At 38.2% G+C, this 72,089-nt stretch overlaps 1 long non-coding RNA gene across 1 annotated transcript; it reads left to right on the forward strand.

Moving 5' to 3' along the window:
- The first annotated feature begins 10,689 nt into the window (after positions 1 to 10,689).
- Positions 10,690 to 53,361, forward strand: LOC130602030 (uncharacterized). Its single transcript, XR_008972802.1, has 3 exons — positions 10,690 to 10,780; positions 45,104 to 45,193; positions 53,208 to 53,361. It is a non-coding gene; the product is annotated as an uncharacterized LOC130602030 (long non-coding RNA).
- The last annotated feature ends 18,728 nt before the right edge of the window (positions 53,362 to 72,089 follow it).

A 72,089-nucleotide genomic window follows, 5' to 3' on the forward strand; every position in this document is an offset into this window, starting at 1 on the left:
CCTTATAATGGTTCTCCGCAGAAAATCATGTTGACCTTTTTTGCTTATTTATCCCAAGCTCATATAACTTTATACTGCCAGCCTACATTGGTCATGAATTATGTTATGGCAGAAATGGAGATATCCTCAAGGATATATATGCTTTTAAAGGAGACAATGATAGAAACAGTATTTGACAATGTTAAATATTATGCCAGCCCATTTTGGTTTTCTTGATATGGGCAAAGCTGTATTATTCCATTGTTATTCCTTCTAATACCATGGATTTGACTTTTAGAGCAAGTTATTTCTGATTCTTTTATGTCCATATGCCTTGCCTGGGGTGTGTTCCTGTTATGTATTGCTTCCATGGGAGTGACTTGTACCATATTTACTTTTACAATAAAAGAAAATACCATGGAAATGCCAAATGCCCTTTTGCCCTTGACCTTTCTGTCACAGCTTTGAAGAGCAAATTTTTTACTTATTAGGAAGCATAAATAATCAACAGTCATTGAAACAAAGAAATATGTCTTGGTGAATGAAAAATGCCCATTGTACAAGATTAATAGCTGCTGATACTTACAAGAATTTCAGAAAATCAATTACTGTTGTGTTACTGTCTTACTCCACGATAAATGTATTTTGACCTACTGGCTATTCATAGGGCCAGATTCAAGTGCGTGATTTTGTTGCATTTAGGAGTAGCAGCCGTGAAAATTCAGACTCTTCCTTCAGATATGGCTGTGAGAGCTGTTCTTTTCTATGCACCCTCCCCAGTTGCTATAGTTGGAATAACACTGGAAAGCTCGATGTGTGCTTCCCATTCAGAAACCACTCTTGATTCTGTGAGCTAGCCTGTATGGAAACTGGGGTTCCAAATAATTGACCTGAGCAAATAGTAGACACTAAGCAATGAGACTGACTTTATTAAAGGGATTCTGTGCTGCTGTTTCGGATTGCCTTCCTCTGAATACTCTCAAGAGCAAACTGACTACTTCATCTATTAGAAATGACTACTTATTGTAAATGGAAAAATCTCAAGTAGAGAAAGATATGAACCATTTGAACAAGCACTGTTTCCAGGGAAGTATTTTAATCATAATGCGTCCAGGGAGATGAAGGTGCTGTTTTATCACTGCAGTGATGCAGAGTGCTAGCATCACTTGAATTTAAAGCACACTTTTTACACATAATTTAAAAACCTAGTACATACTTTATTTCTTGGTCCAAAAGAAAAAAAAAGAAATAAAAAACAAACCTAAAAAACAAAAAATTCCCCAAAAATCAAACAAACAAACAAAAACACAAACAAAAAAAAAAAAGGAGGGAGGTCATTCTTAACAGTCAAATTCTCAAAAATAATCTAATGACTGTATAAAGACATGTCAGAGAGCATTCTGGAGACTTAAATGCCTAGTATTTGCACAAGAGCAAATACTAAGTTTTTAACTTTCTAAGCAAGTATGTGTCAGAATCCTGGTTATACTATCCCATTTTTGAGCCCAGCATTCTCTGAATTGAACAGTGAACTTTCCATTCCTGAATTTAGAAATACTTTTCCAACACGTGTGTTCAGTCACAGTGTGGGAAAAGAACAAACTTACCCACATTTTAGGTGGAAAGATAATTTTGCTTCTCTGACTTGTTTATTTCTTGCTAACTATAAGGCTGACAATATCATGAGTAATTGAGGTTCTAATATGTACCCTCAGCCACCAGAGTTATGATGTAGCCTACAGTCCCTTTTCATACTGGTAAACAAACAGCAGCTGATTTAAAACGATCCATTTTAATAAGTCAGTGACTTCATTTGCTATCCTAGTATAGAGAGTCCGTATTCCTGAGATCTGAAAGACAGAAGTGACGAGGATACTGACGCTACAGAATTTTTCTGACTGCTTCATTACTTGCTCAGGTGCAACAATAAAGTACAAAGAAATGGTAAGATTATTAATGATGGAAATAATGACTCTAAAAGTGATCGAAGTAATTACATTGACATTTATCACCACCAAGGAGAGAATGAAGGAAAAACAAGGGGAATAGAACATCAAATAGAATAGCAAGAACAGAAAAGAAAATTACAAAAATAAACATTTTATATGATTGTGGGGAAGGAAAGAAAAAATGAAACACTTTTCGGAGTTAAGAGGTGAAGTCAGTGGGCAATTAATATTATTTCTTCTTTTTCCTGGTTATTTTAGCTGCTACTTTTCTGGCTTCTGTGTGTTCTGTGACTATTCCACCCTGTTTTTGTTATTACCTTTGCCTTTCACTACTCCATTGTTTGCAACAGAATGAAATGTGCCTTAGTGCATGAACTAGTTTTGCCAATAGCAGCATTTGAAAGAAGTGTGCAATGCAGCAAATTAAAATCAAAACTAACTGAAAGCACTACCTCTGATCTACTCATTTTTGTTGGCTTTGTGATTACAAAACATTATTCACCCTACAGATGAAAATCAGGCATAGAATAAGATGGGCAACACGCAGAATAGCAAATTCTGTTGAAACTAGAGACACCAGCTGAAATAATAATGAATACAATTCCACAGATAATATTTTGATGGAAATGGGTGCAGCCAAATTATCCACTGCAGATGAATAAGAATGAATCATCAGAATGCTCTACTTCCACAAGAGTAAGAGGGTAAGATAAATACTTTAAAGATATTAGCTATTTTAAATAATTAAAAGTCATTAAAGGAGCTATTAAATAGTCAAATTTGTTTTAAAGGTCTTGAATTCCTTCAGGGCAAAAATCTTTTGGAAGAAAAAAGCTTCAGACTCCTAAATTATTAAACAAACAACCCTACATATGTAGAGTTGGGTTGCTTTGAATCTTTAGATTGTTTTAGCTATGCATCTGAAAGCCAGCTGCTTAGAGTTTTCCAAGGTGTGTGAAAGCTCTCAGAGACTGGTTGGAGCAGAAGAGTATGAATGCAAATTCACTTTGAAAACAAGTACAGTATTTTGTGGCATTACCTCAGAATGTTATCTTCACAAAAAGCTTGTGGACCAGTGTGTAAGAATGCTCCTTAGGCACTTCAAGGAAACAAAAGGTGCCTTAATACTAGTAGAGATAAAGAAACCTAATGTAACTGTCTCGCTGCTTCTTCTGTGATGTTAAAAGCTTCTATACATAAGATTTTCTTCATTAAGACTGTCATAGCATGGACTCTGCAATCATTACTCGCACTGAGCAGTAGATTATTATGTGAACAGGTTCACTGAATTCAATAGCAGCACTGAAACGCAGTTTGCAATGGGAATGCGGAATGCCTTTCAGTAAATGATCCAGGCTTAAGTTGATGCCCCACAGAATGGTGTCCAGGGATGACTTAAGGGAATAAGATAATTATCTGCAAGTGTATTCATGGAAAAAAGCAAATCAACCTTTTGCTGCTGTAAGCCCTGGAAAGCACATAGTTCAGAAATCTCCTACTTGTCTAATATGATTGCTAGTATAAATTGGATCAGTGAGGTGCTGACTGTTTGAGATGAAGGTGAAAATGATGGGTCAGCAATGTAGCTTGACCACACCCACATAGAATCATAGAATACTTAAGGTTGGAAAGGACCTTAAGATCATCTAGTTCCAACCCCCCTGCTGTGGGCAGGGACACCTCACACTAAACCATGCCATGTGAAAATGCAGGACCATCTTATAGCTTCATTCAGCATCTCACTTTGCTATAGAACATTTTAAAAAATTTAAAAAATAAATAAATAGGAAAAAGAAACTCAGAAACATAACGGTTTGAAAAGTTAATATCACCATGCTGATGGCTGCTTAAAATATTAAATGAAAATTAAGTGCATTGTCAAGAAAGGATGTTCTTTATACAACTCTTTAGCAGACTTTGATTTGAAGTCAGTCTATCAATAAGCAAATTAAGGAATACATTTTATTAAGAAGATCTGCTATTGTCATAAATCACGCAGCTGCACTATGTTGATGGACCTTAAATCTTCAAAAAACGTGTGGACAAGATCTGAGTATAAATGGGAATGTTTTTGAACTTGCACCATCGGGAAGATATCTTTTCTCTGTACTTGAAGCAGACATCCACTAAAAATATGTGGAGAGGAGGTCTTGTCTAAGCTCATTTTGAGGGTTTTGCATGAAACACATTTCCTGAACTGGAATCATCCCCTCTCAGGTCAGCATCATAGCATTGATATGGAGGTTACTAAAGTGTAACACTTACATTCAAATAGGGTTTATTGATTTTTAGTTTTAACCTAAGGCCTGGAACTTAAAATCTATGTGTACAAAATCAAGATTCAATGGTAGCATAAAATTTAGGAAAATTCCAAGTGCGTAACAGCTATTTTTCAGCTCATGTAGACAGTTGCAGCAAGAGGTTGTGTAAAATGTTCCCGCTATCGTCCTATGAAATTAGCAAGAAGCATTGTCTGCTACTAATTTTCAAATAAGCTAGAAAATGAAAGTTAATCAGTGTCTGCCAATGATAAGTGTGATTTTGAAGGGCAGTTACAATCAATGATTATTATTTTCTTCAATATATTAGTTTGCAAATACTTGTGGGCTGGCACACATTCAGGATAATGATTCTGCCTGCTTACTGGATGTGGTGAGTTCAGCGCTGTTGCTCATGAGCTGTAGTGAAGCTCTCCCATCACTGCAGGGTTTAGCAGTATGACAGGACGTTTCCATAGAGCCCAAGATGCACTTTTGCCATCTGAAATGTCTGTGTGGGTTTTATCTCTTTGTTCATTGCTTCACCAGCCACTGTGTCTAATTTGAAATTACTTTTGCTTCTGCATGTTCTTCCCTCCTTGCCTTTCTATAAAGTCAAGGCTGCAAGCAAAAGCTCATGAAATCACCTAAGTGAAACCCGTGTCCTGTGCTAGAGGTGTGAGTACTGTCTCTTTGATGTTACAGTCAGAGTAAAGATTTCCATGTGTTTGTTATGTTAGAATTTTTTGATTAACTGTAATGTTATATATATGCCATATACATCACACAAAGCAAGTATTCCCCGTTTCATCAGGCAGCAGTTAGAGTTTGATGATATTTGACTGTATTCTTATTGGTGGCTTGAAATTTTACATGGTCCTTCAAGATGTTTTATTCCTGTCAGTCAGGGTGACCCTAGACCACATCAATTTCCAGCATAACTGGACTTATGGAAGCTGAATTGTGACAGAATACTGTGATGCTGGGGAATAAAAAAAATGTTCTAATAAAGGTAAACCACTAAAAACTATATGTTTATAAATATTCCTTATATTTTAAAATTTTTATGAAGGGACAATGTAGGGGGAAAGTGCTGCATAAATGGATATCATCTATAGATCACACAATACCAGTAGAATTAATATTAATTATTGTGAATCTGCAAAATTCCTGTGCAAACAGCTCCATCATTGCATAGCAGCATTTGAAGCTGGAAACTCATGCATCAGAAGCAGGCTGGGATTTCACAGCAAACGGCATATGACCTGCGCTATTTGACAACAGCAGCCTCAATAAAGTGTCTGTTGCCAGACCCAGCCTTCAAGGATCTGCGTCTGAAGGCTGTTGTAGCAGTGTGTTTACACAGAAATGAATGTGAAATGTGTTGCCACGTCAGTGTGACCAGCTGTCTCCCTCAGTGACTCACAGAGGCATTTAGGTTGTGTTCCAGGGTGTTTCCATTACAACGATTTTCAGCCTTTTCCCAGGACCGAGCAGTGATACTAGCATGTGGGTTTACTAGCTTGTTCTTGCAAGGCTGGCTGCAGATTTTCAGTACTTTAAGGACTATTTTTCAGTGAAGAGGGTGTCTAAAGCTATCTGAAATGTGAGCCCACAAACAAGACAAAAATCACCAAAATCTGCAGTCAATTTTGGAAAATTGTTGACATGCAATTTGTCAGCCCCTGAATCCAGAGGCAGTAAGTTAAAGGCAGCTTGCTCACAGCCTGCACCAGTCTCTATCTGCTCATTCATACACATGCATACTCGTATGCAAGGGAGAATGCTATCCAGCTCAAGACTTCTTTTATCTGAATAATCTCTCTCACTTCGAAGAGTCTGAAAAAAGTCTTTCTTAAGATTGCCAGCTGCATTTTTTAAGGGTCCACCTGCCAACCACGCTATCCCGTAGAGCTTGCAAAGGATTTCAAGCTCAGGTGTCATGTAGTCACGTTGTTTTTGGAACCAGAGCCTACTTGCTGTGAGACAAGCACCAGCTGTGCCCTGCACAATACAGAAAATTAAGAATGCACACTTAAACAAAATCCTTTCAAGGTGGTTGGCTGGGGACTGTATTCTTGGAAAACTTGCTTTATTTCTCTGTGATGCAGCTCCAAATGCTTAGCAGGGATAACAGTAAGACTTCACATCACAAGGATGTTGTGAAATACAGCTCTATGTGTGAACCCTACCGTCAGATGCTCTGATGAGTGCCATAAAATACCATGTAAAAAACAGAATGTAGATGGGCCATAGTAAAAGACATATGTTGGGTGAGGGAGCCAAAATAAAACAATGGATTTCTGATATCTTAATAATTACCAGTGATTTTAGGCAGCTTTTTTAAAAAGAATCTGCAGTGTAGTGGAATATTTATGTGGAATAATGGAAAAAGTTATTGAAATACTTAGGATTGTGTCATAGCAACCTCTCACAAGGAAAGTGAATAAATGTGTGTCGTTGGCTTTAATACTGACATTCAAAGATTCCCCAGTTTTTTTCATAGTTTTAAAAAACATCAAAGTAAACAATATTTTCTAAAACTTTTTATTTCATTTCTGCTATATTTTCTATTTGTACTGGAACATGCTCTGCTAATGAATATATTCAGACGTGTGTAAGTGGGAGAAGTGTTCAAAATTCTGTTCTACTCCTCCTAATCTCACAAATTATTGAATCACAGCAGTTCCTTCATAATACTCCTGGGTGTTAGAAACATCAAATGAACATAATCTCTCATGCTAACTTTTCTTTACCTACTACCTTCATGCTTCTGAAGGCAAAAGGAAATCCCATACAGATTCCAGGTCAGGGTGCAGGTGATGTTTCCATGTTATGAGCTCCAGTCTCATTTTGGAAGCACAGAGCATTCCTACCTTTACAAAAATGGTTGCTGCTTGCAGTAGCTTTAATTCTGCTGAAAGCTGATGCGATTTCTTGGGCACATTTCAGGTTACCTTCATCCGCCCTCTGTAGCCAACAGAAAAATAATTGCATGAATTATTTTGCAAAATGAAGGTGCAGGAGAGAGAAGAGTATTCATCTCTCCCGCATTATACATTGTTTGTTTGTAACTCAGCCACAAGTTTCTCCTAAAATCACACATTTAAGGTATAACAGATACTACTATATACTGTGCTATGTCTTGTTATGTTTACCTCCTGGTATTTCAGCCATGGAATCATAAATGTTTACATCTGACACTGCAATATTCATTTGCAGAGCTCAGAAACTATTGTTAAGCTAAGAAAATGTTATTACCCAATATAAAAAGAAAAAAAAAATGGAGTCAAAGAGAAAAGATGACCTTAGAAGAAATACTGTCAAAAACAAAGTGATAAGGTTTGTAGATCTCTTGTGCAGTACATTTGTCCAGAAATCACAAAATAAAGAACAACAGGATGAGATGGAATATTCTGTGTTTACTTCTCTAAAATACAGAGAAAAGACAACAAATAGATACTACTGATAAATGAAATAAGCAGATGCTTAGACATTGTTATTATTTTTCTAGGCATCCTGGAAGGAAAAAAAATGCATTTTAGAAGGGATTATGAAGAGGAGAAACATCCTACTTTGCAGGTATTTAAAAAGACAAATCTTCCCAGTCATGTATAGCATCATCAGTGGAAGAACAGACGTGTTTGAAAACAAAAGGAAGACAGAGGTTGGTGTCATGGGATGATCAGAGGTAGGAATGAATCTCAAAAACTGAATAAAAGATGAGAAGCAGAGAAGTGACTTGATAATTATTTTTGCAGAGAAACAGCTGAATATTTGAAGTTTATTTGAATATCCTCTGTTGTCAGACAAAAAAAGAATTAACCCTCAGAATAGCATTTCTAAAACCACATCCAGTGGCTTTTGCTGCAGCATTAAGACGACAGTAATGGGGACCTGCCAGAGGCTGGTGGCATTGCCCTGCTTCTGTTGGCATTCCAGAAAAGCTGTGTCATTCCCACTATTGCTACATTCTTCTGTCCCTGTAATGAAATTTATTCATTGATACAAAAAAATTGATGCAGTCCTCTGCTTGGAAAGCTTAGGCAGGGAAGAAGTCACAAACTTAGTATAAATTGAGTGCAATAGTCAATATAATTTCCTGTATAACTTAAGTCTGGTCTGATGGTCAAAAAATTTGCCACTGAGTCCTTGTCCTGGGTTCAGCAGTAGCAGTCATGGTTCTCCTTCTTGGTAGCTGGTGCAGTGCAGTGTTTTGACTTTCGGCCTGGGAACAGAACTGATAGCGATGTTTTGGTTTGGCCAAGGACTTTGTGAGCCTCATGCTCTGCCAGGGAGGAGGGGAAGCCAGGAGGAAGCAGAGACAGGACACCTGACCCAAACTGACCAAAGAGGTATTCCATACCACAGCACGTCATGCCCAGGATGTAACTGGGAGTTAGCCGGAAGGGCTGGGAGACTGCAGGGTTGGAGGAGGTATCGGTCGGAGCTTGGTCGGGCTCGGGGGGCGAGTTATTGGTCAGCTGGTGCTGAGGTGTTGTATTCTCTTCCCTTGTTATTTCCTTTATCTTTATTATCATTGGTGGTAGCAGTAGTGATCTGTGTTATACCTTAGTTACTAAACTGTTCTTATCTCAACCTGTGGGAGTTGCATTCTTTTTGATTCTCCTCTCCGTCCCTCCGGGAGCAGGGGGAGGGCAAGAAAGGGGGGGGAAGTGAGCGAACGAGTTGCCTGACTGGGTTTAAACCACGACAGTCCTACACCCTAATCATTTTCACCTGCATACTCCACTTTTCTATGTTTGAAACTGCAAGGAAGGGAAGATCTAATCAGGAAAAAAGCTATCTACAGATTGTAGATTATCACTACAACACAACCAAATTTACTGTTTTCTGTCAGGAAAAGAGGAAAAAAATCTCCCCAAAAGGGGCCTAGATACAGCTGTTTAGAAAAGAAATGTTGAATTTCAAGAAAAAAAAAAAGGGAAAAAAAAGTAAAGAAAGTCAAGTCAGTTGGGAACATATTCCTGCTTCTGTATGCCTTTTTTGTTTTGAGACTTGTGAGACTTTTCTCATGCGATTAAATTAAAATTGTCTGGGTTGTTCAACTCTAGTTGTTGACAAAAAGAAAGGCCGTTAGGCTTATTATTTCATTGAGTGATACTATAACTCCATATATGATGAAAAATAGTCATAGAATGAAGCAAAAATAATCCACAAAACACATTAACATTTGAATTTCTAGACTAAACCAGCCTAGACATAAAATTTTCCAAAGATGACAGATTTTTTTTTTTCCCAGGGTAAAACCAGAAGCATGTGCATCTTGAAAATTACTTGTTTGGTTTCCTGATCAACATAAAGCACATAAAAGAAATGCAAACAGATGTTATTTTGCAACAGTTATATTCTGGTTGTATATTTGTGACAGAAATGTGTGAAAAAAACAAATTCGTCACGGAAAAATTAATTAAGATGACAAGTGTATTAAATCCTGATTATTAACATATTTTTCTTCATATTGACACACCCATCTTGTTTTCTACAGATAAATGGCCAAGACATATGATAAATGATCCACGTGCTCTACAATTATGTATTCTATGTTTTCATTTCACTGTCATATTTTATAGCATTATTTTCTGACTCGGATGGTAGCCAAACCCTTTGAATACATCTCTTCTGCTCTACTGTCAAAAGTACTGACATATGTTACATATACATTACCCTCAAAGACCGCCCCCCAAAAAATGCAAAACCATGAAAAATAAATAAAATATTCTAAAAATATACTGTAAATTTACAAGGAAGGGTGAACATATAGGAGATAAGGAACATAAAATACTGAAACTCACAATTTGGAAGAGAGCAGGATGTTAAAAGAATTTTAAAGGAAAAGAATATTTTATCTCTTGGTGGAAAGCTGGAAACTTATATCTAGGTTTCAAGTGAGAAAGAATGACTGAATAATGCAACTATTAATGCATACATCAGAGCCCTGAGAAAAATGTATTCTGACTCTGTACTTTCTCTTCTACTTCCTTTTGTCTCCTTCTTTGTCAGAAATGAACTTGGGCTAGCACTCTAAGGAAAAAAGAAATTAGAGTTATGAAAGACAGAATTATTTACTTGTTAGGGTAATAGGTAAGTAGTTAAAACATTACTCTTCAGATTCATATTAAAACACTTACAGAGTCATAATTCAAAATGGTTCATAGTTGGACTTTGACAGGGCTACAGGGAAACTGTTAGAGATCTTAGGCTGACTTAATATGCACTGAGGGCAAGGTCTTCCCAAGGCTTAAGGCTGAAAGGTTTTCATAGGTTGTGCTTTACAAGTGGATAACAGGGCATTTTAAAATCATATCTGAAAAGAATTTCAAAGCAGACAAAGCACTGTGTTAAAGCATGCATTATGTATCATTCTCCTACACACTTCAGCCGCTACTAAGCTTGTCTTCCTTTCCCTTGTTTCTTCCATTGCCCAGCCCAGCCCAAACTAAAGTGTGACTCTCAGATTTCAGAAACAGGTTATACTTTTGTATTTTTGAAAAGAGATTAAATTGATCCATTAAACATGTAAGAATGGGAATGACAGTAAGGAGCTGCCATGTGGATACACTTCTGGACCGAGTAAGTTGCCCTTACCTTGGAAGCTAATTGGAATTAAAGGAGGGTATGTGAATTTTCCTGTGGATATGAATCCAGGCTGCAATGAAGCTAATTTACTCATGAACAAAAATTGATCTAGAATAGCTGTCCTCTACCAAGTCCCATTCAATATCTGAAAAACAGTACTATCAACATATGACTGTTTTTAAAGGTCAAAGGGTGGTGGCCATTCAGGTCTAACACATTTTATGCTAGTGCGCGTTTCATAATCTAGCAATGGTAGTACTACAAACTTCTAGCAAGATCATAAACAAAAGGAAAACAGTGTACTTGTCACTGGATCAGTGAAGACTCCCCTGAGAGTCTAAATAAGTATTTTTACAAAAGTCTGTATCTACTGGTGCCTGACCCATATTCATTCTATCCTGGTTTTCTTTTGTACAGTTTCATAGGTATCCAACGTAACTGAGAGAAACAGCTTTTGTTTTCCTCCAAACACCAGCAGACCACTGATTCCCTGCTATCGCAGAGGTGACCCTGTGTAAGTGTTATACTTTCTTCAGCCCAGACTAACCGTAAACCAGGTGGAATAATATAATTTTTCCTTCTCAAATTTTATGATTAAACCTTGAGGACAAAATAATTTATATTAAAATTCATGACAGAGTTTCAGATCTTTCTGACTCATGGCTGTTTCTTGTCCCTCTTCACTGCTTTCTACAGTGTTCAGAAAGCATGAACACATGATTTTCAAATATAGTGCCAAGGACCCTAAAATTAGACACACATTTTTTCAATTGTTGTAATTATTATTAGTACTATTGTTGTTATTGAAATTTTAATTGTAAATAATTAATTTTTATTTAACCTTTTAATAGATATTCACTTCAGGCTTCCCCATTCAAAGCAGAGCCTATCCCACTAGCACAGTGGTAAAATCAGTTTTGAAAACAAAGAACCTGATCTTAGAATATTTTGTGTGTAAAACAGAGAAGGAGGACTATGAAAAAATAACCCTCTCTTCAGAAGTCTGGCATGAACCTGTAATTTTCACCTATTAACTATTTTCTCTTAAAGCTGTGATCAGAAAGACATCTTCATATACGTTCCTTGTGTGTACTGTAGATTTATATTTATATAACCACTTATAAAACCAGTAAGCTAGAGGAAGCTTTTTTTTGCTGTTTAATAGCATAGCTTGAAATTATACTCTGCTTTCTGCCACAGCTCACCAGCAGAAATATGGCTTACACTGGAAAAACAGAGATAGAAGAAGGAGATGATCAAGAGCACATCTAAACTACCAGCCATTCAGGGTGGGTGGGGTTTTTGTAGGTGAAGATCCCAGAGGGCTCAAGGAGAATTCTTTGCCTCCAAGACTGCTGCATAAGAGATGTACAGATATACATGGTCTAATTATTTTTTAAGTGTATAAGAAAATCCGACACTTTATGCTTTTTTTCTTTAGCAAACTAAAAGCTGGTGAGCAGAGCAGAAGCAGAAAAGGAGCAATCAGCAGAGGGCCAGGCTACTTGGTGAGAGCAATCTATGCTGTACAGTTAGAACTTAATTAAATCTCTCTGGATCCTGTAAGCTTCTTTTAATAAAAGTATGTGAAAAGTGTTTAAAATCCTACAGAATTGCTCACTTCAGTGTGTGTCCATACTTAAAAGGACATTTGCTGTTTTGGTTTTGGGCAAAATTCTGAAAAGAAAAGCTGTCAAGGACAAGGGGATTGTTAACTTTATTAAACACCTACTATGTATAAAAGCACATGACACATGTATACATGTAAAATATACACATACACATATAAAATATGTAGTGAAAAAAGTAAATTTGCCTATACTCCCTTGTGTTTATGCAGAGTCCTACAAATTAGTTGTGAGGATAATAATGACTGCTGGGCTGTGTCTTCTTGAGGAATATCCAACTTTTTGTTAGTTTTCCTCAGAAACGTTGTGGATATTTTAAAAACGGGTAGGTATTTACACACACCATTATCTTTAATCTCTTTTTGTCTAGTAACTGATAAGTAAATTTTTTGTCGTTGCTGTTTTAGGCGTTTCTTTTAAACTTGGAAGAAAGGCAAAGAAATGTCAAGTAAGAGATACAATTTGTGCAAATATTGATTAATGGCTAAGTAAGTGTCAAATGATCATTTCATCTAGTTGCTGGCATGCTGTATTGCAATTATTTTGAGAATGAGGCGGGCACAGCAGAGCCAGGCTGAAAGCACGATAGCAAGCCAGCTTTTCCAAGCACATCCTGAGGGAAGTTTCTGTAGAAAGACCTTATCAAACATCATAGAAGATCTTACTGCATTGCAGCACTGGTGGGTTTTGTATTGGTCAGTACAATAGTCTGAATTATTTGATAAAACCTGCCTGTAATATAGCCAAATGAGAAGTTTTACACAATTGACAAAAAAGAATGGAAATCATGCAAACAGAGCAGTAAAGTAGGTGTCCTGGAAAAGGATATCTCAGAGAAAATGAGGTAGGGATTCACAGAGGATAGACAACTCAATTAGAGGTACCATTCTCATGCTGGGTCAAGAAGGCCTAACGCAATCCTTAGATAAATGTAGAGAAAAAAGCTAGTAGAAGGAAAGAAGTGATTTTGCTTCTGTAATAGACCGTCATATGGGAATGTAGGATTTTTGCTAACATATATGAAAAGGTTGAAAATATGAAGAGATGCCAAAGAGAGATGCTAAAATGAGTTGAGGGATATAGAAAGTCCCTTCAGGAAGATACGTAGAGTTTAGTCAGTTTAAATTAGCAGAAAAGAGTCTGAAAAGTTAGTGGAATGCTGGACATAAGTATCTTTAAGAGGAAACACTGGAAAGTGAAGGGCTCTCTAATCCATTAGAGGGGAGCAGCAAGGACTGTTGCAGACCAAACCCAGGGCAAATTAAGCTTGAAACAAGCCACACCTTTTCAAACTCATTTAAACGTACTCATTAAAAAATGAGTATGGTAAATCACTAGACAAATGGCAAAGGAGAGTAGATTTACCCTAAAGTATTTATATCTAGAATGGGAGGCTTCTGGGTAGAGAGAGAAAAGCAGCGGATGAGCAGATTTATTTCAGGTAACCTGAGGCCCTGCTGGGAGAAGACCCTGCATAAGTCAGAAGTTCATAAAGCTTATTTCAGAAAGTAAGAGCAACAAACATCAAGGGGGAACTACAGTCTGCAGCTCTCTCTGGCCACGTTCACCTAACCCAAGTCCCAGATACACCTCTGGGTTTAGAAAGCATGGCAAGAGCCTGAAGTAGGAGAGATGAAAGAGGGACAAGCTGGGGGTAGTGTGGGTTTAGGTACCTGGTTTTGCCATAAAGATTTGGTGGCCTGGGCAGAAAGAGGGAACAATACACCTGTGAAATGCAGAGAAAACAAGCTGAAAGAGTGCATTGGCACCATCAGCCTTTGGCTGTGCCTATGCTGGCAGCCCAGTGAGACTCCAGGTCCATGATATGTCTCAGTTTAGTTCTGAGTCACTGTCACATGGTTGCTCATATGTATGTATGTATATAGTCCCCTATTTACTAAAAAAGCCACAGAGCTATTTACTATCCATGAAAAGCCCAATTTCAGAGTCATTCTTCCTACCTTTAGCTATAGGCTCTCTAAGTTATGGGGGTTTTCCACATGGGCCTTTCACAGCTTTCAGAAAAAATAATTTCTAAGGGACTATTCTAAATATTTTTGCATATGTATCCTAAGCTAATTTTCCTTAAATATACATACAGATGCATACAGTTATATATGGAGTATTCATAATGAAAAAAACTGAAAAAAATAATACCTAAAGCCTCAGATACAGTGGTGGTATCCCCTGTCTTTTGGGAAGCAGAATATTTATGGAAAGAGCCAACCTTAGACCTCGAGTATTCCAAGCAGATTTCATCTTTTGGAGGGTAATCTATACTCTAATCATATTTTTTCCTTTTCTCTTAACTGCTTCTTCAGTTCCTAACTGATTTCAAGATGGATGGATGTATATTTCTGGCAAACATAATTGCTTATGGGAAGGAAGGAGAAAAACCTGGTACCAGTTGGAAGGATTCTCCCTCTGAAAATATCATTAGAAGTGTAAAGATGTGACTCGAACTCCAGCATTCAAGTTTTAGCCATGCACAATTTTTTCCAACAGTTTTTCTAGTTGCTTATGGTTGTTTTTTTTCCCTCTAAGATCTGTACAAAACTTACAGAGAGAAGGTTTCACACAACACCAGTTTGGATTTCTTTCTAGAGAAACTTTCAGTAACGATAAATTATGGAAAACTGCTGTTGATGAGACTGGTACATCTTCTTACATTATTAAGACACGCTGACATTCAGATACTACTACCTTATTTTGATACTGTTGAATACTGAAAATACATTCCCTGAACACATCTTCTCTAAAAAAACAAATTTTACCACAAGCACTTGTATACGTCATCATGCAGAGGGTGCTTTCATGGCTTCGCGGATGTACTGCAGTTTGGAAAACCCTGCTAGGCACTCTGGATTAACATTTTTCCTGTCTATGTTGCTGGATCTTTACTGTTATTTTTACCCATGCTACCTAAAAGCAAAAGTAACTACTTCTGCTTTTAGATTGAAAGCTCATCTCACATAAGTCAAAACTCAGCTTTCAGAAGGTAACAACACATTTTAATTTTTTTCTCACTCCATTTATATTTAAACTGCAAAACTGGAAGCAGACATCATGTGAATCACTCAGGCATTAGGGTTTTCTTCATGCTCATAAAAATAATTTTCTTTTTCTAAAAAAATTATTCAGCTTTAAAATAAAATTAATAAATCCTACAGTGAGTATTGAAGAAGAATTTACATCTGTGGCTGTCAGACCAGAGCCAATAGTAAAGGATTTGTCTTCATCATGTCCCTGAGTCCTTCCAGGAGGTGAAGTACAAGAACAGCTTAACACTTTCCTTCTCAAAGTGTGAGACAAAGAAACGTTATCTCAGAAGGGAACTGCAATAAACCTTCACACAGCAAAAGTGCAGTTAGAACTATAACAGCAATGTTGGATTCTCAGGGTAAAAGATGAACTTGTAAAAGACTTAATTTTAAGGCACTGAGAGATCTCTGCAAGCATCTATGCATATTGGACCATTATTTCTTATCAACCTTAGAGGGCATGCCCTTGTGAACAGAGTGACTGTTCAGCATGGGTGAATTTGTTCATCAGGCTGCAAATTTTCAAGCACTGGTGCAGGTTGCCCAAAGAAGTGGTAAATGCTCCATCCCTGGCAGTGTTCAAGGCCAGGTTGGACAGAGCCTTGGGCGACATGGTCTAGTGTGAGGCATCTCTGCCCATGGCAGGGGAGTTGGAACTAGATGATTTTAAGGTCCTTTCCAACCCTAATTATTCCATGATTCTGTGATCTCTCTAAGCAAGCCCCTGGCATCTGTCAAAAGTGGTAGATTCCTGGCTCAGTAATAAAGAGACACTATCCTAGTCAAAATGGGAAGATAGCTACATTACAAACACATAAGATGTTTCACAGAGTTATTAGTCCCTTCCTGAAAATTATGTAATTTCATTAGGTTATGAATCTGCCATTATTTGCTTAATCTGATATTAATGTGATAGGAAATTCAAGATCATTTTCATATACTATAATCCGTTGTTCTTTTCTTTGATTTTCTGCCCAGAAGATTACACATGAGAAATACATTTTGGGTAATAGTCATGGCTTTCCTGTGACTGCAGTCCTTACTGTAGCTATTTTTAAAGAAGCAGTATTTCCTTGCAGTGACAAAGAGGCCATTTGAGAAAAGTGTGGGGCAAGCTGATGAAAGAATTGAAGCAAGCACAGAGTGCTTTACATTCTCTGAAGAGTGGTATGATGTTGCATTTCCACATATCTTGCTGAGCAAATAATGAAAGTCGCTCACTTTTCTCTGCAGTATCTGTCTTTTAACAAGCTCTCCTAGCTGTGTACTTACAATGCAATAATATCCAGGATAGAAAAGATCTCCTTCAAGTGGAAAAATGAAGTTTGTGTTATAAAATATAAGTGTTCTTTTTTGAAATATGAAAAAAGTTGCCTTCAGACAGGTGTATTTTCTATGTTATTCTGGTCCTTCTAATGTGATATAGATCAGTGGGTGACTAGTTCTAAATCTGAAAGGAATAGTTTCAGCTTTCCTAGGAATTAAAGGTAGTCAGATACATTTCCTTTCAAAAATGAATATTAAAAAGAGGTGCTCACATCTTCCAAAAATGCCATTATCAGTTTAAGTAAATGTGCATTCATACAAAGTTCATTAGTGTTAATAGGAGAAATGGAAAGTAACTTGTCACTAGATAAACAGGGAACCCAATGACATGGTAGATATAAGAACAGACTAACCAAAGGATGGTTAGCTATTTTTGAATAAGCTGATTTTGTACTAAAGGTCCTTATCTTTCTCTGTTTTGTGCTTTATCAAAAGCATCAGTCACTGTAATTCAAAAGGACAGGGTAGAGGGAAGGGCTGCAATCTCAGGCTGTCATGGGAAATAAGAATAATCTTTATCATTCCCTTAACTACTTAATTCAAAACTTCATTTTGTAGCAAACCCCTGTTATTGCCACATATTGCAGCATTTTGTCATTAGTCAACAACTTTACATGTTTCCTTTAGTTTAACTGACCTACAGGAGTCAGAGGTGCCGCAGTCTTGTTGTCTGATATTTATCTATAAAAGAGTAGAAGGTGAGCAGCTGATCCTTCATACAAATGGGTCATTCATACAAATAATGTATTTGATCCTTTGTTAACTGAGGAAGGCTATGAAGATGAAGCAGGACATCTGTGTATGTACTTTACCCACCTAGAAGACAAAGGAATAGCCATTTCTATGTCCAGCACTTCTACACTAAAAGACAAAAACCTATGCCTTGTAGAATGAAAAAGGTATTGAAGGGCCTCAGAAGGATTCCAGGCATGTCTGTGGATAAGGAAGAGTTATTTGCAGATTTTATTCAGCATTTTAAGCTTTCTGAATTAAAATCTGTAAATCTGACATTTGAATGAGTACATAACTGCATGACACTGTCAGTGACTGTGAAGGCTATGTCACTTTTGTCCAGAACAATAAGATAGACATTGTAATAATAAAATCTTTGTTGTGCTTCAAACCCAGTTTAGGCAAAATGGTACAATAAGTACAGGATTATATCTCTTGGACCATCAGTAGTGGCCCAGCTCCATTGACTATAAAATTAACACAAAACACTAGTAAAGAGTTTAGTGAAGGAAATCTTTTATTATTACGACTTTCTTTATTCTGTGTATCTTCTCCATTGTTTTAGAGAGAGAAGGCAATGGAAAGAAGAGAGAGCAGGAAATATGTCAGAATTCTCCAGCAAAAGATGCAGTGCTGGAATTTCATGTGGCCAGATACAGTCTGAAAACATGACAGGAAGGTCATAGCAGTTCTAATTTAGCAAGTTCTTATAAAATGCATAAGTAAATTGCTCTCCTGAGACCTCACTTGGAGTATTGTGCACAGTTCTGGTGTCCTCAACATAAAAAGGACATGGAACTGTTAGAGCAAGTCCAGAGGAGGGGCACAAGGATGATCAGGGGACTGGAGCACCTCCTGTATGAAGATAGGCTGAGAAAATTGGGGCTGTTCAGCCTGCAAAAGAGAAGGCTGCGTGGAGACCTCATAGCAGCCTTCCAGTATCTGAAGGGGGGCTATAGGGATGCTGGGGAGGGACTCTTCATTAGGGACTGTAGTGATAGGACAAGGGGAAATGGGTTCAAACTTAAACAGGAGAAGTTTAGATTGGATGTAAGGAGGAAGTTCTTTACTGTGAGGGTGGTGAGGCACTGGAATGGGTTGCCCAGGGAAGTTGTGAATGCTCCACCCCTGACAGTGTTCAAGGCCAGGATGGACAGAGCCTTGGGTGAGATGGTTTAGTGTGAGGTGTCCCTGCCCATGGCAGAGGGGTTGGAACTTAATGATCTTAAGGTCCTTTCCAACCCTAACTATTCTATAATTCTATGTTGTCTCAGCTGCTAGAAAGGGAAAAGGTAAATTGATCCTGGTGAGGTACCATTTGAAAAACAGTCAGCGCTTGGTGTGTCAGTGATCAGTTACGACTTCCAAGATAATTTCTGACTGAAATGCTGCTAGGCATCTCAGCAATGGCAAGGGTGTACCATTAACCCCCCTTCCACTGAAATATGTGACTTCTCCTGACCCCTGCTCCTGAGACTTGTGGCAGAGATGGGAAGCTCAGATGCCTGCAGCTGCCTGTAAGAAGGGTAGCTATGTCTAAGGCAGCATTTGAACTGAGATGTTTGTAGTCTCTGCCTCTCAGAACTTTTCTGACCCCACACTGATTTACCTAGTGGGAGCTCTGGCACTGGCACTTATTCATAGTTTAGGAGAAAATTCAAAAGATATCCTTCCAGATAGATTTAGCTTGGAAGATAATTTTAATCCAGGTGAATTTATCCAGCAATGTCTAAAGTGTTGCAAAGCCTTCTACTTTCAAGTATAGGTTTTAGTCAGGTACTGTGATATTTAAAACATCTTTCATTGTATTATCAATGTCTGCAATGCCTTACTGTGTTAGACATAAGGAAAACACTGATTGCACAAAAATATACACACTATATGATTTCACTGACTGTGACTTTTCTTTTATGCAGGTGACAAGTATCTCTCTTGCATTGGGTATGCTGTGCAGTCCTTTCAGAGACAGAAAGGATCATTTGTGCCAGGAATTATGATAGCTATGCCCTTTGAAATTCACTTCACAGAAAATCAATAAAATAAATTTCCTACCTTGATGGTGGCAGTTCCTGAAGATTTCTCTTCAGCTTTTGTTTTTCCACAGAGGTTCACAGCAGCTGGTCCAGACATTTTCCCTTCTCTGCTCTCAGGGGCAACATCTCTTTACTAGGTCTCAGTTTAATTAGGAGCAACTTTGAGAGCATTTTCCAGACCTCACTCTTATACTCCCTGTTAGCCACAAAAACTATTTAAGCATCGCCACTGTCTGAAGGCCTGACTTTTCAATAAAGTCAGGTGAGATAGGCCATGCACTTAGACAAAAAAGATGGTAACAGGAGAAAATTGGAGAGATGGGAGAACTACATTTAATTTTAAAAGGTAATAACATTTTCTTTTACTTTAATAAACTATACTTTAAGAGGAAAGTAAATGTCTTTATAGAGAAAGAGTTGAGAAGATAGTGGCAAAATGGGAAAGACAGGTAGCAACAAACTATAAGAAATTCAGTAGCTTTTATCAACAAATTCTTATTTTCACCCAAAATGTAGAAAATAACACTGAAGAACAGTATTTTCTGCTATTTATTTCTTTGTTTTCCAATTCCAATAGCATTTTGATTCCTCCTAATGAAATAGGAATTGATAAATACCCTGAAAAGTGTTTCACAGGAGCAGCATTTACACTTAAATACAGAAAAGCAAAGCAATCTTACTTGAAGCTGCTCAAAGCTGAGATCACCTCTAAATGACTGATGTCCACTGGAAAGAGGTTCAGAAACAAGATGTTCTCTGGCCTTGGATCTTTGCTGAACAATGGCACCAAAATCAACAGTCTCTACTATAAATCAAATGTTTTGTTGTTCACAAAAACAGGGAATAAATAAGCATTGACCTATGAATATTTTTAACAGAACAAGCTGCTTTATTTCCTAAGACATACTAGAGCAAAATGCTAGCATTATGGCCTTCTAACAGGGCTTGTAATGCTATTGAAAAATAAAATGGTTTACCACAAGGATTGCTTGCTACACAGTGGTTTTCCTAATAGTAGAAGGAGACACAATCTTTAGTGCAAGAACGAATTTCATAATTATAAGCCCTTCTTACTGCTATCTTTTACTGACCAAACAAAAAAGGGAAAAAACTAAGTGGTGCTATAAGAATGTTAAAGTGGGGAAAAAAAAGGAGATTTGAGCAGAGAAAGCAAAGGGATTAATTTTTTGAAAGACAAACATTTCAAGCTGCACTCTGGGCAAAAGGATCCAGTACTCACTTGGTCTAAAACCAAAATATATTTGGGAATGTTGAGGAATCAAGGACAGGAAAATTAGAGTGAATGTCTATCCTTTCTAGCTTGAGAATGAATTTCTTTCTTTCTATCTGTATACATGTTTTTGCCTGCTAAGCAGTGATTGATTACAAGGGCTCCAAACAGGAGGATACTTGTATTTCCACCAGATACTTCTGAAATAGGCAAAAGTATATTCCCAGAGTGCTTGTAAAGCTACCACATGGGGAAAAGTTGAAATTGTTTGAAAGTATGGTCTGATTCTTCAGGGAAGCCATGCTGCAAAACCCCCTCTACATGATGAGGTTACAGAGGTAGTGTCTCCACCTGGCATCCATTCAGATCAAGGAAAATGTAAGAACATATGGGCCTAGTATCATGGGATTCAAAGGAGCAGCTCTGCAGGTATCCACCTGGGGTACACAATATGTTTGTTACGTAAGACCGTTACATGAAAAAAAATCATTTAAATGACATGATTAAAATTGCAAACAAAAAATCAGAGCTCTTAATTTCTCTATGATTTTGCTATTGGGCCCATGGTTGTTCTATAAATGCGGATGCTTCTACTTTTTACATTATATTTGTAAACACAGAAAAGATTATAAGAACACTATAAAGGACACAGACTAAAGCACCTGTTAAAGGGGAGAACAAAATTAATTAAGATGCTATATATGCATTCTTGATGTTTTTCCTTAGATAGGAACATACTCTACAAAAGATATTGTAAATGGTACATCATAGTTGAAGATGTCTAACTCAATCTGAGCTCCTCAGTGAAGGTGTTTTCTCATTGTACTACTATATTTATCCTACTGATCTAACCTATCCAAAATCTACAGCCACCATAATTTTTTTTTTTTAATTGCTAGAAAACACTTAAGCAAGAATAGGTTTGATTGGTAAATTCATTGATCACAGAGCTGAATTTATATAAACATGTAGAATTTTCCAGGAATTAAACTGAATCTGCATCATAAACTTACACACTGTAACTGATTATTTCTAACTTTCAGAATAATTTTTAAATCTTGCTGGTTTTGTTAGAATTGGAAGTGATGAAATCTCACAAGAAAGGCCAAATTTCCTGGAAATGTTGGCTGAATTTGAGTTTTGAGCGTAAGTGAGGCAAATTATGTTGTCAGATGAAAATCATGTGAAACCGGATGGTTTGTTTTGTGACAGTTTTTCAAAGATTTTTTTCTGATTATTTTACTGTTTTTCATAATGAGCTCCTGATTTATTCTATTCAGAAATTAAAATTCAAATTCAAGGAGTTAAATCTTGGCTTGGTTGAGTAAAATGGGACTTCTGTTCCCAAAATGAATATCACAGTGAACCAAACCTTCCTCCCTAGTTAATTACATTAACATTTGTCTGCCCAAGCAAACCAGAAAGCTGAGTGTTTAAATATGGTTGTTCCTATGAAGTACTGAAAACTATTTTGGAAACTTTCCTATCAAAGTAGCTGTGTCCTTTTAACTTGAACTTGCCTAAAGCCCCATTTTTTCATTCACATTGCAAAAACTGCTGAATGTAAAGTCATTAAAAGAAGCTTTCAAGAACACTCGGACAGAGTTAACTTTTTTTGACTGTTAAGCCATTAGCTTTTTCATGAAAATACCTTATTTAAAACTTAAGTTCATCTATAAATTATTTTGGTAGTCATTGATAAATCTCTTTTTAAACTTTTAGTCTTAATAATTCCATTATGTACTTCTATCACGACTTTATTCTCTATTTTGCTTTGTCATTTATTTTAATGAGAGTTACACAAAATATTATATCAAAGTTTTTTGTTGTGTTTTTTTTTGCTTTTGCCTTGTTCTGATAAGGTTAAAAAACATTATGTGGTACTGGAAAGTCAATGGCAAGACTTTACAAGGAAACTACTTTTTTTAGTGGCAAAAATCTAACAAACCAAATGGGATACTTCCTTAGAATTTTTGAAGTATCTTGGGTTTTTGTCATCAGATAATGAAGTATGCATCTCTTGAGTCATCCATTTCATACAATTCCATTTCATACATAAGCTTCAGTGTTTATCCTAGCTAGACTCTGCTGAGTCATTCATTCAAAGGCAATGATTACATAAATTAGATCACAAGTTACTAGACTCAGTAGAACTGCAGGATTAAATACTAAAACTAAGGTTGAAATAAGAAGTCAGGATGAGTGATTGTATAAGGCCCTGCTATGACTAACTTTCAATAAACCAGCCTTTTTCTTAGGTACTATTTTATTCCAAAGAAAGCCAAGTAAGTAGAGCTGTAAGACTATGAAGTTGTTGTGCTAATAAAGTAGCTTATTCTTCAATGATATTTAAGAATTTTGCATTCAAGCAGGAGTAGCTAGATATAAAAATTTCCATATCTTTGACTCACTGTTCTATTCGAATGGAATGAAAGAGCCTTGGTGGCTAAAGCAAGACAGAACACAAGAAAAATGTTTTTTCTTTAGTGATGGAAAAATGAAATACCATATTAATAATATGGAAATGATGAAAAGAATATCCCACTGAGGTACTATTAATTATGAAGTTCTTGTTCCAGAGGACTGATTCCAGCAAATTAAAAAAAAACATTCATACATATGAATTATAAACATTAGCCCTTTGGTAGGGCTGACTCACTCACTTGAAAAACAGTGTCTTTCTCACTTATAGTTTCTCGACACCTGAGAAGCTGTCATCCATGAGGTTATAAATAGTGAAAGATATGGATGTGAGTTCATTATTTTTTAATTACAAAGAGAGAACATTTAAAAAAGACTGGTGCAAATTCTGTTCTTAGCTGGTAATCTATTCCAATAAATATATCTATTGTTGCAGTAGTAAAGAAGGAAGCTTAAAGCAACAGAAAAGTATGTGTTTATCAGTGGAAAATATTTCTCAAATTTAATTGTGCTGCAATAGACATTTCGGAAGAATCATTAAATGTTTTTCATTTATGTTTTACAAAACCTTCTTTTTTGCATTTCTCTCCTACTTTTTGTGATTTTCTTTCTCAGAAATCAAGAAGATGCATGCAGAATTAATTTCAAAGAATAGTTATTTGGCTTTTTTATGAGTCGGTATTTTGTCATAATGAATACCTAGGTGGCTATTTCACATTTGAAGTAGCTCTATAATGGTTTTCCTTTATTGCTTTATAATATGCATGTCAGCAGTTTCCACATGTGATTGCCTTATATCTCCTGAAGCAAAGACTGAATTCTAGCGAGTTTCTCATCTAGATAACTATATACTGAGAAAATGTAAATGTCAACTGTTACTTTCAGAGAAGTTCTGTGCAAGATTAGTCAATGATATTCCTCATGTGGTTTGGTTGTTTTTTTATTTGAAAACTAGCCACTGGAGATGTCAGGAAATTTTCATTTTAAAAACTCTGTGTTTAAACAGACTTTTGCAAAGGCATGGGTCACTCCACCTACCTCAAACAGGTAGATTAGGCCATTTAAAATGTTATATTCACTTAAATGTTGTATTCAGAGATACAACTGCTACTCCCAGAGATCATGAGTTTCTTGCATATATTAAGTAAGGTATGCTGTTACCTGAACAAATGTCCTATTTACCACAAGTGTCATCAGTATTTGACACCAGAAAAATGTCTCAATGGATGCAATTTCTTTGAGGGCTTCTATTTTTATTAATAAGGTTTTATGGACTATTGTTTTCATTTTTCCACTGAAATTTCTCAGAATCAACGTAGCAAACGAGGAAAAAGTATAAATACGAATAATGAGATTACCACAGCCTTATGCTGTGGGAATGCTTCTATATTAAGGCTAATTCACTTGAAACTTCTGCTTGGAAAAAATATCTCATCTGAAGGGAGATCTAAGAAATTATACAGATATGAACGGTATGGACAATGTAGACAGAAGATATTACTTATTTTCTTACTTAAACTGAGTGTTATGATTGTGTACCAAAATGAAATCAAATGGGAAGCCCTTTTTTTCCCCCCAAGAGAGCCTATTTTTACAAGAAGTTTTTAGACACCACAAGTTTCATAGGAACAAAGAATTACTACTTCAATTCACCTCAGGTGGATTCAGCTGTGGCTATTATCTAAGATGATTTGAATTCAAATTCTAGGCCACAAAAATTATAGATCACTGATTCCTGGAAAGCTAAAATAAGCCAAAGATCTCTGCATTGTTTGTTCTTAAGCTCTAATCTTACATTAGTAGACAATCCCAGACAGACGGATTGCTATTCCTATGATATGACTTGGTTTTCTTGGTGGTGTGACCTGTCAACCAGCAAGTGTGCTAAAAGGTAAATTATGATCCTTATAGGAAATGAGGTGGTGGTGGAGATAACATTAATCAAACACATTGGGTATATGACAAGTCTCTTTCACTTACATGTATAGTCTACCTGATAGTGCGTGATGTTTTGGAAGCATACATGACACAATTCTCCACATGCTTTCTTATCTAGCAAATACTGAGTATAAAACACTGAGAAGGTCCACTCTATTGCAGCAGCATCATGTCATGCACTATTGTTTCTCATAAGTTAGTCTACATTATGTATCCTTGTGTATGTATTCCATTTGTGTGAGATCATATTTTGAAGTGATAAATATATCCCAGCTCAAAACTGAGCATGGATTCATCTTCTTGAAAATTGTTTTGCCTCTTATTTTCCATACGACATCTGAAGTTGTAAATGATCTGTCTCATTTTCACTGCCTGACAGACTGAAACTGGAGTGACAACGCCACTAGCCACTAACCATATGCAAGACTGAAAGCAACAATAAACCACAGCAAAATAGATGAAAATCAGTAATAAATATTTTCAGGGTTTACTCTGCATCAGTTTCAAACTATTCCCATTGAAAATTAAATTTCAAAGAACAAGTTTTGATAATAAAGTTGAAGACAAATGGGGGGGGGAATAGCATAGATACAAATTCTCTCGATTGTTACTTCTACATTTCCAGTCAACTATTTCTGTGAACATAGTTATAGAGAGGTGTCAAGAAATGTTCTTCCCTGAAGGAAGAGGCGCCCTTGACAACAACTCCAAATTATTAATACTCATGGGACTATTTCATAAACAAAAGCAAATTATGATCTATTTTTCTGGTTTACCACGTTTGGATTTCTCAAAAATTGTCATTCATATCTTAGCCTTCTGTCTTTGTAGAATAAAGTCTCTTCTTTGAAGGAAACTGACTCCAAATGCTGTAAATTTAGGTCTTCTCAGTGTCATGGCCTGTCACTCAGAAACCATGCAGCCATTTGCTCACTTCCAGCCCCCCTTCCTCCCCTCACTCCCGGAGGGATGGGGAGGAGAACTGAAAGAATGTAACTCCCACAGGATGAGATAAGAACAGTCCAGTAACTAAGGTATAACACAAACCACTACTGCTACCAGCAATGTTAATAATGGTAAGGGAAATAATGTTCTTGTCCATTGATTTAGGGATTAAAAAGATCAATTATTTACAGTACAAATGTTGCAAAACTACAAAGCACGTTTTATAATTTAAAAAATCTCCATTTGTTTTTGCTATATTTATAAAATAATCTTGAGGTTTAAATATTTGGACCCAAACTGAATAAGTGATAAAAGGTTAAATGTTAAAGATGTAGTAAACTAACTTGAAGGAAAACTGCTACGATGTTTATGTATAGAGCTATGAGGCACCTTCAGACAAAAAATTACCACTTGTGTCAATGAAATCTTGCAGGTATGTGAGCCAAAAAGGCAAGAAGCCAAGACTGAAGAAGACAGAAGACAGAACAGAGGGCATGGATGAGGAAAGTTACAGTGAAAAACGCCTGAGTGTTAATTTATAGCACACCCATTATTTCCAGAGAATTGTCCAGAGGATTTCACATGCCTGCCCTAAGAAAGTGTAGGTAGGTTGGTTCTCACAGCAAGCGGCAAACTGCCTTGTATTTATGAGATCTAGAAAATGTGCAGAAACATAAATTCCTACCTCCCTAAGGCTCTGAGGTTGTTTATGCACTAAAATGTTCCTGCTTGCTTTTCCTTATAACACACGAAAAGACTCCTAACAATCATTTCTTTGGAGCTGAAGTCGATCCAACCAGCTTTAAAATGGACACTATGCCAATTGACAGTATATCATTGAAAACGTAGTTCAAAGTGTTTCCTATTGGGTTTGTAATGGTGGGGTGTCGTCTGGGACATATTTTCCTTCCAGGAAAGTGATGGGCAGCAGATGATCAATTGATCAGAAGCTGAGTCTAAGGAAGAACCAAAAAGAGGTGAGAACTGATTAAGGGAAAGGAAAATCATGCAGCAGAGATTTTTCCCCAAGCTCAGTGTGGCTCAGTGAGCTTCCCCATGCTGCAGTAATTAACAAACTTGCTTCTGACTGCACAGCTGACTCTGGTGAAGATGAATAAAACAGGGAGGCTTGAACCAGGGACATGCTCTCACTTAAGTGAAGTGAAGGGGGACAGACACATGTTCCACAGTAAAGAGACCCTACAGCTCACCTCAGAGCTTCTCTGTGTCACCAGCATGGGGCCATATGCTTGGGTGATGACTGCTCTAAGATACACAGCCAGTAGGATTTCTCAAACGCCTTTCCAAAGGTGGTGTTTAAAACCTCGTTGACAAACAGAAGGTAATTGCTTTCTTGATTATGGCAATACAAAACTTGAAGTGTAAAAGCTTCAATTTGCTTTGAGGATGCTCGTGTTTATTTAAATCACTTGTTAGCTCATTGAGTGGACTGCAAATATCTTGAGAAAAGACAGAGATTATTTTCTCTGTATATAAGCCTTATAAATCTTAGGAAGCAGTATAGACTCTACATTAAAACCAAAATTAACCTCTAAAATAAAGAAAAATTAATATTCTGTATAATTTGCAGAACAGGAATCTACATTTTTATTGGAAATATATTTTTCAGGCCCCTTTTCCTAGGTGTTATAGAAAATGCTAAGGTAGATGTGTAGCTTTTCGGGTCTTTGTTTTCTGCATAATGAATAGTGGTTACAGTGGTTTCATGGAGATTTCAATTAGTTTAATGAAGAGCCATTTTTCTGTTGATATTAAAAAGGAAAAATAAACTTCTAATCTCATCCTGTGTAAGGAAATTACCTCTATTTTAGTAAATGGTACACATGTACAATGTGTTTAATTCATCTTAATGGTATAACACATCTTCCATTTGGATTAGATGCAACCTACTGCCAGAAGAGTAACAGTGATTGGGACTAATAAAGTGAAGTGGATAATACTCTTTAATGCCTTTCTTATGGATTCCACAAATCCTCTTGACATCTTCATGTTAGAAGAAGCATGCATGATGCTCCAGGCTCTGGTACAAATTGCTTTGCAAACTGAGTGTTGGCCTGTGCCTGACTTCTGAACTGCAGAAAGGCTGTACTTCATTTCCCTACTTGAAAAATATTTATCGTGTTTATATCTTAGATGAGGTAGAAGGATTTGATAAACCTTAATAAATAGTAAATTTCAGTTCTACCTCTAAAGTTTTACTCATAGAAATTAAAATAGGTTGAATGGGACTCCTGAAGTTTATCTTTTCCAACCTCCCTGCTCAAGCATGGTCACTTAGAGCTGGTTGTCCATAACCATGTCCAGACAACTTCTGAGTATCTCCAAGGATGGATATTCCACAACCTCTGTGAGCAACTTGTACCAACACTCAGTCATCCTAACAGTAAAAAAGTGTTTCCTGATGGTCAGCTGGAACCTACTGCCTTTAAGCTTGTGCCCATTGACTCTTGTCCTGTGGCTGGGCACCACTGAAAAAAGCCTGATTCCTGGCTCCATGTTCTTTACACTCAAGGTATTTGCATGCATTGATGAGATCCCCCTGAGGCTTCTCTTCTCCAGGCTGAATAGTCCCAATTCTTTCACCCTTTCCTCATAGGAGAGGTGCTTCAGTCCCTTCACAGCCCCTTGTTGGGCTCTCTTCAGTAGCTCCATATTTCTCTTGTACTGAGGAGTGCAGACCTGGGCAAAGCATTGCAGGTGTGGCCTCACCAGTGCTAAGTAGAGAGGAAGGATCATCTCCCTGGACCTGGTGGCAGCCCAGGATACCATTAGTCTTCTTTACTACTTAACGCAAAACTAATCAAGAGGCTTTCTTATAGCTGTTTGATCAGCCCTTGATAAATGCTTGGATTATGCTGGTTTTACTTTTTTTTTTGTCTATGTTTTAGGGAGAGTGAAATTATGGCATTGAAAACAACTGAAGGACTTGAACTGTTTTAAGATTCCTTGGGTGAATGGCCATCACTCAAGTAATTTTCCTGTCCCTTTTGTGTTTCTTTTTAGTATTTCAGAACAGGAGGGAAGCACTAAATAGAGAAAGCAAGCTCTTACAAAGCTTTCACTCAGTGTTTTTTTCTGAATCCATGTACAGAAATGAAATGCAAAGCAGACAAAGCACATCCACAAATCCTGTCACTCTTCTGAAGATCTGGGAATTGCAATGATGTCTCAACAGTTCAGTCACTGTCATGTTGTTTGTAGAGGTTAAAAGTCACTGTAAATGCACATGGTAGAAGACTGTAGCTTGTATATGAATGAGATGTCAGTTGGTAGTCAAGATTCATCAGAAGAGTTAGTAACTACATGGTTTTTACGTACCTCCAGTTAATTTTCAATGATGAGAGCATGCTGTCTGCTTAGTCTGTCAATGCAATAAAATGGTAAGTAATTTGTACTGGCAACTCACGTATAGGTTTAAATAAGGTAATTAGTTAAGGAATATTTTTCAAATATTAGATCTCAGTGCAACAAAACAATGAGAAACAAATCTTTTGGACTTTTTTCAAGCAAGGCTGTTACTCTTTGTTGCAAAGGAATTGTCACAAAATTATGTACTATGAGTTCATTCTACTGCTCACTATGATCACAATTAAGCCTCAAAAATTGTTACTGTCAGTTTAAGAGGTATGAAGCTGAAAAGACAGTTTGCACTGCAATTAATTTTATTACTGTTAAAGACTGGATAATCATAGGCAGCTGCAGTTGATCAATCTGGAAATCTCACACATTTAGGAACATGTGATTTCTCTTAGCTTTGGGTTGTGGTGTTTTTGCAGTTAAATTATACCCATTTCTGTGTAAAAAGTAATCTTAAATGTCTTTCCTCCTTCACCACCTTTGTCCAAACCATCATGAGCAGATTAAGTCCTGTCTTAAGCATTTTTAATGCAACTGGGAATTCCTTGTGATCAGATTTGGACTGCTGTATTGTTCTTCTATGGATGTAGAAGGTACAGAATGTTAACTTTACATGCTCAAATTAGACCTTGGACTCAGAAAATTTTCACTTCAAACTCTCTTTTGTAGTATTATGAGATAAAGTTCTGAATTTATAGGATTAAAGCATTTTCCCATAGATTTTCAAATTCATAGAGCTTGAGTCTGATATACAACTTTAATGTTTTAGCTGAGACCACAGTGTAATTTTTGGCTACACTTAAAAATATATAGATTATATTCTAGACACAAATATTTATGAAATAATAGATTAAATTCTACTCTTTAGGTGGTTGGTCCAACTGGAATTTTACACTGAGTGCGTGAATTACCAGAGATTTATGCTTCAGTTGAAGAGCACAGACTTAAGTGTTTAAAACAATCTTCCTATCTTGCAGTAATACTGGATTTATTTTTAACCTTAGAAAGTAAGTGCACATGCCAAGAACTAGTAATGTTATTTCTCTACTGGACTTAAAGTTTTGAATTTGTAACATTTGACTTTTTTTTTTTAGAATAATAAAAGCTCTGTCATGTTTTCCAACCTTCAGTTACTTATTGCTTACCTTGTCACTCAGCTATAGGGTTTTATGTCTTGGAGAGTGAGAAAATCATAGGCTAGAACTAACTAGAGGAATGCTCTCTCTAAAGTAGTTATTTTTAAAAAAATGTCACGAAAATTTAGTTGTTGCTAGGTATGAAAGGGGAGTACAGTTTTAAAACTGTTTTTTATTATTATTTAAAAGTTTATTTAGACAATTACAATAATTACTGTCACTGTTATTAAGATATGCATTTCTAAATGTAAGATAATTATTTTTGCATCTACTTTATAAACAAAATCAGTGACTTTAGAAAACAGCATCCATTTGCCAACTTGAGTTTCCTGTGTATTTCCTCAGTACAGCTATGCACTATGCATATGTGAGAAGATACAGGAAAATGAGGGTCTAAAGTGCATGAGATGGGAGATAGAAAAGGGAATTAGAGGCACATAGTGTCAAGAAAAGATGGCTTAAACAGACCCTGTATGCCTATATTTAAGGTGGAAAACTGACTCTGACAAGGTCATATGCATAGGGATATGAATAGTTCTTCAAAGCAGTCTGTTGTCAGGAAATTTAGACTTAAGACAAATCTTAGGTTATTACTTCTGTCCCTGAGTGATACTTTCAGGAAGGTATTAAAAAAATAAACTTTCTTTCTGAAATTCTAATTATATTGTAAAAATGTAACTTCTTAGACCATTTTGCCTGGTAAATGAGAGTATTGAAGTACTCCAGCACTCAGCAATATTCAGAATCTTATCATTTTATGTCACTGCGTATCTGTGTTTAACAGCTGAACTCAACAATCTCACCTGAAGTGATAATTAAATCGGGAGTTTTTCCTTTCTCACAAAACTGGTTGCCAAAATCTTCAGTGGTAGGCTTGTGCCTGAAGACACATATGCGATCTTGCACTGATTTAATTTTGAAAGTGAGCTGTCTCCTTGCATTTGACTCTTTGTTCTTTTCTTTTTCAATTCACTTCGAATTGACAGTTATGCATGCTTACAACTAGGGCAACAGCCACAAGCTTGCTCTCTCATTTTTTGTTGGTTTTGTTTTTTTGCTTGGTGCATATCAAATATTATGCCAGTTCTAGTAACATGATAGACATTAGTAAAGACTGTTTTCAGTGTACTCCATTTGGTGGCTAGCTTTGCCACTTCTGTTGAAATAAACTCACCTAATAGTTTAGTTCTCTCTTCCTTTGTTTTGTCTGTTGCTAGCCTGGAAGAATATACCAAAGATAACAATAGTGCTGAGTGAGGAAGCCCTGTGTCCAGGCTGGCCACCCAGGCTGTAGATGCAGGAGGGAGATGTTTGACGCCAGGTGACCTCAGCATGACCCCACACCAACTACTTTTCCTGCAAAAAAGCAGCATTTGCTGACAACAAATGACAGCAAATTACACCCTTGCTGTGGATGAGGTTTCCAGTTCATTCCTGATCATCACATTGCATGGTTTTGTCACTGCTCTTTGAGCGGGGATATGTTGCACCTGCAGGTTTGCATTACACTTGCTGATGCTGTAAACTGGTATCCACTGGTGCTCATGAGTCAGGAATGCAGATGTGTAGAATTAGTAGGAGCTAAGATGTATCAAAGACTGATGAAGCAAATTACTCAGTATAAATTTTCTGCCACTTACAAACTTATTCTAGTATAACTTCTTTATATACAATTACAAAGACAATGTACTGTAGCTTTTTATAATTTTCCAGTTCCTTGTTTGGAAAAAAACATATAAAATATCCTCAGTTACTAAAGTGATTTTGATATTATGGAAATACAGTATTTCCATACTGTTACTGAGATATACTCAGTATCTCAGTTACTGAGATATACACAGTAACAAGGATACTGAGGGTATCTCACAGAATTATTCATACAAGACTGACATGTTTTAGAGAGAAAACAAAAAGGGTGTATACAAAGCATGCCCTTTACTAACAGATACTTTCTCTCACAGAGACGGCCATACTTGAAATTATGTGATTTATATAGGTTAATGGAAGTTCTTTCTCAAAGGAAAAACACTGCTCCCTTTAAAAGCAATTAGTATTACCATGGAGTTCACTGAACAAATGAACCCATCTGTTTGCATTTACCACTGTCAAACCAAGGCAGAGCCCTGCTGTTAATTTCTGGTAGACATCGACAGGGCTCCACAAGCAGAATGCCATCAGAGTGCTGCTTTAGTTGGTATCTAAATTCCCCCTCCACTCTGGTTTTGGATCTTGAAGGTGGATGTCTTTCCCTGTGCAAGTCTGTGCATGCAAACACACCTTTCTAGGGCCCCACCAGGCAGGGGCAAGGCACTTTCTGCTCCCCTTACAGGAATCCTGTAAGTGGCATAATGGCAGAAGCTTATAGGTGACATGATGGCAGTTATGCATCATTTTTTTTAAGCTAGTTGCAGACCAGAAGCAAAACCTGCATCCATCTTAAAGGTGTACATTTATAGCAGGTGAAGAAGGAAGCTCAACATGGGAAGCAGCCAAGAAGCCCATCCTGTATAGTATATTTGCTTAGTTGGGAGGCAAGTTTTATGTTCCTTTTGCAACTATTTTCCATCTCCCTCACATACTGCAATTTTAACTTTTACTCTTTTGTCCAGACTATCATGAACTTGAAACATTAGTTTTCTCTGGAGACAAATCAGAGTTGTTCAGAGTGAGAATACTGTGAGAAATAGCTAGATTGTTACTATTATTGTATACATCTCTGCTCAAGAAATAAATTTTATGAATAATTCATAACACCAATGTAAACAAGTAATTGCCACCCTGGTATGTAAATAATCTTATTTAGTTTCAAATAACTGAGAAGTTAAATCAAATCTTACAATAAGGAACACTACTATGACAGCAAGGTCATAAATACATTATGAATAGGTACATCTGAAAATTCACTTTCCTTTGCTGGATGAATGAGTTTTAGCTTTTCTGGAACATGCCTTAACAATAAAAAAAATCAGGAAATTAATTTATAAATGTTAAAAAGAAGTTTTATTTTCTACTTTAGGCCTACTTGAAAATAATACAAGTCATTAAAAAATTCAAAGAAACAGACAGAAAACCAAAACCAGACACTCATAACTTTTAACCTAATGTTTTATTTTTATAATTTCTGTATTAAATATCATTGTGAAGAACTTCAGCTTCCATGATGTGTTCTTACAGCTCAATGCTACCAACACCAAATCTGCTGGATGCTCAAGTATTTTATGTGATTCCCAGAAAATAATTGTTTAATTACAAGGTAATACCAGGAGAGAGGAGAATTCTCATTCTGAGGTACAAGAGATCATTATATGCTTTGTTTTGCTATATAGAAAAAAAAATAAAAATAAAAAATTATGGTAAACTTTATTTTTGCTTTAGAAAGACCATTTTCAATAAGGGATAAATACAGAGCCAATTCATCTGGGGTACATAATTAAATTTTAACATTTTTAATTGAGCTGTTTCAGAACATTTTAATACACATCCAAAAAAGACGCTGATGAAATAAAACAAGATGTTGTCTTAAAACAATAAACCAATATTAAATACGAAGCAAAACTAAATATAATATTTTTATAAATATATATAATTTTTTTAAAGAAATACAAAGAGAATATAGCAGTAAAGATTAATGCTAGGAACTCACAAAAATGTTGAACTTTCTAGAAAAGCATAAGAACATCTATAGACAGATTTAAGGATAAAGAATGTTTGAAAAAGCATGAAGAAAACAAGCTTTGAGTTATATTGGTCACAGTTTTTCTTGATTAAAGGGTTCATTTTTTGACTGAAAAATCAAATTTAACTGATCAATGAGACTTGACAAGATCTACCTTATAATTTTGATGACATGACAGTCAAAAGCATTCAGAAATAGATATTATGATAGAAGATGTCAGATGACAACTTAATTCATGCCATATGAGGAACTATTTTCTATCACATCAGGAACTTTGAAGGGTTTTAACAACAGTTACAGGAGCTAGACATGTTAAAATGAGGATTTTCTGATGATTTGAAACTTGCACTTAAGTAGTTCAGGAAAATTCCCTCATTAACAGTATTTAATGATGATTTTCAATAACTCATGGAGCAGCCAATATTTAAAAAAGACAAATGGGATGATCAAACTAATTATGTCTGTCAGCCTGTCATAAAGCCTTAAGAAAACAGTGGACAAACCGATAAAAGACTTTATTAATAAGGATTTAAAGGAAAATAATGTAATTTATGCCAACTGGCATGAGTTTATGGAAAACAGATCTTGTCAGACCAGCTTTATACCTTTCTACTGCTGAAAACAGAACAAATTATCTATGGATAAAAGTGAAAGAAGCAAGCTGTGAATACAAGATGAAGTCTGAGGCCTCACATCAGTTTTAGGAAGCTGTTACCCTGATGTCCACAGGATGCCTACCTGAATAGGAGATCCCACTGAAGTAGTCAGACCAAAGGAACAGCTCTTAAAAATATCACGGCCATATAGGATCTTCAAGTGGTATATGCTTTTTGTCTCTATTTCTCTCAGCCTTCCCACTTCAGGAAGGAGGCTGGGACTACCCTCAATAGGTTTCTTGGAATGATCACATTTTGGGGGGGAAAGGGTTCCTTGAAAGGGTTCATTGGTAAGAAATTTAACATTATGAATGCAGAATATTCTTTGTTAGATGGACTCAGCATCAGGAAATAATCTGATGTGTACAATTTGCGGGAGTAAAGACAGTCAGAGTGCCTATATTTGGCACTGTTGCCATATCACACAGGAATTCTCTGTGTAGACCAGAAGTTACTGATTAAGAAGGTCAACTGCAGACTGAGAAGATGTCATGGAAAAACCACTAGAATAGCTGCAGATTGGAAAGATACTTCAGAGCATGAGAAGTCATCTACCATGTCTGAAAGCTTAGCAAAGATTAAGGTGTGATTTGATAACCTCTTTTAAGTGCCTACTGAGGAAACAGAAGTTTGATAGCGGAGAATTGGTGTCCCATGGTTATAAATTGATGTTAAATTAAAAAAAAAAAAAAAATTAAAAAAGACAAAATTTTCAACCACAAGAGTTAATAATAACCACTTAGCAAGGACTATAGTGTTTTTTCCGTTACTTGAAGTCTTTAAAGGATGTGATTATATATTTTCATTCAAGGTACACTTAATACCAAAAGGATTTAAGCCAATATAACTATAGAGAAAGTCAGAACAGATGTGTTAGAGCTGCTCATTGTGATTCAGCTCACATGTATGATACAAAGGCTGTTACTATCACCACAGGTTATATGCCATAAACAGCTGTACGAATATAGCTGAGAATAATCTATTATTTTGAGACACCATTAACTGCCCAGACTTTCAGAACTATTTACCAGCTGGGAGGCATAAGAACTTGCTTGTGGGTGAAATTCAGAGCATGCTATTGCTAATTTTAAAGGTGGAATTTCATTAAGAGACAACAACCTGGGAGCAAGTAGAAGGATACAATTATCCCATACCTTCAGGTGTCTTAACTGCGGGATTGTACCATGGCAGGCACTGACTATACATTGTGCTCCTGTCATCTAGCTCAGGGAAACATCTGTCAGAGTAGCTTAATTATTCCATTGGCAGTCTAGGAAGCAGAAATGTCTAACTTTGTGCTCTCTGAATTGCATTAAATGTAGGTACCTACAGTAGGTGACATAAATATCTTCCATTGTGGGCAACTGTTTGCACCAAGTGAAACGCAAAAGGTAAAAACAAGTGTATCATCACAGTTTGTCCAAAGAACATGCTTAAACAATGCACCTAACTCACCCTGGAAGTCAACAGTGAGTAGACATCTGAAAGCACAAATGATACTAAGCTCTTAAACACCTCTGAGTTATGGAGAAAGTCAATCAAGGATGCACAGCTTGACTTTCTGGAATTCTGTGCTCCAGATACTTCATTTCCCTGCAAAGATGACATTTAGGACTAGGACTACTGTGCAGTAGTCCCAGAGAAGCAGCTGCATTTCCAGCCAAAACTGTTTTGTGCCTGATGTACCTTTGGGCTGTTTAGAACTATTCCTATCTCTCAGGAGAACTGAGATACTCTACCATATATATATATATATATGTGTATATATATATGTGTATATATATTCCTATGAATTAAAGTTTTTACAATGCATTTGTGCTACAAGTATATAAGACCAAACATTAAAGCTGAACTTTTCAAGTGCCCCTAAACATAAAAATATGAAACATTAAGGGAAGTCTTATAGACCTGCTGAGGATAGTGAGAAAAAAGTCAAGACACTCTCCTAAGTTTAGATTTCTAAACAGCTTCTCTAATCTTGTTAGGCAAATAAAAGTTTTATTCCTTTGATGTACAGATGTAATTCCCCCTGGTGCTAATGAGAGTTATGTGTCCATTCAACAGAATAAACCCTATAATTTAAGGTATATGTGGAGAGGGACTTCAAAGAAAACAGATAATGTCTGTGATAAATAGTCTGTGAAAAGTTTGAACATCTGAATAACAATCAATATTTTTAGTGAACTTGAATTTTCTAATATATGCCAAGAATTCTGCTGTGCAGAAATCATAGAATCATAGAATAGGATCACAGAATAGCTAGGGTTGGAAAGGACCCTAAGATCATCTAGTTCCAACCCCCGGCCATGGGCAGCGACACCTCATACTAAACCATGTCACCCAAGGCTTCATCCAACCTGGCCTTGAACACTGCCAGGGATGGAGCATTCACAACTTTCCTGGGCAGCCCATTCCAGTGCCTCACGACCCTAACAGTAAAGAATTTCTTCCTTATATCTAATCTAAACTTCCCCTATATAAGTTTTAACCCGTTACCCCTTGTCCTATCACTACAGTCCCTAATGAAGAGTCCATCCCCAGCATCTCTATAGCCCCCTTCAGATACTGGAAGGCTGCTATGAGGTCTCCACACAGCCTTCTCTTCTCCAGGCTGTCCCTGAGGGACACCACTCGTTACTGGTCTCCAGCCGGACACTGAGCCATTGACCACAACTCTTTGTGTATGGCCATCCGGCCAGGTATTTCTCCACTGAGTGGTCCATCCATCAAATTGATGTCTCTCCAATTTAGAGACAAGGATGTCGTGCGGGACAGTGTTGAACGCTTTGCACAAGTCCAGGTAGATGACATCAACTGCTCTACCCCTGTCCATCAGTTCCATAGCTCCATCATAGAAGGCCACCAAATTGGTCAGGCAAAATTTCCCCTTAGTGAAGCCATGCTGGCTGTCACCAAGCACCTTGTTGATTTTCATGTGCCTTAGCATGCCTTCCAGGACAATCTGCTCCAAGATTTTGCCAGGCACAGAGGTGAGACTGACTGGGCTGTAATTCCCCAGATCATCCATTTTCCCCGTCTTGTAAATGGGGGTTATATTTCCCTTTTTCCAGTCATGGGGAACTTCACCTGACTGCCTTGATTTTTCAAATATGATAGACAGTGGCTTAGCAACTTATTTGCCAGCTCCTTCAGGACCCACCAATAGATTTCATCAGGTCCCATGGACTTGTGTACATTCAGGTTCTTAAGATGGTCTAGAACCAGATCCTCTTCTACAGTGGACCTAGGGTCTTCATTCTCACAGTCCCTGCATCTGCCTTCTAAGACTTGGGTGGTGTGGTCAGAGCATTTGCCAGTGAAGACTGAGGCAAAGAAGTCATTAAGAACCTCAGCCTTCTCCAAATCCAGGGTAGCCAGTTCTCCCGAGAGCTTCCAGAGGGGGCCTACTTTGTTCCTAGTCTTTTATTCGCTACATATCTATAGAATCCCTTCCTGTTATCCTTAACATCCCTAGCCAAGTTCAATTCTAACTGGGCCTTAGCTTTCCTAACCTGGTTCCTAGCTTCCCGGACAACACTCCTGTATTCTTCCCAGGCTGCCTGTCATTGCTTCCACTTTTTATAAGCCTCCTTTTTTCCCTCAAATTTTCCTCAGCAGCTCCTTATCCACCCAAGGAGGTCTCCTGGCCCTCCTGATGCACTTATTTCTACTTGGGATGCAACACTCCTGACCTTGTAGCAGGTGATCCTTGAATATCAACTAATAGTCTTCGGCCCCCCTGCCCTCTAGGGCTATATCCCATGCGACCTTACTAAGCAGGTTCCTGAAGGGGCCAAAGTCTGCTCTCTTGACGTCTGGGGCAGTGAGCTTGCTGCACGCTCTTCTCACTGTCCTGAGGATCTCGAATTCAACTGCCTCATGGTCGCTGCATCCAAGGCTGCCCTGGAGCATCACATTTCCAATGAGCCCTTCCCTGTTGGTGAGCACGAGGTCAAGCATGGCACTTCTCCTTGTCAGCTCCTCTATTACTTGCAGAAGGAAGTTGTCTTCCACACAGTCGAGGGACCTCCTGGATTGCTTGTGCCGGGCTGTACCGTCCCTCCAACAGGTATCAGGGTGGTTGAAGTCCCCCATGAGAACAAGGGCCTGTGAGTGTGAGGCTGCTCTTATCTGTCTGTAGAGTGCTTATCGTGGTTTAAACCGTTTTTGGCGCTCAACGTGGGGCACGAAGGGTTGAGATAACAACAGATCTGACCGGATTAATAGTCATTCGTCACAATGCTGATTTATTGGCTCTCAGAATTGTTCCTGTTGATCTCACAGTTTCAGAATGTAGTACCTTACTTAGAGCCGGTATTTGCTGTGTTAGTGTTTATCAAGTGTGGGGCTTGGGCTAAGGTTCTTGTCTCACTGTACTTTATGGCAATGGCTTGTAATACGGGTGGGCTCCAGCAGCAGGGCGGGACGGACGTGGCTGTGGACTTGTACCTGGCCGTCCGGCTGCTCTTCACCGTCCTGGCCTTCGCCCTCGCCTCCGTCTTGGTGAGTTCGCGGGGAGCCGAGGGGGAGGGGCCCCGGGAGCTGGCGGCTGCTGAAGCTGCCAGGGAGAGTGGCCCTGGGGACCAACCGGTGGCGGGAGCGGGGCCGGAGGCCGCGAGGGGACGGCTGCCGGTGGAGGAGGTCGGGGCGGTCGAGGAGAGGAAGGAGGCGGCTGCCGAGCAGCGGGAGAAGGCGGTGGCCAAGCCCAGCCCCGCAACGGCCGAGATCATCCCCCGGAAGCTGCCCGCTGCGCCCCAGGAGGACGCAGGAGACCACGCAGCATTTCCCAGCAAGGCAGAGGAGGAAGAGCTGGACTCAGGAAAAGAGAAGCTGGCGGTGGGAGAGCAGGCAAGCACAGCAGCTACACCAGCCTCAGTGACAAGTACAGCAGCATCGTTAGAGAGTTCTGAAGGCTCTGAATGGCCTTTGGGTATCCTTGGGACCTGCCTGCTGATTGTGATGGGGATCAGCATGTTGGCACACATACAGAGTGTGTTCTACCCACAACCATTTTGTCTGATCTCAAAAGTTAAGCAGAGTCAGGTTTGGGTCTTGTCTGGGGTTAGACGACGATATAGGGGGACCAAGAGGTTTTCTCCAAGGCTGGACAGTCACGAGTGGCAGGGTGTGTGGGACAGTATGGGCAAGTATCTAGTCCACTGGGCCCCTCCAGTGCTTTGGAAGAGTCAGAGATGGAAGGCAGCTGTATGGAGTCCCCAGCAACAAGCTGCAGAAACTGCTTAAGGGGACAGTGAATTATTTTAAGCCTGATGGGCCCATGGCACTTCAGGCCATCAGAGCAGAGATGCAACATAGAGATGGACTCATGATCGAGGGGTGGACTTAACAATGGACACTATTGCCCAGGTTATTCACTAGTGTGAACACTGCACACAGTCTCTCCTGCTCTGGAAGACTGTTACAAGAGATGGAGCCTGACATCATGGACCAGATGGACGCAGCAGCATTATAGGGATTGGTCCATGCATTAAGAAAATGATCTTTTTCTCTTGGTCTGTGTGTATATGGATATCTATATGTGGGAGAGCTATGGTGTACTGAAAATGTAGGATCTGAGCATGACGTGAATGGTATGGAGTAAGGGGTGGATAATGTCCTGGGTTCAGCAGTAGCAGTCATTTTTCTTCTCCTTGGTAGCTGGTGCAGTGCAGTGTTTTGACTTTCAGCTCGGGAACAGAGCTGATAACAATGATGTTTTGCTTTGGCCAAGGACTTTGTGAGCCTCATGCTCTGCCAGGGAGGAGGGGAAGCCGGGAGGAAGCAGAGACAGGACACCTGACCCAAGCTAGCCAAAGAGGTATTCCATACCACAGCACGTCATGCCCAGGATGTAACTGGGAGTTAGCCGGAAGGGCTGGGACTGCGGGATTGGAGGAGGTATCGGTCAGAGCTTGGTCGGGCGGGGGGGGCGAGTTATTGGTTGGCTAGTGGTGAGGTGATGTATTCTCTTCCCTTGTTATTTCCTTTATCATTATTATTATTGGTGGTAGCAGTAGTGATTTGTGTTATACCTTAGTTACTAAACTGTTCTTATCTCAACCTGTGGGAGTTGCATTCTTTTTGATTCTCCTCTCCGTCCCTCTGGGAGTAGGGGGAGGGAAAGAAGAGGGGGAGTGAGTAAGTTACCTGACTGGGTTTAAACCACGACAGTTCTTCATCTGCAGATTCCTCTTGATCAGGCCATCTGTAACAGATCCCCACAGTAATGTCTCCCATAGCTATATTCCCTTTAACCCTGACCCACAAACTCTCTGTTAACTGCTCATGGGTCCCCAGGCAGAGTTCCATACTCTCCAGCCTATCCCTAACATAAAGGGCAACTCCCCCTCCCTGCCTGCCAGGCCTGTCTTTTCTAAAGAACCTGTAACCTTCCATTCCAACATTCCAGTCATAGGAGCCATCCCACCATGTTTCTGTGATGCCTATTATATCATACCCCCATAGATGTGCACACATCTCTAATTCCTCTTGTTTGTTCCCCATGCTACGGGTGTTTGTATAGAGGCATCTCAGCCAAGCTCCAAATGAAGCCTGCTCATTGGTTGGAGCGGCTGGGATATCTCTACATTGCTCCAAGCATTTATTATAGGTGCTGGCAACTGCCTGGGTGTGTTGGGATGGAATGGTGCCCCCCTCCCCCAACACATCTAGTTTAAAGCCTCCTTGACCAGTCTGGCAAGCCTCCTACCATAACTGCTTTTCCCCCTATCAGACCAGTTCCACCAGTCCCCATTAGACCTGGCCTAAAAACTTGAGTCCCTTGTTCAAGATACCCAAACCCCTGACTGACACCACCCTTCTAACCATTTATTAATCTGGCCAATCCTCCTAGCCTTTTTGGGGTCCTCCCCTGCATCCTGGAGAATTGATGAAAAGACCACCTGAGCTCCAGAGCCCCTAACCACCTCTCCCAGGGCTCTGTAGTCCTTCTTTATGTTCCCCAGGCTACTGCTGTCTATATCCCTAGCACCCACATGGATCAGTAGAAGTGGGTAATAGTCTGTGGGACTTACTAGAGCAGGCAGCCTCTCTGCCACATCCCTGATCTGTGCCCCTGGTAGGCAACACATCTCCCTTGAGACTGGGTCAGGACAACAGATGGGTGCCTCTCTGCCTTTCAAAAGTAGAGTCCCCTACTATTATGACCTGCCACTTTTTTCTGGCAGCACCAGTAGAGATCTTCTTTACCAGGGCACCAGCCGTTTGTTTCTGGTGTGAGTGCGCTTCCTCATTAGCCCCCTGCAGGACAGCAAAGCGGTTCTGGGTGGGGACAACAGATTTAGGAGGAAGCCCCTTGCTTTTAATTGTCCTCTTCCTCCTTTTTCTGTTGGTTTTTGGTTTTTTTTTTGGTGCTGTTTCCCAGCTTCCAGGGTTAGTGGCCTCTTTCTTTCCTCCAAGAACTACAGGGGATGCTTGAAGCCCCTGCACAGTTTGGGCCTGGAGCAAGCATTCCTGCTTCCCCTCAGCTTCCCTGACACCTTGCAGTCTATTAACAGCATCCCGCAGCACAGCCCCTGCTGCAGGAGCACCTCCACCAGGGCGCACCCTCCCATCACCAGACCAGTGCAGGCACTCTCCTCTCTACACCCCGAGCTCTGCACTGCAGCCTCCCCTCTCATCGGCTCTGTCTGGGTGCCTACGCTGGCCACCGCCGGGGCAGCCAGAGCAGAGCTCCCGGACCGGGCCTTGTTCATACGATGGGTGCTCACCATCCCGCGCAAACTGCCTTACCGCGCCCCTGGTCGCTAGCGTGCCCTGGGCAGGTTTTTACCCAGCCAGGGCTGGTGCCGCCCCTCCTGGCTCCGCCCCCTGTGAGTCAGCTGCTCGCTCTCGTCAGCTGACCTGCCGGCTCCTGGGCAGGTCCCGTCGAGGACTTGAGGCTCCCTCGGTGGCTCTTGTCGCTCCGAGTTGAGGCTCCTGACGCTGATCTCCCCCCCGCTCCGGTGTTGAAGGCGTCCTCTCTCGAGCTACTCACCTCAGCAATTCAGCTACTCACCTCAGCAGTCCAATCCAATACATATATGTCCAATCGAACTATAGTAATCTAAAAAGACAAAATGCAAGAACATTGACAAATTTCAGAATTACTGAACTACAGCCATAAAACTGAAAGTCAGTCTAATTTTATTGTTTGTAGAAAATTGTAAAAGACACAAATGTGACGTTTTTATCTGAATCTTCTTTGATATAAAAGGAATCCCTATTAAGCCCTAAGTGAACCAAAAAGACAGTCAGATAGACAAAAAACTAAATTTTAGATGTTCATTGCATTTCTGAATCTCCTTTTATGTGTAGGATTTTGATTTATTGTGGGCTCAGTAATATATGTGTAATCACTACACCAAGTTCAAAACTTGGACTGAACATTGGAGCAAAAGCTGAGCAAAGGCACTGTGTTCTCCCCTTGCTGCTGCAGTGATGATCCATGCTGGGATTTTACATTAAACTATGAAATAGAACCACAGTATGCCTGGTACCAGACCTATAATATTAATACTTCATTAAGATCACTAGTACTTGTGTGGACTTGCTTGGTGGGTGTACCAGAGCCATTCAACCTGACAAGCCTGGTAGTGCCTTGAGGAGGTGAATTCCCCACTTTAGGTATTTGGAGTACAGATGTCTGCGTCTGTCTCCCTGTCTATAACCTCCTAAGTGTTAGAACAGTCCCAGAGATAAATTAATCTCATCCCACAGTAAATGTCTACCACAGACCAGATTAACTGGTCATTTAGTTTGTCCATTTAATTTTGTTGAATGTACAGTGTAGGAGGTAAATAGCTCAGACGTACATCTAAAGCCAGGCAAGAAGACTCCCACACCTAGTTTATCCACTGATGGAGAAGTTCATCTGACCTCCAGTGACAGATACTGCAATAACCACTTTAGTCAGAGTATTCCTGCATTCATTATCATTTGTAAAGCATGAAAAGCATCTGCAAATTAAGCCAAATATTTTAATATAGTCTTTCATAGACAAAAAAAAAACAAAACAAAACCAAAAAACAGAATGTCATATTCTTACTTTGAGTCTTTTTTTCTTTTACCTGCTTGAAGTAAATGTACACCTCACTTCATTTTCATCTTCTTCAGGTTAAACAAATCCAGTATTTTTGATACTTATCCGCAGGTCAGGTTTTCAGCATCTGTACTTATCCCAAACATTATCCATTTGATTAAAGACTTTTTTTTGCTGTGGTATGCAAGGATGGCTGTAATATTACCGCTAAGATCTTATCACAGTAATGCAGACACTAGAGAAAATCTGCTTCAAATGCTGTAGTCATAATTTTTCTGCATGGATTTTTTTTTTGGCTTTTTTTTTTTTTCCAACATCATAAGTACATTCATCCTTGTTCTCTTTGTGATTCAGGTCTTTTTCAGCCAATGACTTAGCTTGCTTATTCCTGTCTATGTACAATAACTTGCCCTAGAGAAATAGCATGATTTTTTTTTCTTTGAATATCATGAGAATAATTACAATCTTCTCACTTTGGTTACCCTTCATACTGTCCTGTGTCCAGCAGTAGCAGTCACTTTTCTCCTTCTTAGTAGCTGGTGCAGTGCTGTGGTTTTGACTTTCGGCCTGGGAACAGCGCTGATAACACCAATGTTTTTAGTTGCTACTCAGTGATGTTTACTCTGACCAAGGACTTTCTGAGTCTCATACTCTGCCAGGGAGGAGGGGAAGCCGGGAGGAAGCAGAGACAGGACACCTGACCCAAACTAGCCAAGAGATATTCCATACCACAGCACGTCATGCGCAGGATGTAAAACTGGGGGCAGTTGCTCGGAAGGGGAGATTACTGCTCAGGTTGGGCTGGGTATTGGTCTGCGGGTGGTGAGTGGTTGTATTCTCTTCCCTTGTTATTTCCCTTATCATTACTATTACTGGTGGCAGCAGCAGTGGTTTGTGTTATACCTTAGTTACTGGACTGTTCTTATCTCAACCCATGGGAGTTACATTCTTTCAATTCTCCTCCCCATCCCTCCAGGAGTGAAGGGGGGGGAGAAAGGGCAGGGGGGCTGCGTGGCCCACTGGGCTTAAACCAAGACTCATACTTAATGAGCACTCTTTGGATAGTGGAAACAGCTCAACTTCCCATTTACCTGTGGCATTTTCACCTAAACCGTGTTTTTCCGGTTTCCTTCTAGAAAAGATACAAGAGCCCTCGTTGAAAACAGTACTGCAACTGTGACATGACATCTGCTATTTCTCCTCCATCCATAAGGCCTTTACCTCGGGTAGGAGGAAATTAAGCTGGTCTGGCATGATTAACTCCTAACACAAATGTTGGCAATCATTCATCCCTTTGCTTTTCTCAGTGTGTTCACAGATATTGGCTCCATGTGTTTTTCAGAAGCAGAAGTTAGGATTTCTGCAATTTTCTGGCATCTCCTTTATAAAGCAATGCACCACTTCTGCCTTTTGCTTTTTTTTTTTTTCATATCCATCTGTCACAACTTCTCAGAGAAAGCCTAACATTGAGCTTCTTTCAATTAATACTTTCAATGCTCTATAAAAAAAAAAAAATGTCATCAGATGAAGGCAGTTTGAAAACATCTGATTAACTCAAGTATCAATTTGTTTCTTGCTATACCAGGCTGAATTCTTGATCCTTCATGCCTGATCTTAGTTATTATAATATCTGATAGCAAAGAGCTTTTTAGAGAGAGCGAAGAAAGTCATTAAATGATTACGAATTTTCAGCATCATATGTCAATCATTTTCAATCTCTGCAGGGGTAAACTAACCTCCTCTCTTGTTTTCACCTTACCTCTGGAATACTTACTAATAAGTGCCTTACTATTGCAGCTCATTTCCTCTAGCAGTTTCCTTTTGTCACTCTGTTTTTCTAACCCAAACTTTAATTGCAGTACTGTGTGTTTGCACCCATCCTCAGTAATTTGACCTGATGTCCATTTTCTATGCAGTTCTTTTCTGTGCTTAAAATGTCAACTAGATATTTCATCATAATTACAGTTTCTCAGTCCTCTTTTCACCTTCTCCTCAGAGAAGCCATTTGAAACGAACTTTCCTTCCAATTCTCTGATTTCATTGAAGTCTGACTTTCTGAAAACCATGGTTTTCACTTCTGCCCGTATTTGTGCACTCTGTTTGAAAGGTCATGAAATTACAATGTCATGTTCACTCGTACCCAAGATATCTTTCAAGTTGATGGCCTCAGAGCTCTTTGCTCTTGGTTGAAATAATATGTAGAGTTTCTCCCTTATAAATGCCCCACAGTTTTGTTACTAATTGGAAGAATTTGCAGGGCACTCAGTGTCTGTCTATGTCCATTTTTCATGAGTTGTTTCTGTTATTAAATATTTCTACTGATGATTGCTCATTTAAGGGTTTTAAAGGGTCAGAATGACATCGCGTACTCTGGCTTACAATTGCAACAAATATTTGTGATCAAGAATATTAACTGGCTAATTCTGTATTTTGTGAGACTTTGCCACTTTAATCTCTTATATTTCAGTTTCTCTTTATTTGTATTTTAGTGCCAGTTATGAGTATCAGCTATAGCTGAGGATTCAATCTTCTGAGACACTCTGCATTCATCTATAAAGATAATTATAATAATAATTATAATAATCCCCCATGTAATTCTCATATGCTTTCACAATAAATTTAATTCTACTCAATTCCTTTGCTTTCCCTGTATTGCCATTTTGTCTCTACTTGTTCAGCACAATGAACTTCTGTGGGTATGCATAAGTGTGCATGCCTGCACTACCTGAGTATTGAACTCAGAGGGTGATTTTGTATCTTAAGGAGGCTAAATAGCAACAGATAAAAGGTGTTTCTTTGATTTCTAGAACCACAAGTGACAGCTAAACTGCCTATAATCTGTAGATTTAAATACTTCTGTGCACAAAGGGCAAATCCATGAAAACAATTTAGGGACGGCAGCAACCTCAAAAATACTTCAAGTATTCCCTGTTATTCCCTGTTATGGAAATAAAGAGAAAACTATCTTAGCCATATAGAAGCAGAGACATCTTCATAAAAAACAGGAGTTTATTAATCTTAATAAATCCTGTTCAGATCTTAATTTTAAAAAGTATTTGAGTTTTCTCCTACCTTACCATACATCCTTTTGGTCACATTTTTCAATTACTTTAGAGGTCTTGGAATGGGAACTAGACAGACTGATTTACTCTGGCTCATGTTTCATATCAAACCATATTTCAGCATCATATCCATTAAAGACAAACAAAAAGAAAACATAACAAGGATTCAAAGGCCTGAGAAAAGTGTGGTGTTTTTCTATCCTGGAATTAAAGTACTGAGGAATTATCATTTCAATCTGCATTAAAAGCAAACTATAATTTTTAATCCTGTGTGTCCTTAAAATCCAGATTCAATGAGGTTTTTAAACACCTGCTCTACTTCAAAGTATGCTCACAATTGCTTTATTGGATCAGTTCCTAATTTGCCCAGAAGCATAAATGGACCTTATTAAAAGTCAACAAGCATGTGCTCAGTGGCTTACTTTCAAGTTATTTCATTTGAAGCACAGGGATCCAATTAATTCCAATGGAGATGTTTTACAGATATTAAATTTACATATTAAGTACTAAATTGAGGCCAAATTGAGGATTACTGATGGTCTAAAGGCTTTCGATTCTATAGCTGTCTGCAGTGCAAAACTCTTTTTGTGGAATATTTTCCTGTTATTAGACAATTTTATAAACTGTAGAGTTATAACTCTTTCCACTTAACATTCTTTTCGTAAATACATGCATCTTTCTTAAACCAGCACACAACCACGGCATGATAGTCAAATATAGATAATAAAATAAGTTAGCGTAAACAAATGATAATGTTTATCCACTGGAAATATTACATACTGAAATCCTTAGAATTAATTTTTGGAACACTTTAGCTGTATCTTGTTAAGATGAGGGTTGGTTCTGATTTATACGGTCGCTGTGAGCTCCTTATTAAACTGTCACTCAGAGAGTAAAAGAGTGGAAAACCCATTACGGTGTTAATTAGGTCTGTGTTAGTTTTCAGACTGGTGACAGCTGCCCGGACGTGGCCTAGCATGTATATTATCAGAGTGGCAACACTACCTCTGTTTGGGTAGAAGACTGAACAGTCATGACAAAAGGGAAAAGGATGTTGTTTTGTCTCTTAGAGGTCAGTAGCACAATCCAGGAAAACGCTTCAAAGGGTAGATTTATTTTCTTGCAAAATATGGGTAATGAGAAAATATGCTGCATCTTCATTTCATCTAGCTCTTTTTTTGTTTCTTTCTTACCTGGGTGTAGCCGCCTTGCACAAACACCAAGTTACATACTTCTAGGTACAAATGTTATTGAGAAAGAAATAGATAAATTCCCAGATAAATTTATTAGATAAATAATACCAGAGCACTGTATTGTTCAGAAATGTTGTGTTTCCTGCATGACCTCAGCCACAGGATTTCAGGAAATAATTCCATGATAGAATAGGTGTTTGCATTTCTGAGCTGTATCAGTCTGGGCTTAGGTGATAGGTAGCCCCACCTCTTGGTATCTTTCCGCTGTTAATTATTTTCAGTTTCAGAAAGTAGGGGGTGAGACAGAACTTCCTAATGTGATATGGAGACTAATCAAATTTTCAAAAGTAATCTTGAAATTTATGTCCCTGGTCTTTCAATCAGACTTAGGCTGCACTATACACATGTGAAACAAACTAAGGTACAGTATTTGGATGTTTGTCCATCCTGTTCATGTAAGCCTACACATACCTGTGGTAAATGTGTAGTAGCAAACCCCACTTCCATTTTGTAGGAACATATCTGGAAAGGTTAATAAATTCCTTCAAATTGCCTTGAATTTACTCAAAGCTGTTTTCACTTAGCAGCTAATACTTCTTATAAACCCTAGAAATCCATATCCTCACTAGTAAAGCATTCACTTGTTCATGTAGCCAGCAAAGTCACATTTTAAAAGCAGAATATTCTTTGCTAGACCAATAAAATATGTCTTAAGTAGTGTCTCAAAACTAGAGTGAGTCAGGTCAGACCCACCAAAAGTGATAGTTACCACCTCAGCCCCAAGTGATTTTTCTTCTACTTCCAAATAAAAAGTCCTCTCCTTTTTTGCTCCTGCATTGCACTAGCAGATGACCTTCAGCAGTGAGTCAAGCAGATATGGTACGCAAACTGAATCATTGATTAATCAAGTATTTTTGGGCTGACACTGATATCTGTATTGGGAAACATGCTGAAGATCTACTCCTATGCACATTGCTGTTTCTGCTCTTTAAAAGGTAGACCAGTCCACACAAGAACCTGATGTGAATCTGTTAAAGTCTGTGTGCAGTCTCGCCCTGCACTGGTTAGGCTTTGTGACAGGGTCTCGTGCTGCACCCTGCTGAGAAAAAGACCTAATGCATTTTTCCCCATCTCTAACTTTGATGACTCCCTGATGTTATTTTCCTCATGTTTCCATTCCAATCTCACTTGCTTCTACGTACCATATTTAATCATATCTTCTGTTACATTTTTAAAATTCAGCATTTAATACTGAAAATTATATGGAACTTTTTGACATTTAAAACACCATGGGCTGCTCAACAGAAATGACCAAAGTCTGTCAGGCCACAATTAGCATGCAGTCAAAACTTCCTCCATGCATATAAATTATTCCATCTCCCAAAGTCAGAAAGAACAGGTGGATGAGACACTAGTACCATAAAGTGCTGTTGACTAAACCAAGAAGCAGTAATTGGGATGGGAAAAATCTTTCTGCTCCTCACTATTTAGGCTGAGCTCATGGACTTGCTTTTAGTCAAAGGACAGAAGCTGGTCTGGTAGGTTAGTTTTTTTCTTCTCTGAATTAAGGAGTGTCCGCTCATGAAACTTGCATGTCATCTTGCCTCCATCATCGCCTCCTTTGGAGGTATCTACTGGTTGAAGGTTTAAAAAAATGGCAGATAATCCATGCTAGAAAAAGGAAATTGGATACATATTGTTCTTTTGCCAATAAAAGACAGTTTGCATTACTAGCTTTCTTTGAATTACCTTTATAATTCTATGGGTAAGGTCCTCTAGACAGACAGTGCATGAGGAATCACACTTTGGAGCTGTCTCCACTAAAGCAGGGATGCTAAGGAACAGTGGATTTTCAAAGGAGGGCACAACAAAACTGAACCTGCTATGAATATTTCAGGCTTTCTGATGATTTTATCAAACTCATTTTAATGTCTGATATAAAAGAGGATTCAAACATAGGATAGCAATTAGTTTCCCTGTGTTCTCAGAAGCAGCACCTGTCCAGCCAAAAAGGGTTTGGATTTTTTTGGTTCAGTTTCATATTTTTGAACTTGGTTGGAAAACAAATTACTAGAAATAGCAACATGTGACTTCATGTGGAGCTTAAAAATTGGTAAAGGTGTAGTATATGACCTTTTAGTATATGAAAATTTATGGTTCTATACCAGGGATACCCAGATTATTTTTTATATCCAATGGAGAAATAAAGGGACATATCATTTGAGATTTTGATACAGAAAGGAGACTATGCTTCAGAAGTCAGTCAAATTCTCTTATTTTTCACATGACCAAAACCAAACCAAAAAACTATTGTTAAATGAAGATTGCTACATCCATAGGTATATGCAACATTTCAGCATGCAGATTGTTGAAGGGATGCTAGTGAAGGCAAAGTGATTTAAATTATGAAAGATTTCTAAAGGTATCATAATTCAGGAGTCCATTCATAGCAGAATTGAGTCCAGCAGTTCTAATGAAACTGGTAAGACGCAGCAGCTGAAGTTATAATGAATTAAAATGTATACAACAACACTAAAGTAAAATAATCACTATTAGTCAATCCTGAACTAGTTACTTTCATGTTTATAACTATGTTTATTCTAATAATCACTCTGTAAAACACCCAGACAGTTTTGTTTCTGACAGTAATACCTTGCCAGAGGAGGTGAAGTATATACTTTTATTATATAATCTAATAATTTTTTTTTATTTCTGAACTTGAATTTGCCTTTCTACCTTAATTGGTTTCTTCATACCAGAAATTGAAATCTCACAGTATAACAGAGCAACACAAAACAACAGTCTCTCATGCCATTATGTTTACTTCCATGTGGGAGGTTGAAAGAGTATTAGATTTGTAACAGCAATGCTATAAGGAAACACTTGGTCTCCTAGCCGCTGTAATTATTATCAGCTGCAGACTTACTGTGTTTCCTCTTATTAATGTTATCACTTGGCACAGAATTATAATGCAGGTTTAGCCAGTTATTTAGCCATCGGTGAAGCGGCTTAACTCTGTAAGTCATGGTATTAAACAAAATTCATATTCGTTCTGAGATGGCATTGTCTGCAATTCAGTTAAATAAAAATGAAGTCAGTTGGGAAATTGCTATAGTTGGACTGGTTACATATAATAGCATAGAAAAAATACAGGGATTATAAATGAAACTAAACCCTTCAGTAAAGCCTTATATGCTAGACATTATTTGGATTGCCTTCCCCTCCTTGCCCGATAATAAACTATGAGAAAAAAAACCCTCACTAAATTATTTCCCTTTAATTAGTCAAATTTCAAGTAGAATATTTTTCACCCCTTGTCTTCATTTCCTGGCAGAGAGCAGAACAAATTAATTAATTGCATTAAGAGCCATTAGAGGAACAATATAGAATACTAAATCTGGTCAATAATAAACTGACCTATTGAATCATCTTTTAGTAAATTAAAAAATAATTTTAATAACCCACAGCCTAAAGTATTAAAAACAACATCAAACCTCTTTTTGTTTCATGCGTAAGAAGTAAAGGAACCGAAGAGCTAGAGTCCAAACACCAAGTTCTCTGCTCATTTGTTCCCATGGATCCCACCAGCAGCTTCAAGTTTTGTGTCAACCACTGAAACACACAAATGATGCCAAGATTTACTTTCATATAAACCAGCACAGTGTCGGTCTACACCAATCTATGCTGCTGCAGGTGGTGCAATTTTCTGAGTAATACACTAGAAAGATCAGGATATTTAGAAACCCAGTATTACCCAGCACTGCCATGGAGAAACTTGAAAACAAAGTTAGTTAGGTTGCCACTCTTCCTCCTGAGAAGCCATTCTGTTTATCATATCTAATAAGGCTAGATCAGATTAAAAAACAAACCAACCAACCAACCAACAAAAAAAAACCACTCACAAGCAAAAAACCTAAACCTGCCAAAAATACAAAAATTGAGTGTGTTTTAGTTTTCTTTTTTTTTGGCTTTTAGTTTGTTTTTTTTTTTGGGGGGGGGGGGTTGGTTGGTTTTGGATTTTTTTCAAAAAAATATGTCTCTCAACAGAAAACTTATTAAAAAATGGTATCCAAAATTAAGAACAGTTTCTTAGGAACACAGCAAGGAATCACAGACCCTTGATGATGATTGATAGATAGCTGAAATGTAGGAGACATAATTATCAAGCAATGAAATAATTCCCGTATTCCACATATTTGCCTGTTTACTGGATGGATGTGAGTGTTCACAAATTTTATGTTCATTGTTTGATCTTTATATATAATTTATACACACCTGTATATGTATGCATATATATACAAATAAAAGTCTCTTCAGGCAATGTGTCTTCAAGGATGCTAACGGTTATTACTAAAATGAACAAAACAATCTGCTTGTGTCTGTGGTGGATGGGATGAGAAACAGTGAACTTACTTAACAACGTGAAGGAAGATGCAGATTAATCTTTATTAGAAGGGTTTGTAAAGTGAAGCAATATCCAAGAGTGAACAAACTAGAATATATTACATGGGAGGTGATAAGAGTCCCCATTTTTTAAGGTCTTTACAAGCAAGCTGAAAAATGCCAGAAGAAAAATATGGTTAATCCTACATTAAGGGAAGAAAGCAGAGCAGATGATCTCTTGATACCCCTAGACACCCAAAGCAGAGTTGTATATATCATTGTAGAGGCCAAACACTTGTATTAAGCTCAGGTGTTTAAGAGTACATTCACATGATAGTCTTAGTTTGGCTCCGGAAAATGATTTCCAAGGGAATTTTGCAATTGTTCTTACTCACTGCACCTTGGTTTGCATATCACAGAGGTCTCGGGAGACATGAACTCTGTCCCCTTTAGGTAAAACTGAACTGGAAGAAGCACTTTGGGATCACAATAAATTTTAGCTGCTAATTAGCAATCAGCTCATGGGGTCAAACTAAATTTGTCTAGAGGAAAGTGATTATAGTGCAGACAAAGGTCCTTACACAATCTTTTTCGGTCTACAGAGCCTCTCCTGTTAGATCATTCTTCTTGTAGACATGATAACGGTTTTACAGGTTATGACCATAAGTTCCTAAGGAACTGGTGCAGCCAGGATCTGTTGTACTTCCGAGTCCTGTAGCACAGATAAAAGGAAAGTCAAACAGAGGAAAATAAAGGGAGAGACAGAATTTAAGGTAAGTAATTTTTAGTCCCTTTTAAAAACAGGAATAGTTCTATTAGACTACATTTATGTAATAGATTAGATCATCTATATACATGTCTATTTATACACATGGATATATATTCATAACACTGAGCTTCAGTCAGCTGAAGGCAAGTCAACAGGCACCAGGAGTCTGCTCAAGCATCACTATCCCTCATCTTTCCAAAGTAAACATTTCTAATACAGATTGCAAATGAAATACAAAGCTTTTTGCTAAAAGATGATGCCTTTAATGCTTTTTCCTGATTCATATCTGACCTATTCGTTATCTAAGAGAGAAACTATCTTCTGAAACTAGTGAGTCACTGGCAGAACATAAATAAGTCGATCACCTCACAATATGACAGTCTATCTGCTCTCGTGGCCCCCCATGCTTTTGGCCATCATCCAGCTACCAACATGTAAGTGTAATAGGCTGGCATATAAAAAACTGTGAAGACTTGAAGAACAGGCCCAGGACTGATTTCTCTGACATTAGAAGCTCTTTTTGTTAGCCCTTAGGCTTCTTTCTAAGTGCTTGAATGGGTCTTGTCTCTCTTGATGGTTCCTCAATATGTTTCACACTGCACTGAAACCCAGAGAAGCATGGCTACAGCAAAACTTTTCTCCTCTATAAAAATGTACACAACAGATAGCTTCTAGATAGGAAAACTTGTTTATAACAGGAAAAAACAAGTGAGGAGCAGACACCGACAGAAAAATTGGGATGTTAAAAGGACAGGAATGGCTCAATTTACTGAATGTTTTCCTGATGGCTACAAATTGAAGAGTGATGCTAGAAGTTCTTAATGAGAGAGGACAATATGCTAAATGTCAGTAAGCTAAGGCTAGCCAAGGAGTTGGCTAGTAACATTCAAGTTGGTTGCTATATTTTATCACTTAAGCAAAAAGTAAAGTTAAAAGAGTTTTCCTGAAGCTTATGTCTAATTACTTTTAAAAATGAATGTCCTTGGAAAGAGCTAAATGGTAAACCAGAATATCTGCACCTTGGCTGAAACACTAATGGCACATGCAACCGTGATTGTGGAGGTTTGGGAACAGCTTTATTTATTCTGACATTAGATTTTTTGGCCTACAGATGACCAGCCTCCTAGGAATCCATCTCACAAAGGCTTGAAATTCCCCTCTGAAATGGACAAATTAAGGCTTGAGGGTAATATCAGAGCCAAAATACTATTATACCCTGAGATTATGACAAAATGGGAATTTCTGTACATATGTACAGCAAATATACGTCTTTGAGACACAAACACACACATACACACATGTAGAGTATTTACTAATAAGTTAGCAACCATCTCTGACAATAATTTGTCAGAAAATGAAGTAGTGGATTGTCAAAAATGCAAGAAGTGTCTCCTGTGACCAATTGCAGAATGAGAAGATTCACTACTTGCAGTCTGCAAAATTTTTATGATCCATCTACAAGGTGCTGCAGATCTGTCCTCCTCCAGATCCTCTCAGTTAGAAGGGAATTCAAAGTACCCAAGGCAACCAAAGGAAGAGGAGGGTGGATTATTGTTGAGGATGCATATGTTTAGGGAATCTTGAACTCTTAAAAATCTGCCAGTAATTGCCTCTCTATCTTACAAGGCCATTTTTCTTTCTCCTAACAGAGTGCTGCTTCTATTAGCTTTGATTACAGAAAAGCACAATTACCTATTCAAATAATGAAGAACTAGCCTCTCTTTTAAACACACGCTGAGAGCTGGTAGGCTGCAGTATTTCACTAAAGACTGAGGCTAGCCTGAAGACAGCACAGCCAGCAAGGAGAAAGATAAAAAGAGCAGCGCATTCCTGTGTGAAATGTTATATTCAGGTCGCCTCAGAATCAGACACCAACTTCCAGAATGTGTGTGAGCAGGCATGCTATGGCACCTCAAGGTATCATTTCCTTCTGCCCAAAGTCATCACGGCAAGGTTTTGAAATTGCACCCGAGTTTAACTCTCACTGAGACATGTTCCAGTCTCACCAGCTGCTTAGCAGAGTCTGTACTGCTGTACTGCAACAAATGCCAAGGAAACAGTAACTCCCTGAGGGGCTGTTCCTGCCGGGTCCTACCTTTCTCCCTACAGGCTCTGACCTTGAGGTCCGTTTATCCAAAGTTTAAGGAGGCTCAGTATCCAGCCAGCTTTCTTCCAGAGAAAATGTTAGGTTTGAGGACTGACATTTCTGGTGAGGAACAGATTTCCAGCTCTGACCACTGGATAAGGAAACTCACTTTTTAGAAAAAAACAAAGAAACCTTTATTAAGGCATAAGTCAGTGATCTTGACAGGGTTGCATAAGATGGCATTAATTTCATAATCAGTGTTCTTTTTCCACAGAAAGAATGAACAATTCCTCAATCAAGAACTTATCTTAAAGATACAGAGCCTTGTTCTTTTTACAGTCCAAAATAATCTTTGGAACTAAAATATAAATTACTTTTCTCTCATATTACACACTAATATCAATTGAAATGAACACTAACTTTGACACATGCAATTTTATTTATTTATTTAGGGAAATGTCAGCGCAATATTTAAAGCCAGCATGGAAAAGAAATGACCCCTTATTGCCTGCTTAGGCCTTTCCAAGTATCACATCTCCTGAATTCTTAAGGGAAAGGACGCAGGAAAAATGAATGTTGTGAAGCTGGCATATAAATACTCGTTTGGATATTGTCTGTGACAGCTGGCTCTCGTATAAGAACAGGTGAATTCCTCACAGCCATGCGATGTTTGAGGAAGTTGACAATTGCTGCAATAACTAGTGAATATATAGTACAGGTTAGAAATGTGTACCGGGAGACAAGGTTACAGATGTTTTCCAGAAGACAGAAAACAGAAGGCAAGTTATTTAATTGCTCCAGGTCATGGAGGACAGGAAAGCCAGGCAGTTTTGTGTCTCTATGTGTGAATGATCTCACCTGGCTTCCCAAGGGAGCACTTTGTAACATACAAAAGCTCAAGCCATCTCACTAACAGCAATCAGAGTTCTAGAAGTGTTTTCCTTGCTCCTAGAGTAAATCGAAGCAGTTTTTCTCCTGCTGAGGTGAATTTTCTATTAGTCTTACGGACATAGTCTCTAAGAACAGCATTCTCTACTGCTTCACATAAACCATGAAGTTCTTCTTGCAAACACACTTGATTGATAGCTTCTTGTGAGCAGGACAGTTTTTCTTAAAACACTCGTGTCACTCATGAGGTCTTTGGAAACCTCTGCACAACAGGACTTCGTTACCTGCTTTGCTGGGCAATTCTGACAGCAAAGCTACTTATGCAACAGCACAGTTGCAGTCCTCCATTTAGAAACATCATGAGAGAGGTTTTTATTTTTAAATGTATTATATTGTTTTTATTTTTAAATGTATGGTAGTCTTACAAAAATATATATTGTATATAATATATGGTATATATTACATTGTACTATTACCATGTTGCACTCTCAAATGTAAATTCTCTTTGATTTCAAAAAAACTAAAAGAAAATGAACTGGCAAGTAAACCCAATCTAAATAATGAATCAAACACTCAGAAATGATTGGTTTAAAAATATTTTTTATTCTTTTCTTTTTCTTCCATTCATGCAACAGAATTGTCTCTATCAGCTTGTTTTGAAACCTGCAAGGTTTACTGAGGTTACATTTTTAAGCTTTTTTCTGCAACTACAGGGAAATTTTCCCGTTAGCTGAAAGTTTAGATTGGCAGGGACCCAGGATTTGTGGCTAAAAGGAAAACATCAGATACCACAAGAGTTGTGATGATATCATACTAAAATCGTCTCAAAGAATCTGGTGGTGAGTCCTGAGTTGTTCGCAGGAGCGGGTGGCATGAGGAGATGACTGAGTAACCAAAGGGTTATTCAGGGTTCCTAATGAAACAAGGAAGGGGGGTAATGTAGTTTTACCCTCAGAAAGATAGCAGAGCACATGCTCAGGCACAAAGATACTTCACCATGTCTGTAGCCCTTGTAAGGCAAAGAAACTATGGTGACAGTATAATGCTGTCCTGCTTGCTCTTCCCCATCCTCTGCCACCCTTCTGCACTCTTTCCACCCTTTCCTGAGTCAAATACACAGCTCGGGTCCTTTGGCACCCATTTTTCTCCAGAAATCACCCAAACAGATTTGATTTTTTTTTTTACTCTTATTTATTGAGTAAAAATGTGTATCTTGCTTATTTTGCCATGGGCATATTTTGCAAGTTTCTTCTCCTTCCACCTTACCCCCTCCCAGTCCTCAAACCCAGGTGTTGCATAATGCTGCAAATTATCAGCTCCTGTTAGAACTGGAATATCAGCATCACTGAGAGAGCAATGAAAAATACTTGAAAAGGTCACCTCTGTGGTACTGTTGCTGCACCTCTCTGATGGGAAAATACAAGCTGATTTTGCAGAACTAACCAGAAACAGAACAACTTGGATCCAGGCTTCCCCCTTCCTTCAGATGCCAGAGACTGATCCCTTTACATAAACTGAAATGTAAGAAACTCAACATGCCACTTATCCTGGATTAAGAGAACCATCTGCAAACTACAGTATCCTCAGTTGTGGAGTGATCATGGTTGGAAAGTGTAGTTTCTAAACATTATCAGTCTGGCTTTCATGAATCTGAATGCTGTTTTACTACATAAGTGTGAATCCAACCCTAACCATTCCATGATTCTATTATTATATATTTAAGCTGCAATTTAAATTTAAAATCCAATTTCAGTAATTAACAGAAGAAACTGGCGAACTGATGGAAAATTTCAGGTGAGATCTAAACACATGACTGAAGAAGCAACTGAAGCAAGTACCTTCAAGTGATATAGAAAAATAATAGGTATTTGTTTTTCTTTATTGACGGTGAAAGCTCTTGTTCAGTATTGCTTATTTGCAAGAATATGTTAGTGGCAGAAATACCGGGACATTGAGAAGCATATGTTCAAAGATAAAATCTAGGATTAACTTCTGAGAAATCTTAAATGCTCCATTTTTTTCTGCAATAATATATTTTGTGTAACTAGATTTATTTTTCAGTCAGATCCAAATAAGCAAAGGCTAACAAATACAGCATATTTCAACTTTATGGTGGCTCAAGTCACCTCTTTCAATCCCTAAAATACTGACTATCTGGGTCTCAGTATGCATATTAGAAATGACCTTGTATCTTCAGCCTGGAGATCAAACCTCCACTCATATCTAATTTTGTCATACTTCTTTTTCCATAAGACCTTAAGTCTTGAAACTGCCAAACTTCATTCAGCTACAAAGAGATTAGACAATTTTTAACCTTGCAAAAAATCAAATGTGGGATATCTGGGTGAATACAAAATTCAAATTTATAATTAAATGTGTAGACAGAACTGGCCTGAACCACTATTTTTACTGGGCATTGTGTATTGGGGTAAAAAATTAATCAGCGACTTCTGAATCTGTAGCACCGAGTATGAAAACTGAAGACAAGACAGAAGATTTCATATTTCTTTTCAAATACTTTTATGTCTGAATGTTCCACTGTTGGTAACCTTGTGGTATACCTAGAATTAAGATAAAAACAAAGTTTAATCAAAGTAATTCTGATTTGAAATTTTCATCTTTAGCTTCAACAAATGTACACAGAAAACCTCATTCCTCCTACAGAAGAATAACAGCATCTCACTAATTTAAGTAAAAGCTGTCTTTGTTGAAGGAAAAGAGGTTGCTTTACCAAAATAACCGAGATTGATATGATTTTTCAAAAGAATAAGGAATTGCACTGTAAATAGACATACTTGAAATTTCAAATATCACTGGTAACCAAAGTCATAATCTTTATGTTCTGGAAAGGAACAGTCATACCGTATGAAATATTATAGATTTTAATGTTTTATGACATAAAAAAAAAAAAAAGTATATAAGAAAGTTTTCCATATGCCTACAAAAAAATGATTGTACATATTCTGCCTGTTAAATAGGTGCCTTCCAAAGGGTTCTTGCTACCAAGATTCCTAAATTCTTCAAGTATATTTTCTATTGAAAACTCCGTGATGCATGAAAATTATGTAGATTTCCCTTTTGCTTTGAAGGATTTATCCTCATCATTCTTATGTTCTTTGGGGATAAACACTCACTGAAAAACATGAGTGTTGATTTCTGCAGGACATTATCCTAACCATAGCAGTCATGGAGAAATTTGTTTCAAAAGCTTTAAGAGACTATTCAAATTCCTATAATAAATTACCTTCTGAAGAGTCTAAGCACCATCTTATGTTCACAACCCTGTAATATAAAAAAGAAATCAAGTAAAGTTTTTTAAAAAATAGTTTGTGGACATGCTTTTTCTGGTAATTGCATATGTAATACTTCTATCATAAGCATATTTTGGATAATAAGGGCTGCAAGGACCAGAAGGCAGCATCAGTCTCCCTTCCAAAGTATAGCCTTTATTGCCCTAGCTGTCAGAGCTGAATGGATTTAGCATGTGGTGCTTATAACAACTCGTTAACTGTTATATGCTTGACATGTGGTAATAGCTTAAAACCATTCAGAAGCACAGGCTAAAGCAGGCTTCTGCACAGTGAGGGTTGACATTGCTGGAGCAAATATTACTGCACCTGTGAGAACAGCCTACAGACACTGACTTTCAAATGCTGTTTTCCATCCTGCTGTGAGAAGCCTATTTGCATGGTGTGATCCTGGTTTTTTTGAAAGGCTGCCCACTCATCTGCAGGACAGATGAGGAAAAAACAGCCTGTGCTTCTCCAGGCCCCATCAGTCTGAAAACAGGTGCCATTGAAAAGAAGAAAGTCATGTTCACTCTCACCTGCAATGTCACTGATGGCATAAAATACAGTAGTATAGAACAAAACCAGCAGGAGATTTGGCGCTCCATTCTCCTGGACTAATATATCAAGTGCCAGGACTCTGCTTTGGAAACAGCAAAGCAGTGCACTTACAGGGCAGTCAGCCTGTGTCCTTTCTTCAAAGCAGTTGCAGGTTTAAAGCAGGAATTATTGGGAAAAATCCAGTATTGCACATAGGGCAAAAGGCCCAAAAGATTAATTTGAGGGCCTCCTCTGGCCTTAAATTCTATAAACACCAGGCATAAATATAAAACCAACAGCCATAAAATTAGGACTAAATAAGTTCATCTTTACTCTTCTACAGTTACTACTGCCCAACCTCTTCCCCAGTTATTTTCTTTTTTTAATGTCTGTAGAAAACTTGTGTACCTTTATCTACAGATTTAGTCTCACCCGGGTCAAGGAGGGAAATTAATTCCAGGCCCTCAGCTCTCTCCCAGATAATATCCTGCTGATTTCCTCTTGTGCTGTCTGCACCCACTCACTCGCCTCCTGCTCTCTCTGGGGCAAATAATGCAAAGGGGAAGGAATTCTCTCATAGTCTTCAGATTTCTTTACAACGACAACAGGGCTAGACAGCAGCACATATACCCACATTCTGTACTGTTTTAAAGACAGTTTTATCCTGTATTTGTTGTGCAATGCTTATTGTATTGTACTAATCTAAGATTACCCAGGATAATAATAGATTGATCTCCACTTTTGATTTGATAGAGATCATAGAATCATAGAATAGTTAGGGTTGGAAAGGACCTTAAGATCATCTAGTTCCAACACCCCTGCCATGGGCAGCGACACCTCACTCTAAACCATGTCACCCAAGGCTTCGTCCAACCTGGCCGGCCTTGAACACTGCTGGGGATGGAGCATTCACAACCTCCCTGGGCAACCCATTGCAGTGCCTCCCCACCCTTACAGGAAAGAACTTCCTCCTTCCAAGAGGTGCTATTCTTCATCAGTGCTTAATAGTATTGTTTCATGTGAGTCATTCATGTAGGCTTATTGCCATGGTGTCCAAGAACCTTACATTTATTTAAAATATATATTTAAGACACATTTCGGTAAGGTGGAGAAAAACCCCTTTCCTGATATTACAAATAGAGGCCAATGGCCTAGTCCAAGCAAGAAAGTGTGTCTTTATTTTAAAAGCAGAAGAGTATGCATCTATATGTCCTTTTTACACCTACTAAATAATTGGAGAGCTCCAGCAGGATAGAAGACATGGCTAGAAATTTATATTCAGGCCCAGATACTTCTCAGGAGTGACTCTTAGTGCCAGATTGTTAGCCATTTGAGAAATGAGAGCATTTCTGCAATCTCAGCATTGATGTCTTCAACTTTAAATGGCACACTTTCAGATTTATGACCTGGAGAAGTGAGAGAGATTGCACATAACCTTAACAGCTCTGTGAGATGGGGAAGAATGGGATTTTTATCCCTCTTGGTTCCTATGTACCTCTATCCTCTGGTAGTTTAAAAAAAAAGTAAAAAAAAAATGGAACAAGAAATTCCTGTGCACTCCCTGGGGTGCATGGTCATTAGGCTGCAGTGTTGCTCTCTCCCCAGGTTTTGTCTTCTGACTCAATGACTCCTTAAATACTGGATGTAAACTGAAACTTTTCAACAAAAACAAATGAAAGTTCCCCATTATCCATCTCAGCACATGCTTAGCTGGGGATGTCTGAAGCACTTGTCCTGAATTTCCTCGAAGGACATTTCAGCCTCTTAGACCATCTCTTGTATACTCTTAACAATGGAGATGTACTTCATTAAAAATGAAGCCAGAGGTTTCACTTTCCAGTGGACACTCCTTGAAAAGTCTTTTTGCATAACCCACGTGGCACAGAGGGGTAACATAATTTTGGACTGTGCAGAGCTGCAGGCTGATGCAGGTGCTTGACACCACTGAACTTCTCATGATCACTAGATACAAGTAGTGCTACAAGAATTTAGAGACATAAATATTTTCAGTGTTAGGTATAAGCTGGGAGGAGTTTTTAAACCTTCTCTTTACTGGTGTCAAGTGCTTAAATTTGAACAGTCTAAAGAGATTTGCCTAGAAAGCCTCTGAGGAAGGGATAAATAAAGTAATCCCATTCTTGGGGTTAACAACTGCAACAATAATTAATATCACAAGAAACTATAGTTCCTTTCACTGCAGGAGCAGGGAGAAATGGAATTTGTATAGAAGGAAGACAAACCAGGTGTCCATCATGGTCGCTTCTGATTTTACAGACAAATGAAAGAAGTAAAGCCTCAGTAGCCTTAATCAGTTTTACCATATAGCTTGCTGGCGCATGAACAGCTATCCAGTGCTCATCATCCCTAACTATTTCTTCTCTTCATTTGTTTGCTAACCCAAATCACCATACTTTACCTTCAAAGAGCAGGGAAAACCCTGAGGGAAGAGACTGTCTCTTACTCTGTTTGCACAGTGCATAGCATGATCCTGACAGGAGCTGCAGGAGCACTCAAGCTTAACTTCATTCATCAAATACTCCTTAAAGGAAGGAGTATTTCTGAGGGGACAAACTGATTCCAGTAATCCTGGGGAAGTGCAGGCTGAATTTTTTTTTTATTCATTGATTTTGGAGGGTGTGTGGGGTTTTGGGTTTTTTCTGCCCACAAGGTTGATTAGCACTGTGCTATATCCATGCTCCTTTAACCATGGCACACCAGCACTGTAACCATGTCACTCTTGGTTTGCTCCCAGGACCTCCAGACTTTGAATTCTGTGGTTTGACTTTTATTTTCTTTCCAATTCAAGATTTTGTTGCCTAAACAGATTTTGTTTCTTCTGTTTGAGCTTCTCTGAGCATGTTCTCAGTATATAATTTTTTTTCTGTAACATCTAGGGAATCAGCCCCCACTGGTCACAAACTCCACCTCCTTCTCTTTAGATTGCTAACACAATTAAATATATTTTTCTACAGAATGTTAGAGAGGGTGCAAGTCCTCACTCATGAAGGGGTTGTTCACAGGGTACTCCATCGTCTACTTGTATGGTGGAGCTTAAAAACCTAGGTGTGCTTTTACCTTTAGAAGACAAAGCCATTAACAAATTGCAGGAAGCTGATATATTGATTTTTGAAAGTAAAGCTTATTTGTACCTTTTTAAGTAACTCCCAAAACAGCCTCTCTTCCGCTTCAGCTGCTAAAAATGATTGAAGAAAGTGTATGCTCTCATTTTTACAATTTTCCAAATCTGTATGAAACCTCTTTGGAAAAATCCCCATTTGGCTACCTTAGGGGATTGCAGACTGGTTACCAAACCAGGTTGCTTTGCTATTGAAGTAAAGGTATCTCTTGTTACAAGACTGACTACCAGATCCCACGCTACCTGCATGACTAGCTTCAGGAAAGGACAGCTCAGATGCAGCAATCTCTTCTTGAAAGCTTACTAGAATTTCAGCCCAAGAAGAATGTGAAGCAGGAGCAACAACAACGCAAGGGTGCATGCCCAACATGGAATTTAGAGTTTCCTGGGAACTATGTCTGCAGCCAGTGTTTCCAAGTTTTTGAGGATGACTCTCAAAATCCCACATCTGCCAGTGGCCCTTTAATCTAAGTGCTGCAGTTTGGTAGAGAAACTCAGTTGATGTGCTTTCTGGCCACCACGTTTCTGGAAAGTCACGAACAGCTACAGCAACATAAGCTACCTTTATTCTCTGAAAATAAAAACAGTCAGCTTGAAAATAATGTTCTCTCATTATAGGTATTTTTCTTAGGTTACTATTTTGTCATTTCTTAAAGTTCTTGTATTGGTTGAAGCCAGGGAACAGAGGATGGGGAATTTGCACACACTCCTGCAAGACATCTTTCCCTAACCAAGCAGGAGGCAAACCAGATGCCTCATTTCTTTCTCATCCTTTATGACACCCCACAAATGCAAAGACAGATTATAACAAGTCACCTGAATGGCTGGTGAATCTTGTGTGGATTTGCCCAGAAACTAGCAGACTGATACAGCCATGGCATTCAACAAGCAGCTCATGTGATAAGGCAGCCTGCCAGCACTATGAAACAAATGCCGTTATATCACTTAAAAAAAAAGGCAAAAAGCTACATAGCTTGTTTTGGTTTTGGTTTGGGGGGTTTTGTGGGGCTTTTTTCATGTTACAAGGAGCTTTATTGAGCAGTTTCCTGTAAATATAGAAGATAATGAATGAACTCAAATCTAAAGAAAATAGTATGGTAAGTAGAATGAAGCTGTGATGCTTTGTGACTGCTTTACAATTTGTCATGTTGTTTACAAAGTGTAGAAAGTTAAACTCTGTATCACAGTTCTGCAGAGTAAACAGCTTCTTGCTCTTAAGACTAATTTTATGAATATTGGAGACTCTTTCCCCTCTATACAATATCCAAGTATCTGGGAATAAAGAAACCTAAACACACAGTACTGAAGTATGTAGTTTTTGCCAGAACTATTGGACTCGATGTAAAATACGTGAAGAATCAACTCTGAACAATGAAATACAGCACAAACTGTGCTCATTTTTGCAGTTAGGATCTGCTCCCACGAGAACATGCTGCTAATTTTACACTGAAATCCCCCCTCCATCAAACCAGCTTCCTGAGCCTCAGGAGAAGCTTTGCCATCAGAAACTCAGCAAAGATGATTTTCAGATAATTCCAGTAGTTCACCCTGTTGTAAATCTTCAAACAAAACCTTCTGATTAAAACAACGACAAAAAAAAAACAGCTACCTGTTTATTGTACTCTTATACTAAATCAAGTATTGCTTTTCAATTAATTCATAGTGTGCTCAGCCCTGCAAATCAGCAGGAAAGTTAGAAGTCATCTTGTCCTAAATTAATCTATTAGCATAAGTGTTTTCAACGTTGTATTTCAAGCTGAACTAAACAGAAACTGAGATAACATACTTTAAAAAAAAAAGCTGTGAAGGGGATATAATTAAAGTAATCTTTCAGTTCACTTAGATTGCTACCTGAAGTTTTCCCTTGTGCTTTTGTCTTCTTTACATTTCCTCTAAGCCATTGCAAAAACCTCTGCTTCACTTTGTTCCTGTCTGCTGAGGCAGAGGATTGTCTAAAATTCTGTTTGTCTTATATGAACAATGAAGTACTATAAAGCAAGCTGAAGTTGTCAGACAGGTTTCTACTTTTACAGACATTATTACTCCTTTATAAGCTGTAGCTTGCTAATGGCAAATATAGTAGAATTTTCTTTTATTAAGAATTTTGTGGGGTTTTGTTATAACTTGAAAGGTAAACCATAGTTATAACTATCACTTGACTGACACAGATTCTTAATGAGATCCAGCACAGACCAGAATTCCCATATCCCATTAATGATGTACATTTGTCACAGAACATGCAAGAAAAGAAAAAACATTTTAGCTATATAAATTGAACAGTCTCAGGCCTAAAAGAATAAATACCATGTTATTTATTTCTTGTCTTCTGAGCCAGGAGGAAAGGAGGGTATATCCTGGGACAGTATCCATTTGAACAACATTTAACTGTATTTCAAGTTTTGAAGATATTTAAAGATATCCAGAAAAAAAAAAATGATAGGAATGTCAGTAAGGCCTTGCAGCTCTATATGGAGGATGCTCGTATGTTTCTGGTTAAAATTACCAGCAGCAGATGAATTTCTCACAACCTTCACTTAAGGTCTTTTTCACTTGCACCAGGACAAAACTTTTGTCTTTGCATATAAGGTCCAACTGCAGGAAAACAGTAGCTCTTGTACTCTTCATACAAGTTTACCCCACCAAAACTTCATTAGGCCAATTTGTGGATACTTGATGTATGAAGGTTATGGCCTTTCATTTTCATGAATGCTGTCTCCTTAAATGTTTTATATAGCTTTGCCTGCATTGATTCTTTTCTCTTAGACTCTTGAGGGGCAATCAGGAATGGGAAAAGAAAAACAAAAGGAGAACACCTGTATTCTGTGGGTAAATGTGGTTGATGCAGGGCATTCTGATTACCAAGGGGCAAAGAAAATCTCAAATTTGTGAGGAAGCTACAAGGAGAAGTGACTTTGAAAAATCTCAGTGTTTAAAAAGTTTAAGATACACTAAAATGGTGAAGCATTTTATGATCTGTGTCTAGCTTTTAGTCTTAGGTGCTTTGAAAGTGGGTCTTCTGCGAGAAATTAGTCCAGTAAATCTGGATATGCCTACACTTGCACTGCCAGAGAGCATCGCTTGGGTAGTGAGAATCAATAATCTGTTGTCAAACCATGTGATTCCTGGGCCCAGGACAGAGGCTGGAGGTGTCTGCCCTGTACTTAAGGAAAAGGGTATTTCACAAGAGAGAAATCTTCTGTCTCATACCTATCAGTCTCAGTGTCAGCTTGTGCATCCTGGCCACATGAATTTTTAATGCTGTTGTAGTATAACACTCCTAAAAACCTGAAAAGAAGGCAATAGTGATTTCTGACTTTGAGTTTCATTTCTCTCACTTATAACTCTGGCAGATTTTTAGGGACACTTCAGCTCTGTAGCAGCATGAACTTCCACATAATAAGCATAAAGAGATAAATAAATAAATCTCAGCAGGCTAAATCAGCTTGGTATAGACTTCTGGTTGTATATTAGTGATTATTCACATATTTTATCAACTAATTTAGTGTTGTTCCCTCCACCATTAGCATCTGATAAAAAATAGCCTTTTCCAGAGCATAAAAGCAATATTTATCTGTTCTGTTATAGTTGACTACATAGTTCTTGTTAACTAGGAAATTGCAGTGTCAACTTTATTGGCACAATTTAATTTTATTTACCATGGAACAATGTTCTTCAACCAGAATAACTGGTTGTGGCTTTTTATTTTTCAAAGTTACATTGAAGTGGGCTTTTAGAGAACAAAGTAAATATTTAATTAGTAACAACTTATGAAAGCAAGTGTCTCTACAGGAAGTGCACTTTCCCCTTTTTTATGTAAGAGACTCGTTGTTTCCAAACAGGAATTTTGCCAGAATAATGACTGTATGACACATATAAAAGGAGACAGTGTAATTCAACAGTAGTGATCATAAGTAATACATAGCCATTATTGCTTTATTTTTTGGCAAGTGTTGCCCAGAGTAAAGAGGCCTCTTTTGCATACCACATAAGGGTGTCTGTGTCATAAGCGTTTATTGCATTGAAATCTCAGAAATATGTATTTGTGTAAACTGGTGTTTTTACTAACTGGTATATTCAGAAAGTGCCAACACCTTATTGCTCTAAATCACCATCCTTAGGGCTGGCATTATAGAACAATCATCTCTAAAAGCACGTAAAAATGAAATAAGAAGCCTGTCCCAGTTTCTCGTTGCCCGGGTAGTTTTTCTGTTGCCCACTGTTTCCCTTATGTCTTCCCCGGGGTCCCTCTCCTACCCTCAGCACAGCTCACAGCAGTCACAAAAACTGCCACAGCCTTGTCTCCCTCTGTGGCTACTTCCATGAGCAATGTGGAACAATTAAGGGTAATTACAAGAGATTAACTACTGAGATAGATAGCCTCACTGGGCTCTAGTTACTCTTTGTGAAGCAACGACCCGTCACAGATAACTAACTTCATTGCCCAGGGCTTGCAACAGTAAGGGCCCTAAAGGCTCAATATTTACCAAAGGGAAGTGCTCCTATTCCACTACCTGAGGAAAACAGTGAGAAATGGCCTCCTGAGATTATTTGCAAGCCTCGCTGGGGACCTCTGACATGGGATATTTCTCAGAGAGGACAGCTGAAGCGCACTGTGTCCCAGGGTTGACAGAGAGGCTCACAGGGCAAATGGGGACAAGCTGATAATAACAGAAGCAGCTGTCAAGGCCATCTGTGCCATAAGCCTGCTGGTCCAAACAGTTCCCCATGAAGTGACTTTTCCTTATCTGCCGTCACTTTGGGCGCGAATTATGTACATTGACTCTCAAAGGTGCAGGTCAAAGCTCCATAACAGCTTGAGTGCAGAAACAAGCCCCAGCACTTACCGTGTCTAGAGTCATAGCTGTATAGACTCAAGGAAGTGAGCGCTGGATCCTTGTGTCTTAGGGACAACTAAAAGTACAAAGTGTAAACTTACACTGGGATGCTCTTTCCCATATAATCTCTTCCATTGGATGGTGTTTTCTTGGGAATATGTAAGATACTTACCTCCCCCAAACAATCAGAGGTGACTCTAGCTCTTTTCAGTAACAGTTTGACAGTCTTGAGCAGGGTAGGCAAAACATGAAACTTTCTTTTCAATAACATAAGTAACATGAGTCATCTGAAGAGCAATCCTGTAAGTGCTGAATCCACAATTGATTTACAGAGAGCTATCCATGCTTAAAATTAAGCATTAATTGTAATGTTTGGATGGCTGGGTACCAAAATTCTTAGTTTCTTGGAGAATCAGATTCTTTGACAGTGTATAGGGCATTGATAAGCATGGTCGAATTGAGGAAATATTGCATCACAGATGAATGCCATTATCTTTGTTGAAGTTTTGGTTTTAATTATGAAAATAGTTTACTGTTTTCCTAATAGTTACCTTAACTATACATATGACTCGGATATAAACTCTCAGTTTTTAGAGTTTCAAAACCACGTAAAATTATAGAAATAGCAGATTCTGAGGTGTAAAAAATGCACTTGAGTTATCTGAAAAAGAAAACAACCTTGTTACATTATTTCCCCTTTTTTGCCTACTGAAGCATTCTACTTTTGTATTAAAATATCTTCAGTTTGTGAATGTCTGAAGTGATTTCCTGGAAAGACTATGGTGGCAGTAATGCCAGCACTCAGAGTAAAATCAAATGCATACAAAAGATCTGTTCTGTAATTCCATAGAAATATTATTTATTTGTTTAATTGGCCAGTAACAGGGCCAGTAACAGATCTCAGTAGCAGGGATAATAGCTGTCCCTACTGGCAGTGTTGCTCTTTGCCTTTACAAGAGTACTCTTACAGTTAAAGTTTCTCTTAGAATAGAAAGCATTCTGGAAGTGTGAAAGCACTATTATTTACACTGAGGCTGAGTAGTAGCACCGTAGGTCATTCTTGAGAGTCTTTTATTAACAAGATATAACAAAAGTTATGCCTTATTGTGACTGAATTCCCATCTAAAGTGTGAAATATTGTACCCATTTTCTGCTTCAGAAGTTCTGTCAAACTAGATGAAATGGGTAAAATGATTAGCTGTGAGGACTGTTATCTGTTACACAGCAGACAAAAGCTCAAATCCTGCTTTTGGAAATAAATAAAATCAGTTACAAACACCATGATTTTAATCCAACTGGATCACAAAACATGGAATCATAGAATCATAGAATAGTTAGGGTTGGAAAGGACCTTAAGATCATCTAGTTCCAACCTCCCTGCCATTGGCAGGGACACCTCACTCTAAACCATATCACCCAAGGCTTCGTCCAACCTGGTCTTGAACACTGACAGGAACGAAGCATTCACAACCTCCCTGGGCAACCTATTCCACTGCCTCACCACCCTTACAGTAAAGAACTTCTTCCTTATATCCAATCTAAACTTCCCCTGTTTAAGTTTTAACCCGTTACCCCTTGTCCTATCACTACAGTCACTAATGAAGAGTCCCTCCCCAGCATCCCTATAGGCCCCTTCAGATACTGGAAGGCTGCTATGAGGTCTCCACGCAGCCTTCTCTTCTCCAGGCTGAACAGCTCCAACTTCCTCAGCCTGTCTTCATATGAGAGGTGCTCCAGTCCCCTGATCATCCTCGTGGCCCTCCTCTGGACTTGTTCCAACACTTCCATGTCCTTTTTATGTTGAGGACACCAGAATTGCACACAATATTCCAAGTGAGGTCTCACGAGAGCAGAGTAGAGGGTCAGGGTCACCTCCTTCGACCTCTGTGTACAGTGGAACTCATTCACAATTTTGAAATCAGCACACAGAGAGGATTAGTTTTTAAACTCCCTTCTGTTTTCAAAGCAAAAAAAAAAATAAAATCAAGAGACAGTAATATTTATGACAAATGGAAGCTACACACATGATTTTGGTTATGAAATTGTTTATTTTCTGTAGAAAGATGGTAAGAACAAGGAGTTGCATTTTTATCAGTCACCATTCAAATGAAAAAAAAATGCTTGAAATACAGTTGAAATCACCCTTTGAAACCTTCTAGTAAATTTGCATGAAGTTTCTGGACACAACACATAAAACATATTTTTAGAGAAATCATGGCATGTCAACGTATATTCTATTAATATTGAACCTTTAGGATAATATTTATATCCTATTTTATTTGTATTTTCTAAATTCTATATTTTATATGGAAGTATACATTTTTAAAATATGCATGTAATATTAGGTTCTTTTTAATAAAGATAACAGTACTAGAAATGTCAGCGTTCAATACGTTTTTGAAATTGTTATTGTACTTGTTAATGGTTAGAAATAGGAACCCTGAGATATAATTACTTCAAGTTTGAAACAAGAAGTTCTCGACAGAGCTGGGAATAAGCTAGAGGTGGAATTTTATCTTGAAACTGGATAAAGTTTGCTTATTAACATTTGAAGAAACTCAACATTTTTTTCACGCTTGTTGGTTACAAATAGGTAACTACTTCTTCAAATGCAATTGCCTGGGGCATGATCATTCTGGTATCCAGCAGATACCAAGCTCTATCTCGCAGGTGTTTTGCAGCATTTTTTAAGTTTACAGTAAGGCATCAGAAGGTGTACTGATTGTTTCTTGCTTTTGGCTTGGATTGTCCAATGTGTCTTATTGCAGAGATGCATGCCTTTGATTGTATCTATTTGTTACGTGAGCCCCAGGATAAATTATTCTCAGAATTGTAATAATGTCAGATCCAAATCCAAATTAGGTCCAGAGACCAAAACTGTTTTTAAAAGTTGCTCTAATAGGTTGATAAGACATCATCACAGACATATTGTCCATAGGAGTTGACAGTTCAACAGCATATTTATTTTCTGAGTTATATTTGATAAATGTTATATTTAATTTGACAAACAATTGCCTATTACAGAAACATCAGTGATCCCAATCAGTGAGAATGTTGAGTCTGTTTATACTGGAAGACAGAAAAAAGTCTGGATAATTACTTTTATGAAGCGGCCCTAAGAAGTACAGTACAGGGTTTCATCCAAAAAGGCCAACATGAAAATAGAATACAGGATTTTTAATGGAGTATTTAATGAAAGAAGAGCAACACAATTTGAATACAACCAAATGCTAAAGAGCTATCTGGAGACACAACAAAACATTGCTTAGGAAATAATTGTGTAAAAACTGAGCTCACAAAACAGAAGTTCCAGTTCAGTGCTCAAACTTTCGTTCTCACAGACAAGAGGAGACAAAAACTGACTTTGATTCATGCTGTTTCATCCAGATTTGACTGAGATTTGTCACAACAATATATGTTTTGGTGTAAAATGTTCAATATCCTAATCTGTTCTCCTTCTAAGCCTTTTTAAGAAGGCTGTATATCAACACAACGCGTAACTGTCTGGATTTTCCTCAGTCCTAATGTTACACTTTGCTGTCTTAAATTCATCAAGATGCCCACTACTGATTCTTCTAGCTTGCACATCTCTTCTATTATTGTCACACATTTAATTCTCAAGCAAGATATATAAAATGCAGCTCTCAATCAACTTCAAGCTCCGGTATTTCTGTGTACTCCTCCCTTGCCTGAGTAATTATAGTCTGTTCCATGCACTTTCTTTAAAGGTGGCCATTTCTATTCTAAATCCCCCATTGCTCATAATAGGTAGATTTCATGCCCAGTCTTGTGTTTCAGATGACACTAACTGATGCCTTTGGATTTCACTGGACATACATCTGCATGCATTTACATAATTACTAAGCTTCAACGTAAATGCCCCTTAAAGATCAAGGTGATAATATGTCTCCAAAACTCAAGACTAAAGACTAAGGTATTATTT

The sequence above is a fragment of the Pezoporus wallicus genome, unplaced genomic scaffold, assembly GCF_028554395.1.
Source record: "Pezoporus wallicus isolate ANWC-B61680 ecotype Strahan unplaced genomic scaffold, APGP_CSIRO_Pwel_v1 contig_8042, whole genome shotgun sequence".
NCBI classification, from domain to species: Eukaryota; Metazoa; Chordata; class Aves; order Psittaciformes; family Psittacidae; genus Pezoporus; species Pezoporus wallicus.